Genomic DNA, 72,089 nt, shown 5'->3' on the forward strand with positions numbered 1-72,089 from the left:
CATAGATATCACCTGACCTGTGCTTTACTCCTAAAATGTTCCAGACTTCACCTAAAATTAATCAGTGAACATCGGAAAAATAAACCCCACAAATCAGGAAAGTCCATGAGATAGCTCATTTGTAAACAGAGACAGCCCATGATGTTTGTTATAGCACTGCTCTCTACTTCTAACTCTGTCCATAGCAAGGAGTTCGTTAGAGGGTTTCCTGGGTGGCTGTAGTAAAACAATCAGTTTGTTTAAAACATTTCAAGGCAGAGTGGACTTCCTTGTTTTTTCTTGTGTCTGTTAATGCAGAAGCACTAATCCCTTGAGTAAAAGTTGCAGAGCCAGAGATCAGGACTCTCTTGGATTCTCATCCTGACACTTCCCATGACTTCTTGTGATCTTGAGCAAATCTCTCCAACTCTCCGTACCAATTACCGGTAATATATATAGAGAAAAACCTACCTGAGTTTGTCAAAGCTCTCGGATATTAACAATATTTTGTTTCCTCATCTGCAAAGTGGAGGATACATATGAAGCGTGCAAACAAAAATGACGGAAGTTGAGGAAGGCCACTGAATAAGATGGCAAAAAGGACAAGATTAGAACTTGTAGCTTTTTGACACCTACTGTCTTGGGTAATCATGTAATGCTGCCTCCTGTAGATAGCCCTCCCACTCAAGCTGATGTTGTTGGCCTTATGAGTTACTGTCTTTGCCTTACTGTGCTCAAGGCCTATCGTTCTTATTCATGCACATCTCAACTGACTTAAATAGGAGATGTGCTGGAGAAATGAAGGATTGGGCCTTTTCTGTTATGCTTTGTTTGGAGTAAATATGGTTCTCATGAAAGGTACCAGCTTCATTAACTCAGGAGAATGGAGTCCTTTCCTTATTGCCAGATCACTTATATTAAAGGGTCTGCAAAATTTCTCTACAGTGGCACATGGGTGATCCTGAGCCATGAACTGGGAGGCCCTCTAGAGATGAGAATGTAACTCAGTTTTCATGGCCCATTCAATCCCTGGTCGCTTTGCTGAAACTGCTCTGAAGAATACCAGCTTTGGGAGGCTTTATAACATGGAAACTGGGCCAGCAGGACTGAGACCACCGGTTTATATCACATAGGCAACAAAACAGATGTCTTTAGTCTCTGCAATCTGGACTGGATTTGAACCAAAATGCAAAGATGGAAACGTCTATCACTCACTACCCATAAACCCAGTCTCCAAGGTCTATTACAAATCCTCTCAGCCAGCCCAATGCTGAGCTTTAATTTCTAATACATGCAAACTCTGCTTTTTCACTCAAGAGAAAACCCTTCTCTGGGTTTACCAGCCCAGCCTCCCTCCTTCCAGGGAGTAAGTGTAGAGTACCTATAGCACCAACACACTTCTCTCCACCCAAGGAGTGACTGCAGACTCCTTCCCTGTAGCCCCTAGCTGCTCTTAGCTCCTGGGCTTTACATAGGCCCATCTTGTTCCTGTCCAGCTAAGCCTCATTTAATCAATCTCTGTTCCCTATGAAGGTGCAACCTGGGGAGTTAATTGGTCCACCTGCCCACTTTAACCCCTTCACATCTTGTGTGTGGTGGACATCCCATCACGGGCATAGAAGTGCAACAGTGCATGGAAAGTGAAAGATAGCGGGAAAGAAACACAGTGAACACTTTAGAGCCTTCACAAAGTTTTGGATCAGATTGGGTTCCAGAAATAGACAAAGGTTGGGATGATCTGGGGAGAGCTTGTTATTTTGTCTGACTCAGTTCACCCAAACCAGCCTGGATAGATCATTTCCCTCTTCAAGTACATAGAGAAGCTCTTTTGAAAACTTTTAAAGCTCTGGTTCTGAACAACAGCCACAATATATTTACAAATGAAACTAATCTTTTCCAATAATAGTACTTAGCAAGAGCCATCTGATGGATTTGAAATATTTAGTTTATCTACTCTTTTTATGCATTAGCATATTAATCTGCCTTTCCAGGCTCAAATGCAGCCTTTGTAGTACTATTTTTCAGCTGGTTTTTTTCTGATTCTTGTGACTTGTCTGTGTAATTTACGTTTGAAAAGCCGCAGAAGATTTTAGAGAACAAGAGAACTACACAAATCCCTTCCCAAATCCTTCAATCTTTAGATAAAAAAATCCCCACATTAATGTTTGTAAACCCAATAATGGGACAAATTCCAACCATTTATGGCTACATTTGCAATTGAGTTCTCTGCTAACATGAAGATTAAAGCAGGGATTAATTTCTAGCCCAAAGAGACAGTGTTTAGCGTCAAATACTGTCAGTAGCCAATGCATTCTTTGATCACAGCATATACTGACATGTTAGGAGTATAGGAACGATAAAAATGGTCATTTCTGATATCTCTTGTTTGAAATAAAGATTAAAACCATTTTAAAAAAATTCCATCTCCATATTTTCTCCATGGATTCTTTTGTACTTTTAATGGGAGAGCTGTCTTGGCATAGTGCAAAGCTCTCCAGGGTCTGGCAAAGTGTATTACCTAACGCTGTTTAGTTGGAGTTAAAAAATACAAAGACGCCAGCCCCAGTGTCTTTATACTAAGGGTAATTTGATAGTGTTACTGTAGGTGAGCTCCTTGCCCTATGCAGTGACCCTAGTAGCAAAATGGCATTCTGATCTGGCAGATAAACAAGACTGTGACAAATAGCCCTGACATCCTTGTCAGAAGAAAAGACATGATTCAGACCTGGTATCTGTGAGCAGACTAGTGCCACCCTTCTATGACAAATGGTTTTAGTCTGACAGTGTGTTTCACTGCTTGAACTTTCATCCATCAAAACAAGAGACAGAAGCACAGGGAGAGGAAGGTGAGGAAGGAAGAGCTAGAGAGAGCCAGAGATACAGACAGAACAGCTGGGCTGCTGGCTTTTGTATTAGGAGTCACATCTCTTTCCAGCATTTGAATACTGTGTGATTCACACTTGCCTCCCCAATAGAGTGGTGGATCCCTAGAACTCAGGAAGTGTATAAACAAAGTGACATTTCTTATCAGGAACTTTGGCAACACATGGATGGATACTGTGGGACAGATTTGTTAAAAAAACTAAAAAAAAAGCAGAATCCACCATGTGCACACCTAAATAAGTGGCTAGTTGACTTTAAATACAGAGTTCAGCTCCTATTTAGGGTTTGGTTACACTTGCAGCTGTACTGCGCTGGGAGCTAAAGCTGTCTTCGTACAGCTGTGTAGGGAAAGCACTGCAGTGTGGCCACACTGACAGCTACCAGCGCTGCAGTGTGGCCACATTTGCAGCATCTGCAGCGGCATTGGGAGCGGTGCATTATGGGCAGCTATCCCAGCGTTCAAGTGGCTGCAAGTGCTTTTCAAAAGAGGGGGGTGAGGTGGAGTGGAGTGTGACAGGGACGTTGGGGGAGACAGAGAGAGTGGATTTTTGGAGCTGACACTGTGTCAGCTCCCTGCCTTGCAAGTTCCAACCCCTTCCCCCCCCCCATTCACTAAATGCAAATAGCCTTTTTTTTTTTTCCTCACAGACCAGATAAGCTGCCTCCCCGAAACGGACCCCCCGCTTTCTCCTGCATGCCTTGTTGCTTCTCTCCTCAAGCAAACACTAGCTGTGGACATTCCAAAGGGATCCCACTGCCTGCCTCATTCACAGCAATCAGGAGCTGTGTTTGTTTTTTAGATAAGCAGCTCTGGGAGCCCCGAGTTCACAACAAAACAAAGAGTGTTATCTTTACTTAAAAGCATTATGGGAAGGTTCTGGAGGTCAATTACAGCGTAGTAAGATTAATCACTGTTTACACTGGCACTCCAGCGCTGTAGCAACAGCGCTGTTCTCTTTATTCCTCTCGCGGAGGTGGAGTACATGCAGAGCTGTAGCCAGGGAGATACAGCGCTGTATGTGCCTTGCCAGTGTGGATGGGGAGTAAGTTACAGTACTGTAAAGCCACCACCAGCGCTGTAACTCTCAAGTGTAGCCAAGCCCTTAGGCACCTGACTCAAGTGGCCAGCACTCAGCAGCAAACTCTGTTCTCAGCATGCTGATAGGTGCAAAGTTCTTTTGAAAATCTGGGCTCTTAATTTGGGTACCTAAATGATATCTGAGCTTCTCTGAAAATCTGGTCTCAATTGTTGGCTCTGAGCTCTTTGGAAAATCTGGCCCTGTATAAAACTCCAAATGGGATCAGTTAGTTGAAGTTAGCTGAACCCATAACTGATGCATTGTGAGTAGTAAAAATTTGCAGGTGATTAGTCAGTCCTCAATGAGGACTAATTGCTTTGTCTAACTGTTTAAATTAGATCAGGTGTCTTTTTTGAAATAAAAGCCTTGGCTACACTTGAGAATTATAGCGCTGGCAGTGGCTTAAAGCGCTGTAACTCACTCCCCATCCACACTGGCAAGGCACATACAGCGCTGCAAGAACTCCACCTCAATGAGAGGAATAAAGAGTATAGCACTGGTGTTGCAGCACTGGGGTGCCAGTGTAGACAGGGAATAACCTTACTACGCTGTAACTGACCTCCGGAAGCTTCCCATAATACTTGTAAGTAAAGATTGCTGTCTTTGTTTTGTTGTGATGCCTCTGTTTGTTTTGTTGTGAACTCTGGGCTCCTGGAGCTGCTTATCTAAAAAAACAAACAGCTCCTGTTTGCTGTGAATGAGCTCCCGGTGTGTGGGAGGGAGGGGGTCCTTGCGGGGAGGCTGCTTATCTGGTCTGTGAGGAAAAAAATAAAGAAGGCTATTTGCTTTCAGTGAGCGAGAGAGGGTTGGGGGAGGGGGTCGGAACTTGCAGCTGCTGACAGAGTGCTGGCTTCAAAAATCCACTCTCTCCCCCTCGCTCCCTGTCACACTCCACCCCACCCGCCCTTTTGAAAAGCACGTTGCAGCCATTTGAACGCTGGGATAGCTGCCCATAATGCACCACTCCCAATGCCGCTGCAGATGCTGCAAATGTGACCATGACAGTGCGCTGGTAGCTGTCAGTGTGGCCAAACTGCAGCGCTTTTCCTATTCAGCTGTACGAAGACAGCTTTAACTCCCAGCACTGTGCAGCTGCTAGTGTAGCCATACCCAAAGACTGTGTGCCTGATTTTCCAGATAGAATAACTATAATAAACTCCAGCTGCAGGCCCTTCAATTACATCCATTGAACAGAGTTGACAAAATACTGCTTTTAGTTATAACAGTAAACAATGAAGTTTGCTGAATCTGAATAAATTTTTCAAGCTTCCCTGAGGGTTTTTAAATATCCTATAGTTTACCAGAAAGTAGACATAAATGTGCTAAATTATACTTAGAAAGGTGTGTTCCCTCCCTCCTGCAGAACAGGATGCTAACATGATTTCCCATCAGTTCAGATTCTCACGGCAGAAGTCAAGGAAAAACATGTTTTCAGCCATTTATGTGAATGCACAATCACACCAGGAAACATTTGATGTTTAGGTAACCATGAAAATGATCCTAAATTGAAGGACATGAAAACAAGACCAAGTAAGTGACTAGAGCTGTGTGAGACTTTTACAACAAAACAGGGAAAACTCAGCTAGCTTTGAGTTTGGCTCCAAGCTGAAAAATCCAGTTCAGGTGAATATGGGCTATTCTGGTTTAAGAACCATCAGAAACTCAATGGTCCCTCATATATTTTCAAGCTCAAAGCATTCCAGTTTTAGCTGAGTGTTGCATTACGTTTCTTAGAACCTGAAACTCAAAGCAAATTTCAGGAGTATGAAAGTTCCTGTTAAACTTACCACCCAGTTTCTCACAGCTTTTGTCAGAGTGGATATTTTGACAGCCAAGGTGGTGAGCTAGATTTTCAGCTGATGTAAATTAGCCCAACTTCATCATAGCCAGTGGAACGGTGGGAGTGTCTATCCCAGTGAGCATTGAAAATGCATAAATAAGCGATAAGTGAGAGAGAATGGGTCTGTGGCTAAGGCATAGGAATGGGAGCTTCTCCTGAAAACTCTTCTCTGCCATGATGCCTACAAAAAACACATAAATGGGTGGGTCACTGGGCCCTGATTCTCAAAGGTCCTTAGGCACCTAATTCCTATTGACTTCAATAGACATTAGACAACTAAATTCCTTTGAGGATCTGGGCCCTGGTATGTGACAGCTGCTTATCATGATGTCCAGTATCTTCTCACAGTTACCTTGTGCTCTTTCATGTCCATTTCTTGTCTTATATTATCTCTGTGCAGCAAGGGCCATCTTTCTGAGATGTGGTGGTAAGTGTCCTATCACAATGGGGCCCTTCTGTTATTAAATGTGGACAGTAACATATCCCTACTTCACAGGGGTGCTATTTGGTTGAAATCCTTAATATTTGTAAGTGCTTCTGGAGATCATCTAATAGAAGGCACTGCAGAAGTGCAAAATATTATTATTATTATTATTAGTCTAGGGGTGAATTTTCCTTATAGAGGGAATAAAACATAAGAAAATAGTCATCTAGGCTTAATGCAAAGCTCACTGAAATCAATGGAAAGCTTTTCACTAAGTTCTGTGAACTTTAAGTCTGGTCCCTGTAAAAAAGCAAAAGGGAAAACACACTGAAATAGTCCCAATTCATAAATAAATGTAATGAATAGATTATCACGAAAAGTCAGAAGGAAATGGGAAAGGGAATAATTCTTTACATTACTTCAGAGTTGTATTCAGTAAGCCACAATTCATGATAATAATGTGTTGTTCCATTATTATAATGACTTAGCTGTTTATATTGCACTGAAATACTAAAAAAGGAAAATCGAGGGCAAAAAATAATTAAGAACAGGACATTCTAATCAGTACTCTGAAGTGTCAGCAGTAGAGCTGGGTGAACAACTGATTTTGTTGCTTGCTGTCAATTCAGATTTTTTTTTTAAAGGTATACTTTGAGTTGACCCAAAACTTATTTTTTTCAAAAATTTTAGCAAATTGAAAAGTTAAAATAATTTTGGGTTAAATAAAACTTTTTTTGAAGTCAAAATGAAATCTCATTTCAGTTTTCAATGTGTTTTATCTTTTTAAAAAATGGAATTGAAGAAAATTTCAAAATACATTTCATTTTGAGTCAAAACATTGCAATATTTTTTTAAACGAAACGTTGATATGAAACGTTTTGACTTTTTTGTTTTCTTTTTTTCCCTCTACACAAACGATTTGGTGAAATGGACATGAATTTGTTAGACCGTTTGTTATTGCCCAATCTGCACTTTTCACCAAAAAAAGTTTTGGCCACAAAATGTCATCCTGCCCCATTCAGCACCAGAACAGGATCAGAAACCATGATCTCAGTGTTCATTATATTACCTAACAGGACCTCATTCCTAACTGGAAGCACATTCTTAAGTTTCACTGACTTTACATACTTAAATCCCATTGACTTCAGTGGCTCATGGGATAAAGGGCTTCACTCGATTGGCTCCCAACAAATTCAGTGGCGCTGAAGGTGCCAGCATCTCGTAGTATTGTGCCCTTTAAAACATAGTACATCATCCCAATCATTTAAGGGCTGATCCAATGGGAGACTTCAGGCTTAAAATGGGGGTCAAGCACTTACAATGTTTGGCCATCTCCATGCCACTCCTTACGTTACATATTAGTCTTAACTTCGCAAAAGTTCTAACTAGAGAACTGTGGCCCTGTTTTTCAGCTTTTTCAAGTGCCTTCCATACCAAGAGGTCTTCATGAAACTGATGGAAAAAAATCTATTTAAACTGGAAATATATGTCCTTGCTGACCGTATCCATAACTTGATTCTTCTCTTTCACAGAATGAAAAATAATAATTAACACCCTATCTGAAATTTTAGAGTTATTTCCTCAAGGTAACTTCCTGTCCACTCCTCCCCTTCACTGCAGGAGAATGAAGAGCACAGTGTTTGGTCAGCAGTGTCCCTGCACTAATGCAGCTTGGAAGTCTTGTAGAGCAGATACCTTCCACAGTGGGACATCTCTTAAGGCCCCTCCTTTTGGCCTCCTAACTAAGGGCTTGTCTTCACTACTGGGGTAAGTCAACCTAAGTTATGCTACTCCAGCTAAGTGAATAATGTAACTGGAGTCAATGTAGTTTAGGTTGACTTACTCCAGTGTCCTCACTGAATTGTGTCGACGGGAGACATTCTCCTGTTGACTTACCTTACTCTTATTGGGGAGCGGAAGTACCGGAGTTGGCAGGAGAGCACTCTGCCTTCAATTCAGCGGGTCTTCAGTAAACCCGCTAAATCGACGCCCCCTGCATTGATTGCAGCAGTGTCAATCTCCCTGTTAGTGAAGACAAGCCCTGAGTGCTTGATCTTGTACCGTTCAACTCAATGGGAACTTTTCCATTGGCTTCAACAGATGCAGAATGAAGCACCAATGCTACCACAAGGTATTGAAGTCCATTTTACCTTTATCATTCACATGGCTGGTTGTGTCATTAATTTTAAAAAGTATGCATTAAATCTGATTTTTTTAGTTAATGAAACCACAGTTTGGACTACAGCAGTGTCACATTTTTTTTCTAAATTTGAATTAAAAGATTTTTTTTATGATGCAGTCATAGAATCATAGAAGATTAGGGTTGAATGAGACCTCAGGAGGTCATCTACTCCAACCCCCTGTTCAAATCAGGACCAACCCCAACAAAATCATCCCAGCAAGAGTTTTGTCAAGCTGAGTCTTAAAAGCCTCTAGGGATAAGGATTCCACCACCTCCCTAAGTAACCCATTCCAGTGATTCACCACCCTCCTAGTGAAATAGTTTTTCCTAATATCCAACCTAAACCTCTCCCGCTGCAACTTGAGACCTCATTCTGTCATCTGCTACCACTGAGAACAGCCGAACTCCATCCTCTTTGGAACACCCCTTCAGGTAGTTGAAGCTGCTATCAAATCCCCCCTTATTCTTCTCTTCCGCAGACTAATTGTTGTTTGTTTTGTTTTTAGGGAATTGGACATTTCCATTTTTTTTAGTAGCTCTAGTCTGGATGAATCATTTTCAAACTAGGAGTTGTTCTCGAACTCTGCTTTACCTGCTAGCTTCACCTTGCTATTTGTTAATCAAGTTATGTGGTCAGCCACTAAGCATTCTGCTCTCAGATTGGATGACTGAAAAATTATAAACAGGAGATCAAGGAATTGCTAATAATGAGTCAGAGAGTTTAAAGCCAGAAGGGACCACTAGTTTGCCCAGTCTGACCTCCTGTATAGCACAGGCCATGAACACCACCCATATACCAAACCCAACAATGGAAATGAGACCAAAGCAAATGAGACCCACAAGAGACTAGACCATTATATGCCAAAGACAGACAATAGGAAGGACTGAGATGCACCAGCACCTCAATGAAGGCCCCTGCAATGAATAAATGAGATATATCCAGATAGTCCACATGTTGCACAGAAAGACAAAAACAACAACAAAACCCTCCTAGGGCACTGCCTATCTGACCTGGAGGGGGGAAATTCCTTCTCCAGCCCACATATGGCAATCAGTTAGATCCTGAGCATTTGAACAAGAACTAGCCAGCCAAGAACCAGAAGGAGAGAATGCTCAATGCCATATCAGAGCCCTGACCACACAATGTGTCATCTCCAGCTTTGTCCATCCCTTATGCTTCAGAGGAAGACAATAAGAAAAACTTGCAGAATACACTGGGTGGGGGGAACAATCTCTTCCTGATCCTTTCAGGTGAGTGGCTGAAATGCTGAAACATGAGCTTAAGGAACATAACAGCTAAACCAGAAGTGAGGCCCAGGACTATTGAGCCCTGCCCCCCAACATCGAAAGCAACCCCGTCATACAATTGCACTCATAAACTACTCTGTCTTAAAACTAATTAAGTTGTTTGCCCCCACAACTCCTATTGGGAGATGGTTCCACAATAACATACTTTCTGGTAAGGCCATTCAAATGAACGGTCATTTGTTCTAAAACTTGTGAAATGTTTGAGATTGAAATGTAACATGGAGAACACAGCTGCTGTCTGAAAACTGTGAATAATGGATAATACCACATCATGAATCTCAGCAAACCAGGATTTTATGTATTTATTTATTTTACTATTCAACCAACTCTAATCATTCACGCTGGCATTCAGTATTCACACATATCATCTCATGAAACTCTTAATTATGCTAGAGAATTTAATGAAAAAATTATTTCTTTTCTATGGCATCTTTGTAATTAAATTACATGCTTGTCAAAATGAGCTGGAAGATTTGTACTTCGTTGTGTTATAACACTGGGCTTTTACCTCTGGGACCTCTAAGTGCTTAGAACTACAGTGATGGTTGCGATAGAGAAAACAGTAGTAGACAGACACTTTTCAGAACAAATGGGAGGAGAGAGTGTGATCAGAATAGACATTGTATCCATTTAGTAGTACATTCTATAATTACTGTGTGCCAGACCAAAGTTAATATGCTATGAAACACGCTAAGGACCAATGACTACCTAAGTGTAAGTGAATTATGAAGTCCACTGAAATCAAATATATTCACGGCATATATTTAAACTTAACTTGAAGGATAATGAGGACAACCGAAGGGGGATGTCGTCACTGCAAATCCATGGCCATAGCTGGCTTACAATTCTTTGCAATAATAATCTTTGACAACAGTCCCTTAGATTTGTAATAACTACTTCAATTACTTTGTAGCTTCCCTTCCCTTCTAATTTGTGTCATATCCAATGAGAGCACAGTGATTTGGCAGCCACAGCACAGAACTAAACATGAGGCATGGACTTGACATTTAGTTAGAAAGTTAATTAGAACAAACTTGTTTCCAAGGATTGGGAAATATTGTGAAAATAATACAAAAAAGTTCTCAGTAATGATCCCTCTCCACCCAGTCACATGCACTGGGCTCCAACTTACAGGTCCAAAGAGATCCCTAGGAGAGATGGAAAGAGTTCCCTACTTCACAGCTACCATCAATATACTTAAAAATGTCCATAGCTATGAGATGAGCCAGAGATTGTGGGCCAGATGCTCAGCTCAGTGTAAATCGGTACAGCTCTATTGGCAAGAATAGCGATGCCAATTTACATCATCTGAGGATCTGGCCCAAAGTTCTTTCCTTAGCTTGAGTAATAGAGGTCTGACCCTTGGAGATGATTGTTCTAAGTTCAGCCCCTAAAGGATGACCTTTAGTGGTATATTGTGTTACTAAGCTAAATTGTGCTCTCATTTAGTGGCTTTGCTGAGAGCAGGATCCAGTCTTTCCACCTAAGTGGTAGGGAAGAGTCATTCCTTTCACTACAGGAATCACAGGTGTCCTGTATTATGCAGGATTTCTGACTAGATGACACCAATGGGCTCTTTTATTCTTAAAATATCCATTCCCTATCCTTATGAAAGGGAATTCAATGAAACACTTTCAATGAAACATTTGGAACAGTTAAAGGTGCTTACCAAGCAAATATGATGGAGAGGTCCAAACATTAGGACATTTTGGGACAAGGTACAGTTAAAAAATAACTCAATATTTCTTTTTTTGTTCCAGACAGTGTTCACAATGAGCTCAACCACTGGAATTTGCACTTCCTGATTCATGAGAACGCTGGTTCTTATTACGTTCATTGGTAGCACAGCATCTGATATCAGGACTCTGGAAATGACCTACATCCCCCAAGACAGCAAGGTAGGACAGTTGCAAGGCAGCCCTTGGAAGAATAGCATAGAAAGGTAGGAAAAGTTCACAAATTTAATGACACTTATGTTAGACATTTTCCACTGACAAACACATTGCTGTCTACCTTTGGGTTTCATACTGGTGCCCATCACCACAGTATCTGTGCACTTTATTGTGGAATGGTGATATATATTGAGGCAACCTGTTGATGATCCTGCCGAAGCAGTGTCATAAACAGTTATGGACTAATGACATTTTCAGCTGAGTCAGTTTCCTGAATGTCATATTTCCTACAATTCCAACAACTTGTTTCTCTTTACTCCTTGCTTTTCTAAACTGACTAGTCAACTCTGCTTGGCTGGAGTGGGATGGGCTGGGACCATGTGTCCACATATTGCTTACATCTTTCTGACATGTCACAGGTGGCCAGTGTTTTAGATGGCATTAGCAAGACAAATCACTGTTCTCAGGGGAGTTACTGGGGATGGTCATTGGACTAAGGTTAAAAGGAATGAGAAAATTCATTGTGCCCTTCTCCTCCCATGAGCAGCCAGCCAGAGGTCAGCCACAGTCTGGCCCTTGACTTACAGTAGGGATGTTTGAGTCTCAGAAGATGCCCCATTTGAGTGCAGTTCAGACAAACAGCCAACATTTTGGATGCTTACTCAAACTTTCTGGCCTTCTTGAGTCTTCATAAGTGGGATGGAGTTCTCATGAGATTCCTCAGACTTCTTACTTTATGTTTTGGCTGAAATATCACAAGAGCAGTTTGTTTCTTTCTTTCTTTCCACTGCTGTTTCAACTGAAACCTTGAAGGTGCAAAGATGTTCAAAGTGAAAACTAATTAGAGGCCACATAACTGAACATTTCAGAACATCCAGAAGTGTTGGGTGTAGGCATGACCAGTGCTTCTGTACAGAAGATGTTCTCTTACATTTTTTTTCAAACTAACTACTGAAGGCCTACGTGGGACCTAAGTGGTGAATAATTCTTGTATTGTTCCTGGCATGTGGCAAATCTGGAGTTCTATAGAACTGTTATTGCTTATACTAAAAGTGAATTTGGCCCATATGATTTCTTTAAAACTAGATATATGACCTGAAAGCTAGTGGCAAATATCTATATTGTGACAAAGTTCCTCCTCTACCTTGGTGGGTCCTGCGCTTATTGGCAGATTTGCTTACCTCAGTGATCTTCCCAACAGTCTGGATCAACTCCTCTTGTGTCTGATCAGGAGTTGGGAGGTTTGGGGGGAACCCGGGCCCACCCTCTACTCCGGGTTCCAGCCCAGGGCCCTGTGGATTGCAGCTGTCTATAGTGCCTCCTGTAACAGCTGCATGACAGCTACAACTCCCTGGGCTACTTCCCCATGGCCTCCTCCAAACATCTTCTTTATCCTCACCACAGGACCTTCCTCCTGGTGTCTGATAACACTTATACTCCGTAGTCCTCCAGCACCACACCCTCTCACTCTCAGCTCCTTGTGCCTCTTGCTCCCAGCTCCTCACATGCACTTCCTCTCCTCTAGCTCCTCCCCACCTGACTGGAGTGAGCTCCTTTTTAAACCCAGGTGCCCTGATTAGCCTGCCTTGATTGGCTGCAGGTGTTCTAATCAGCCTGTCTGCCTTAATTGGTTCTAGCAAGTTCTTGATTACTCTAGTGCAGCCCCTGCTCTGGTCTCTCAGGGAGCAGAAGCCTGCTTCTCCTGGGGCCAGAGATCTCTCTTCTGCCACTCTGCTGTAGAGGAAGGAGGGAGAGGGCTGCTGCTGCTGCTGCTGCTGTTCCTGCTGGGCGCTGGGCCCTCGCTGCTGCTGTTTCTGCTGCTGTTCCTGCTCCTGCTGCTTCCCTGGCTGGGCTAGACACCACCGCCTACCCCTCTCTCTGCTGTCTGTTTGCTGGCTGGCTGGTGGTTCCCCCCCACCTCAGTTACTGCTGTTATTCCACCTACAATGCCTTGGGGGGGGGTGCTGGCCTGCTTCCCAGAGAGGAGGGGAGTGAGGGACCCCAGCTCTTGTTGCTGAGGACACCACCCTCTGAGCTGGGTCCCTCCTGCCTGGACGCCAGACCACCACCACCTGGAGCTGCTGGGCCTACTGTGGCTGTTGCTGGGGAGCTGTTGGTGCCCGGAGGAGGAGAGGAAGGAGAAGAGGACCGCCTGCTGCTGGAGACAGTATGTAGACCACTGTGGAGGGGGCTTTTCTGGACTGAGTCTTTTTCAAACTGTGCTTTTGTGGTGGGGGTTTGGACTGTGTCTGCTGGGGCACCGGGGGTGTGGCGTGGAGCCTGCCCCCAGTCCATCCGTGTCCCCCTTCGCCCCCACCACCATCGTTGCCCCCTCCACCACCCCCGCTGGCTGTTTTCCTTCTGCTTTGGACTCCTGCCTCTGGGACTGAGCTGCTCGCCTGGCTCACCATGCCCACTTCCATCATATGGGCCTGCAGCAGCAGCAGCCAACCATTGACTTTTTGGCACAAGTGCCTGTGGGTGCACCACCTCCCCACCTCATACTGGACTGACCCCCTCCCCTCTGCCACATTTGTCCACCCCACCTATTTCCCTCTGCTGCCTGATAGTTCTGCCCCAGCCCTGTAGCTGTCCCCGTGGTCCCTCTACCCCAATCTCAGCTCGCCCTTTCCCCCCACCCTGTGCTACCCCAGCCCTGATCGGTTCCCCCTCATGCGCCCACGCCCCCTCTCAGGCGCTTGTGCCCTTCCCCATTTGGTTTCCCCTTGTTCACTGCACTCCCCCCTCTGCCGTTGCCCCCACGCTCCCCTAGTGCAACTGGAGGAGCCGGAACCCCCCTTTGCGTTGGTGCCCTGCACCAATCCCACCCGTAGTCCTTGGTTGCTCCCTACGCCCCTTTAGCCTTCCCCTTCTGGCGCCCTCCTCCCCTGCCTGCAGCCTAGCGGGGAAGGGTGGCCGCCTCCTCTCCTTCCCCTCCCCTCGCTGTTTGTCCCCCTCCCCGCTCTCGTTATGGCAGGGGATGCGGCGGGGGAGACCCCTCGCGATGCTCCCACTACCCCTCCTCCACCTGCCCCCGTGTCCACTGCCCAAGCCTCTACCTCGACCGCCGCTACTGATCCACCTACCACCGCCCCTGCTGGGGCACTGGCAGCAGCGAGTACTGGGGAGACCTCCGTTGCTGCCACGTCTCTCGCCCCTTCTGATTCGGGGGGAGCCCCCCCCCAGCCGGTGGGAAGGGTCGGGGTGGGAAGAAGGGTAAGGGCCCCGCTAGAAAGGGCGCGACCACCACCCAGACGACGTCTCGACGTTCACCTTCGTCCGGGTGGAGGCCCATCGGTCGTGCCACTCCCGGCTGGACCGTATTTACCTGTCACGTTTCCACCTTTCATGGGCCCACTCCTCCAGCGTTCGGCCGGCCCCCTTTTCGGATCACCACCTTGCCACCGTGACGGCCTCTCTCTGCGCGGAGAGGCCGGGGCCGGCCTATTGGCACTTTAATAATAGTTTGCTGGAGGATGCGGGCTTCGTGGCGTCCTTCCGGGAGTTCTGGCTGGCCTGGCGAGGGCAGAGGCGTGCCTTTTCCTCGGCGCGGCGGTGGTGGGATCTGGGGAAGGTGCGCGCCCGGCTCTTCTGCCGTGACTACACTCGGGGTGCCAGCCGACGGAGGGATGCGGCGATAGGGCAGTTGGAGCGGGAGGTCTTGGAGCTGGAGAGGCGTCTGGCCGTCAACCCCGCGGATCCATCCCTCTGCGGAGCGTGCCGGGAGAAGCGGGAGGAGCTCCGGGCCCTCGAAGACCATCGGGCCCGGGGTGCTTTTGTTCGATCCCGCATCCACCTCCTTCGGGAGATGGATCGCGGCTCCCGCTTCTTCTATGCCCTGGAGAAAAGGAGGGGGGCCAAGAAGCACGTCACCTGCCTCCTGGCGGAGGACGGCACCCCCCTCACGGATCCGGCGGAGATGTGCCAGAGGGCCAGGGCCTTCTACGCCACTCTTTTCTCCCCGGATCCGACCGATCCTAACGCTTGCAGAGTGCTCTGGGACGGGCTCCCGACGGTCAGCACGGGCGACCGGGACCGGCTAGAGCTGCCTCTCACTCTGGCCGAGTTCTCGGAGGCCCTCCATCACATGCCCACCAATAAATCTCCGGGCTTGGACGGGCTGACCGTGGAGTTCTACCGCGTGTTCTGGGACGTCCTCGGCCCAGACCTGGTCACTGTCTGGGCTGAGGCTTTGCATAGCGGGGTCCTCCCTCTCTCGTGCAGGCGAGCCGTGCTGGCCTTATTGCCGAAGAGGGGGGACCTCCGCGACTTACGGAATTGGCGTCCCGTCTCGCTCCTCAGCACGGACTACAAAATTGTTGCGAAGGCCATCTCGATGCGGCTAGGGTCCGTGCTGGCGGACGTGTTCCATCCAGACCAGACCTACACCGTCCCGGGCCGCACCATCTTTGATAACTTGTATCTGGTCCGGGACCTTCTGGAATTGGGGTGTAGGGATGGTCTGTCGTTCGCCCTCCTGTCCCTGGATCAGGAGAAGGCGTTCGACCGGATGGATCACGGGTATCTCCTGGGCACTCTGCGAGCGTTCGGCTTCGGACCCCTGTTTGTGGGTTTTCTGCAGGTGCTGTACGCTTCTGCGGAGTGTCTGGTTAGGCTCAACTGGACCCTGACCGAGCCGGTCAGCTTCGGGCGGGGAGTGCGGCAGGGGTGCCCCCTCTCGGGCCAGCTGTACGCTCTGGCGATCGAGCCCTTCCTCTGTCTCCTCCGCAAGAGGTTGACGGGGTTGGTGCTTCAGGAGCTGGGGCTGCGGCTGGTCCTGTCGGCATACGCTGACGATGTGCTCCTCGTGGTCCAGGACCCAGGCGACTTGGCGCGGGTGGAGGCTTGCCAGGCTGTGTACTCAGCGGCCTCCTCTGCCCGGGTCAACTGGGTCAAGAGCTCTGGCCTGGTGGTCGAGGACGGGTGGCAGGCGAGCTCCCTCCCACCTGCACTTCAGGCCATCCGGTGGAGCGCGGGTCCGCTGCTCTATCTCGGCGTTTACCTTTCTGCCACGCATCCGTCTCCGCCGGAGAACTGGCAGGATTTGCAGGGCAGGGTGACGGAGCGGCTCCAGAAATGGACAGGACTACTCCGGTGCCTCTCCCTTCGGGGGAGGGCACTGGTGCTTAATCAACTGGTCCTGTCCATGCTCTGGTACCGACTCAACACCCTGGTCCCGGCCCCGGGTTTCCTGGCCAACCTCCGGACGGTGATTCTGGAGTTCTTTTGGCCGGGGACGCACTGGGTCTCTGCAGGGGTCCTCCACCTGCCCCTGGAGGAGGGGGGGCAGGGCCTGAAGTGCTTACGCGCTCAGGTCCATGTCTTCCGCCTCCAGGCCCTGCAGAGGCTCCTGTTTGGTGCGGGTAGTCCGGCGTGGAGCGTATTGGCGCACGCCTTCCTCCGCCGCTTCCGAGGGCTCCGATACGACCGGCAGCTCTTTTACCTCCATCCGAGAGGTCTTCCGCGAGACCTCTCCGGGCTGCCGGTCTTCTACCAAGACCTCCTCCGGACCTGGAAGCTCTTTTCAATGACCAGGTCCGTGGCGGCCACCGTGGGGGTTGACCTCCTCGCGGAGCCCCTGCTACACAATCCCCAGCTTCGTGTGCAGGTGGCGGAGTCCCCCACGGTGTGCCAGAGGTTGGTCTCGGCAGGAGTCACCAGGGTCGGAGATCTCCTGGACTACGACCGGGGAGACTGGCTGGATCCCCTGACGCTCGCTCAGCGCATGGGGCTCTCCAGACCTCGTACTCCCCAGCGCGTACTTCAGGAGGTGAAGGCCGCTTTACTGCCCGCTGCTCGGGCTTACCTCGACCGGGTCCTGCGAGAGGGCACGCCCCGCCCACCCTCCACCCCAGGCCCCGTGGCCATTTTTATCGGGCCCCTGCCCCGTGGACCCAATCGGCCCCCTCACCCTTTCACTGCCAGCCGGCTGCATGATCTGCAGCCGGTTTTGTTCCAGACCGCGCCACGGAAACATCTGCACTCGCTCGTGCTCCATACCCTTCACTACCTCACCCTCGCGTCCCGCCCCGATACCAAATGGCGGGACCTCCTGCCGCCTCTCGAGGGTGAGGAGCCCCGGTGGGCCAGCTTGTACTCTGCCCTGGTCCCGAGGCCCGCCGGGGATATCAGTTGGCGGCTCCTTCACGGAGCCGTGAGCACGGGCGTGTACTTGGCGCGGTTCACATCTGTCCCTAGCACCTGCCCTTTCTGTGGTGAGAAGGAGACCTTGGCGCACGTTTATTTGGAGTGCACCAGGTTGCAGCCCCTGTTCCGGCTCCTCCTGAATATTTTCCTGCGTTTTTGGTTGCACTTTTCCCCTCACCTTTTTATCTACACGCTCCCCATCCGTGGCCCCACGAAGTCGCGGGATCTCCTTCTCAACCTCCTCTTGGCCCTGGCCAAACTGACCATCTACAACACCAGGGAGAGGAGGTTGGCCGACGGGATTTCCTGCGACTGTGGGGCCTATTTCCGTTCCTCCGTCTGCTCTCGCATCCGGGCAGAGTTCCTCTGGGCGGCGTCCACTGGCTCCCTTGACACCTTCGAGGAGCAGTGGGCGTTGTCCGGGGTTCTCTGCTCGGTGTCCCCATCGGGTTCCCTTTGTTTAGCCCTATGACCTCACTCCCGATCCTGTTTTTTTTTTCATTAGTTTCATTAGTAATTATTTGGTGTCCCAGACCTGTGGGTCCTCCCCTTAGGCTGGGGGAAGGCCCTTTAGAAGTGGGCGGGCTTCGCCCGCCCACCCCCGCTGGATGCCAATAGGACCAGTATATTTGCCCTCTACCAGACTCCTGTACCCCACTGGTTTGGGTCTGTCACAATATCTATAGATAGATAGATAGATAGATAGATAGGAGCTCACCTGTATTTAATCACATTGAGAAAATTACACCCAAACAAGGGAACAAAAGCAGAAGGTCACTGATGAATCCGTGTTCTGTAATTGCAGTCTCACTATGCCACAGCATACCACAAGCAATCTACAGAGGTTAAAAACACAGCGTCACTCCAAAGTTGTGGGGTGACATTTGCTGCAAGGAACATCTCTGCAGCTGTAATGCAATTAAGGATTTTGAACATTAGTTCAAGAGATATTTCATTATTGATGCAACTGTGCTTTAAGAAGTACTTGGGTCACTGTTTCTAGCTCCATCCTAAACCTGAGAGGTGAATACAATTTCAGAAATTTTTTGGACATCAAAAGAAAAAGAAGTCTTGGATTCCTTTGAGTTTTATGATAGATTTGGTTCAGGTCCATTCTTATTTTTTTCCAAATCTGCTTGTATATCTCTACTTGTTTGCTCTTGTTTCAGAACATACAGAATATGAGTTAAGTCCTCAGCAGCTGGAGGGAATGCAAGTCAGTTAGCATCAGGATCGTGATGGATCTTACCCAAGAGGGAACCTTAGTTGCAGCCATTTCCAAAGAAGAAGTGATGGCGATTGCATTTTCTTATTCAATTTAGATTTTCCCACAGTAGCAAGAAATGTCTCTTAATAATTTATCTGGAGTTTAAGTATAATATTGTTAATTGATAGAAGTAATTTCAGTGCTTTTTTAATATAGCAAGTCTCTAGTGTGCAATACGGTTAGTTATTGAATGGCATAAAACACGCAGAAGCCTTTTTTAATTTAACTCTAAGTTCCAAGTTCATTTCCACATTGAGCTGAAGCAAGGATATCCCAATGAACTTCTCATTAGGATAAATCTTTTTGAATCTCATCAGCAATGGAACCTCATGTTAACCAATCACAAAATTATACATAATATACTACAGGTGGAAAGTAGATATTATGAGCAAAATCCTTAGCTGGTGTGAACTGGAGTTGCACCATTGACCTCAATAGTGCTATGCTAATTTACACCAGATGATGATGTGGCCCTATTTTTTCTTGCTGGCAAAAATACCATTGCTGTGGTACAAAGACCTACCCAGTTTTTCTACTTATGGCGTTTACCACAGCTACACATTGAAGTTTGGATGAAGTGTACCTCATTTGTATTTATGGCCACATTTGATCTCTACCTTTCACATCTAATTTGAATGTTTCGATTTAGTGCAGTTTTAATACAGTTACACTTCTCATACATAGTGAACTGGGTTCTCTCCCTAGTCTGTACAGACTTCTGCAACAGCCTCTGTGCTCGGGACTGAGCCCTGTGGCAGGAATTCCACCAGGGAGCAGACTGTGGTGACAGGAAGTTCCCACAAGCTCTCTTCTGCCCAATCTGTGGTGCAGTTGCCAAATGGGTGGTGCTTGCAGGGGAGGGGGCATGACCAGGTGTATACCTTGATTCTGTGTACCTGACACAGCAGCCTGCATTGGCAGAGCACCTACCACAGGGAACCCCTTTCGTATTTTAATGTTGCCTTCCCTTATTGCCTCTATGTATCACCTCTATAACCATCTTGAGGTTCATTAAATAACAAACCAGTGAATGAGAAAGGAATAAAACTTCAATAAAACAATCTGGAGAGCTTCTGTAGTGAGCTGCTGCACACAGTCATGCGATGTTCCCAAGCCCCACCCCCAGAGCACCTCTCAAATTCCTATGTTCATAATACTGTCTCTAATGAGGGAGTATCTCTAACTTATAATCTTCTACAAAAATAGCTCTACATTTTTCTTCTTAAATAAAAACAATTTAACTTTATATATATATAGAGAGAGAGAGAGAAAGAGAGAGAGAGGGAAGATGTAGAGCTATGTTTGTAGAAGACTATAATTTAGAGATATATATACCCAGAGAGAGAGCTAACAACTATCTAATAAAACATATATTGAATTCTCAGCCCACGTAGTACATTTCCATAAACCCAATGTGTCAAGTACCTAGAGAGGAGAAGTTACCAGCACATCACTCTTGCGTGAGTCTTTACCACTCACTTTCCGCAAATACCCCTTCTCCAGGCAGGTTAGCAAAACTCTGTGAGTCTTTCAGGACATTTAATCTCCCATTCTGATCTTCTCAGTCTCAGCCTCATTAGAGTCTGAGTTGCTCTCTTGTTCCTTGACAGTTTCTCTTTTGTGCATTGATGATAAAGCATCCGTCAGATGGGAAATGCCAGAGTCCACCTCAGCTGGCAGTGTGTTGGAGCTTTCTGGGATAACGCGTAGATCTCCTCCATTATGTTGAAATGTGTCCCCCTGGTCTTTCTGGATTATTTATAACTTTGGATGCAGCTGTTCTTTAATTGTACCCCTTTGGCCCCAAATATTGGATGCGTGTTTCCTCAGGCACACTCTATCACCTGAGTTAAGAGATGGGAGATCACAGGCCCTTTTGTCAAAATGATATTTCTGCTTCCACTTCTGATTTTCTTTCATCTTCTGTATGGTTTCATTCTTATGAGATTTCATTAAATTATCAGTAATTGGTAAATTACATCTGATCCTTCTTCCCATTATCAGCTGAGCTGGAGAAAAGCCATTTTACAGGGTGTACTTCAGTAAACCAGTAACACTTTATACAAATCACCCCCACTGTCAAAAGTATTTTACATAAGGTTCTTAATTGTCTATATAGCCCTTTCCACAAGCCCATTTGTTTGGGGCTAATTTGGACTTGATATTTTGTGATGAAAATCCCAATCTATGGCAAATTGCCTAAAATTTGCACTGGAAAATCGTGGGCCATTATCACTAAAGACTTCATCTGGAGTTCCATGTCTCGAGAAGATTCCCTTCATGCCAGCTATCACTGACTTACTATCAGTACTGTGCAGTGTGCAAATTTCTGGATACAGAGAATAATAATCTGTGACTATTAAATTGATCGCCAGGTAAGTAAATCAGTGCCTGACCTTCTCATAAGGCCTTTGTGGAACTGGATGAGGTCTCAGTGGCTCTGTCTGTTGGCATGGCTTGTATTTCAAGCATGAAAAGCAGTTTTCTATCACATTCGTGATATCGTGATTGATCTGCAGTCAATACAGTATCTCTTGTGCTCGTTGTTTGCACTTCTCAATTCCTAAATGACCCTTGTGGATCCTCCATAGCATTTCTTTTTGGAGGCTCATTGGAATTACAACCTTACTGCTCTTGAAAAATCACCTCATTTATCATAGTAAGTTCATGTCTGCAGTTTCAGTAGTCTCTTATACTTGGACAGCAAATGCTTATTTCTTCAGGTCTCCCTTTAATTATGACTTCTTTAAAAATTCGAAATGATTCATTTTTCTCCATTTCCTTTCTTATTTGTTGCAGTTTCCTGTTAGCTATGGAAATTGGCTTTATTATCAGATCTATATAGGCTTGCATCTCTGGCTCTAAAGTCTTCTCTGGTTTCGTGGGAGCCACTGCTCTGGAAAGTGAAGCAGCAGTGAACATGAATTTACTAGTTGTGTAGGTCAACCAAATAAGACTTTGCAGCTTTATCATCATTCTTTGACTCCTTTAGGTACAGTCATTTAGTGGATTGCTAAATAACACTATCAGGGGGCTTGTAGCAACTTCCATTGTCTGTCCATAAAGATACTGATTGACTATCTCACAGGCAAACAATATTCCTAAAAGCTCCATCCTGACATGTCCATATCTGGTTTCTGCCTCAGTCACCTCCTTTTTACTACATTTAAACGGAGCATGTTCATGGTATTTTTATGGCTGATGCTAGCAATGCACCTCCCCTTCACTGAAATATTTATTTCAGAATAACCAGTGACTTTTATTTTTGTTTGTCCCAGGTTTGGGCTTGTTTTCAGTCTCCCATAATCACATTCAGACAAAATATTAATCTGAGCTCCTGCGTCTAGTTTCAATGGAATAATTGTTCCATTCACTGTCGTAGGCAGTATCCAATCCCTCTCATCAGGCTTGCTAGATCCCAGTACATCTATTAAAAACTCCTCAACCAGATTGTCTTTAACTGAATGCACTTGCCTTTCGCTGCATCTGGGATCTTCAGCATTTTTTTTTTTAAATCACACATTTATGATAGAGTTTCCCAAAGACAACACACTGTTTGGGGCCATGCTGTGATCCACACTTTCCACGTGGCCATCTGTACCCAGTCTTCCCTCTAGCAGTAGTTTTCACAGCGAGCGGTTCCACTCTTTGATTTGACCTATTCTGGCTATATTCTTTTTCACTTAGTACCTGAATAGCTCCTTCTGGTAAATTCAGTTCTTTCACCTTTGCTTTCACAGTTTCTGCTGCCCTGCACATTTGGAGAGCTTGTTCTAAAAGTTAAGTCTCCTTCACCGAGCCGTCTCTCTCTTAACACGTTGTCTTTAATGTCACAAATGATTCTATCTCTGATCAGAGACACTGTCAGCTCACCAAAGTCACAGGTTTTACTGAGTTTCCTTAATTCTGTGACACATTGCTCTATGGTGTCAGTTTTTTGCATGCAACCCAACCTCCGGGACACATCTCCAGATTCCTATGTTCATAATACTGTCCCTTCTGAGGAAGTGTCTCTAAATTATAATTTTCTACAAACATATTTCTACACCCTCTGCCAGGGTTCAGAGAATGACAGGAAGTTACTTGTGTGGAGACAATGGATCAGGGACAGGAACAGACTATGTGGCTTACCTATCCCTGGCCCATAAGCAGGGCCGGCACTTCCATTAGGAGACCCTAGGTGGTCGCCTAGAGTGGCAGGATTTGGGGGGCAGCATTTTGTGTGCTCCCCACTGGGCACACGGGAGCTTCCGATTCCGCTTCCGTCATGCCGCCGAAGAATGACCTTCCACTGACGTGCAGCAGAAAACAGTGACAGGCAACTGAGCAGCTCAATGACTGCCTCTGTTGCCTGCAGCATTTCGGCAGAAGGTCCTTCTTCGGCGGCGCAATGGGAGTGGAACTGGAAGCTCCCATGCGCCCTGTGGGGAGCACACAAAATGCTACCCCTGAATTCTGCCTTGGGCGCCAGAAACCCTGACGCTGCTCTTGCCCATAAGACACCCTGCCAGGAGCTGCCATAGAACACTTTTGGCTAGTCTGTTTGTGGGAGCTTTGGGCATGTGAGACCCCCACAGCGAGCTGGTGCTGAGAGCATGTGGAGTCAGTAACACTATGCCTGGCTCCTGAGACAGCTCATGGTATCCAACAGCATCAGGTGGTCCAGAGAAAACTACACGGAGCACATCATGGGACACTGTCAGTACTAGGACTAGTAAACAACACCACTGGTCAGGGAAAATAACTCACTTCCTCCCCTGACAAACCAAGGGATGCACCCAACCCAGGTACCTGTTTGGTATAACAATATTGACTTAGGGTATGTCTACACTACCCATTGGATCAACTTACCTCCTGTCCTTGGAGACAGGGGAATGATTGTGAGGTGGTTTGGGGCAGTAAAATGTTGGTAATAAGTTGTATTCCTTTGTTATTTTGCTGGTACGTTGTCAGTCTATTACTGCTTGTCTATTCCTGCATTGGATTTCCAGTAAATGTTTGAATACTAAGAGCTTGGTACTGCCCAAATAACTTTTTTTTAAACTTTTCATGATATGCGCACACAGCAACTTTTCCCAATCCAGGACACAAACAAATATTCCAATAGCAGGATTTTCTGTGGGACCTAAATTCTTTTCAGTCAGCTCTAGTCATCAATAAAATTGGCTGCTAAATTGTAGTTGCAAAAGACCAATGACTGAGGTTGTTACCCTCTTTTTACTTTTATTCTGGCAGTGCCAACCTCTGGAAAAGTGCTTGAGTAAAGACAGACTGCAGATGGAGATCTCCAAAGCTGAGTTGGAGATTTGATGCTAAATTCCACAGTCCGCCTTGAAAATTTCAGTCTGAGTTTTTGGTCCAGGATCTTTATAAGTAAAGATGATTAAAACGCCCAGCTTGATTTTCAGCTCCCAGGCTCAGTTGGCCAGTTTAGAAAAAAAATCATCTTACAACTTGTAAACCTAGCAGACATGCTAAGGGAGTCATTTTGGCTGTGTCCTCAGTAGAGAACTGGTGTGTTCTTAACTTGAATTTGTTAAACTGAGTTAAACTCAAAGCAAAATCCTAGTTAAGGCAAGGCAGTTTGCAGCTTTCAAGTAAGTGGGTTAACTCAAATTGAGAACACACCTTTTTTTTCCTAGTGAAGGCCTGGGAGATAATAAGAGTGGAACCAACAGATGTCTTCTGTAAAACCACTTCACTGACCAACGTCATAATTTATCAGACTGGTGCATTCCTTGGACATCTTCTGCACTCAGTTACATGGTGCAAACTCGGATTCACTTCCATTGATTTCACTGGCATTACTCAAACTTTTACACTAGTGTAAATGGGAACACACATTGGCTCAAAATGGCCACATTGCCGCTGTTCCATTCCCTCATCTCACTCAGTGTAGCTGCCCCTCAGGAAATCTCTGATTATTCAGTTTTTCTCTATTTTATTAGTTTCCCAGGCTTACCCTTCTCCCTTGAGTGTCATAAATTCTTCCATGTGTATTTTAATTCAGCCTCCCCTGTAGTTCAATCTATTTACAATATGTAGAAACTTGTTCTACGTGCTGTACTGTTTAGTAAAGCTACAGACCCAAACAGAAATCGATAGTGTTCAGTGACCTTTTCCTCTAACACCACAGTCTCTTGTCCTGTTCCCTCCTTGGCATATTATCCACGTGACAACTGAGCTATCTGCAGAGATACAGAAAGAGCAGCAGAGAAAACTGAGATGACACAGCAGGGGTTTCAAAAGCCAGAGCCATTGTAGGAGAAAACAAACAAGACAGATTAGAGTAAACTCACTGGCTTGTTACGGTCTTGTTACTTATATCCACTTACATTTGACTCTCTTCTCCCCAAGCCTGGCCAGTCTGCCATAGCAACTCATAGGCTTTCCTTAGCCCTGTCACTTTTATGAGATAGCTGTTCACATATAAGAACAGCCATGTTGTGTCAGATCATTGGTGCATATAGTCCAGTACCCTGCCTCCGACAGTGGCCAATGCCAGGTGCTTCAGAGTGAATGAAAAGAACAATATAATTTCAACTGATCATCGTCTACACTCAACTTCTGGCAGTTGGAGGTTTCAGGACACCCAGAGCAAGGAGTTGCATCCCTGACTATCTCGGCTAATAGCTATTGATGGACCTATCCTCCATGAACTTATCTAATTCTTTTTTGAAGCCAGTTATATTTTTGACCTTCAAAACATCCCCTGCCAACAGGTTCCAGAGGTTGACTGTATGTTGTGTAAAGTACTTCCTTATGTTTGTTTAAAACCTGCTGCCTATTCATTTCATTGGGTGACCCCTGGTTCTTGTATTGTGTTTATTTCCTTATTCACACTCTCAACACCATTCATGATTTTAAAGACCTCGCTCACATTCCCCCATCCCATCTTTATCTCTATCATTACTGTTACTTAGTATTTATTGCTATTTAGGACAAGATCCTGTGCTCTGGCCAAAATGCATACAGCACAACTCAGGGCACAAGAAGGTCAAAACTTTCTCCTCTGTGTTCCCTTGATCCTGAGCCTACTTAGTATTGGGCCAGTACCTCAATATAAGTCAAACAGACTGGACGCTGCTGTAAATTACATTGGTTGTCAATGGCCATGACTTAAGGACCTGTAACATCATCTGGGGATCCCCCTTTGCTGAAGATATGTCCTCCTGCTGGCAGCAGTGGTGGTACAGGAGACTCTGTGCTGGCCTTATTTCACTGGAAGGTTCCCCCTTGGATTAGGGTGATGATCCAATGCCCAGTTGCATTGGGTTTATGGGCAGAATTTGCAGGCATTGTGCTGCTAATAAGCCGCATGGAACCTGGGATCTGGCCTCTGAGAGGGTTGTGGGTGTGGATCTTTTAGACAGGTAAGATACGCTCGTCCTGATTCTCCTTATGTGAGAACAAAGAGGCTGCATGATGCTAGGAAATGAGAAGGGAGGTGCTTTGCACAGCTGTAAATGACGATGCAAGGTGCAGTGAGAACCCAGGCCCAACAAGTAGCATGGCCATTTACTTCCTTGAAAGAGCTAAAATTGTGATGATCGATGGCACTAATGAGTATTTTGCAGTCACAAAGACCAAGGACAGGCTGGGACACGCAGGGGTGGCTCTATGTATTTTGCAGCCCTAAGCACGGCAGTCAGGCGGCTGTTGGCGGCATTCCTGCAAGAGGTCTGCTGGTAACGCAGATTTGGCGGCGTGCCTGCGGGAAGTCCACCAGTCCTACACCTTCAGGGTACCTGCCGCCGAATTGCTGCCAAAACTGCGGGACCGGCAGACCTCCCGCAGGCACGCCCCCGAAGGCAGCCTGACTGCCGCCCTGATGGTGACCAGCAGGCCGCCCTCCACAGCTTGCCACCCCAGGCATTCACTTGGTGCTCTGGTGCCTGGAGCCACCCCTGGGAACATGGTGACTGACCTGTTCTGACATCTGTAGCTGAAGACTAGGATTCAGATAGTACGGGGACACTATCTCTCCCTCTCTCCAGCCACCAATTTCTCACAGTGGCCATCATCTATATCTGGATGCCTCTCGTTGATTAAAAAACGGTTGAGCTGGTCAGACCTTTTTCATTAAATTTTTTTTTTTAATGAAAACCAGCTTTTTGATTAAATGGCAATTTTAGTGAAAAATATTCTGTTTGCATTAAAAAAATGTAGGTGCTTTGTTGAAAAAGCCAACACATTTCCTGTTTGAATATAAAATACTGGCATGCATAAAATACTTTAGTTTTTGTCAAAATTTTTACAAAGGGAAAAAAATTCACTTCTTGAACAAGCTCGAAAACGCAGCATTGTCCTCACCTTGCTGAGGTGTGTGCTGCATCTATCCTATGTGCAACCAAATGAACTTTCTCACCAGGACCTTTCACCTACATTCACTTTTCTTAATAAGAAAAAATAATAAAACTCTAATGTCTGAATTTTTCTCCCTGAGTGATTTGTTTGCATTGTGTGCCCCTGAAGCTTGGAAATACATAGCAGAGAGAAGTGCCAGTGCTATGTGCTCCTAGGGGACTTCTTTAAGACGTGTCCTGAAGGAGGCCATCGGGGTCACACAGCCCGCTAGTTCTCTCCAACACTTAGAGAGGGAAGAAGAGAAAGGCAGGATGTGTTTGCATTTAGCTGTTATTTGTTCAGCATGGAAGCCAGCCAACAATGTTGTTTGGTGAGGAGATCTCTCATACATAGATACAGACATCCTGGGGTACTGTGTCCATAAACAGCAGAATGGCTCGAAGTGGAAGCAAATGTGGGGGCAACATTACTTGAACTGTGTCCTGATGGTGAAATCTGACACTATGTCTACCCCGAGCAGAAAGATGGGGCTAGAAAGATGCTCTGACAACACAAAGCTTTAGGTTACGGCATCCCGTTGCACTTCCTACGTCTACTACCCAAGCATCTGCCAGACCACCTACTTCTCATTCAAAACAACAACAATTCTCTCTTGCTTTGATATAGACCTCAGTACAGAAGGATGTCATGACATTGTATTGACTCATTTGGGCTGTGAAATGGATATTTTGGCCCAGATACTCTCCTGTGCTGAGATCTGAGGCAGGACCAAATACACCTAGACCAGAGGTCCTCAAACAGTGATGCGCACCCCCATAGGAGGATGTGAAGGAACATTCATGGGGGCGTGGTAGGGCCCAGGCCAGCCCCCATGGGGGATGTGGACAGAGCACCACACAGCCCCACTCTGTCCCCAGCTCCAGTCCAGCTCTGCACCCAGCCCCGGCCACAGGTCCAACCCCTGCCCTGGCTTCAGCCACTGCTCCCAGCCCCCTCTCAGCTGCAGCTCCTGGCCTCAACCATAGCCCTGCTCCCAGCCCTGTTTCCAGCTGTGCCCCCTTGCTCCCAGCCCCTACAGTGGGCCAACTCCTGGATATGGCCTCTTCTCCGACTGCAGCCCTACTCCCGGCCGAGACTCCACATGCAGTGCCAACCCTACTCCCGACCATGGCCATGCTCCCAGCCCTGGATCCCTACCGTGGCTTCTAGGGGGGTATGGACAAAAAAGCTTGGGGACCAATGACCTAGACCATCCCTGTCGAATCTCGTCTTAAAAATCTCCAATGATGAGGATTCCACAGCCTCCCTTAGAAGTCTATTCCAATGCTTAACTATCTTTATAATTAGAAAGTTTTCCTTAATATCTAAAGTAAATGTCCCTTTCTGCAGATTAAGCCAATTCTTCTTGTCCTACAGTCAGTGGACATAGAGAACAATTGATCATGTCTTCTCTATAATGGCCCTTACCATATTTGAGGACTGTTATCAGGTCCCCCCTTCAGTCTTCTTTTCTCAAGATTAAACATGCCCACTTCTTTTTAACCTTTTCTCATAGGTCAGGTTTTCTAAATCTTTCATCATTTTTGTTGATCTCCCCTGGAGTCTCTCCAATATATCTATATCTTTCTCAAAATGCAGTGACAAAACTGGAAACAGTACTCCAGCTGAGGCTGCACCAGTGCCAAGTGGAACAGGACAATTACCTCCCATTCCTTACATATGAATTCCTGTTAGTATATCTGTGCCAGTCCTGGCCAATTGCCTGAGTTAGAGCATCTGAGGAGCCAATCTAAATTACACCAGCTGGCTATGGTCCTATAGGATAATATGGCAGTTATGAATTGGTGAAGTGCCATGTTCCCCCAAGCCTTTGCGTTCCTGTTAGGGCATAGGGAAGGAGAAGGGGGAACAGTTACCACTCTTGTGCCAGTCTGATGGGAGAAGAAGGGGGTTGGCAAGGAGTTGGGTGAATGACAGATAGTGGGAACAGGGAGAGGAAAATAGAGTCTAATAGAGTTTGGGACTGAAAGCTCGCCCTCTGCTGTTTGATCAGGGTCATTTTTAGGGCTTGGCACAATTGTAGGCTTGTTTAGAAATGGTTTAATCAACTAAATACATTAAACATGAGGGGCCCAGACCCCTCACACAGTTGTAACTTGTCACTTACGGCAGTGGTGCTGTGACAGTTTGCACCTGCTGAGGCTCTGCCCCGTGATCTTTATCCTTTGCCCTAATCTTTGGTGGGGCTCTTTGAAAGAGTTAGGTTTTAGCTCTGCAGTGTCTCAAACTGTCCAATACTATCTTGGCACAGGAAAGGTGAGGTCAAGAGAAGCACCTGATCTGGTCACGTCATACTAGACAAGCAGTCTGCACTTAAAGTTTTGCTTCGCTCCCTGCTCTCCACCCCACCCCTTGCCCTTTACATGAGTTTTGTATTTGAAAAAGTGAATCTTGGCGGTGCTTTAGGAACATCTCCCCAGACTTAATGAAGTCCTGGAGAGGGTCACCAGATCAGGTGCTTCCCTTGACCTCACCTTTCCTGTGCCAAGATAGTATTGGACAGTTTGAGGCACTGCAGAGCTAAAACCTGACTCTTTCAAAGAGCCCCACCAAAGATTAGGGCAAAGGATAAAGATCACGGGGCAGAGCCTCAGCAGATGCAAACTGTCACAGCACCACTGCCATAAGTGACAATTTACAACTGTGTGAGGGGTCTGGGCCCCTCATGTTTAATGTATATATATATATATATATATACACATGTATCAGTGTTTGCTTAATTCTAGCTGAGAGAGAAAGGAGGGCAGAGAGACAGAAATAGCAGAGATGAGTCACTGTCAGACAGTAACCGGGGGGAAAAAAAAGCTTTTCTTTCTGACCTTAGAAGGAAGAGTGACTGAATTTGGGGGCAGATGTTTTGATTTTTAAATAAGCCGGAATCTGGAACGAAATCCGGCACCTGATACACAATCCAAGACACAAATAATCCAGTCTCAAATAAACTGCGGCCACAGTCCATCGCTCTCTTAAACTATTTATTGAATGAAAACGAGAAAAGGACTCTGTTAAAAATGTCCATATATTGCATGATATTGTACCTGTGAGGCTCTCAAAGTGCAAATATTAACTAACCGAACCCAATAACACCCCTGTGAGGTAGGTCCAAGCAAGAAATATAGGGTTAGATTCTCTCCTCTGTTCCAGCTACTGTATGATGCTGATGCAGTGGCTGGAATCTGGCCTTACCGACCTAGCAGAGATTTCCCTCAGCATAGGGGACTCTCCACTGGTATAAAGCTGTGTAGCCAGCTTCTAAATCAATTGTCCCCCCCAACTTCATAACATACCTGTGGTAACCTCAACACAAACTGACATAGTGACATAGGAATCTTTTTCTGCAAGGTAACACTTTCTAGTGTTACCTGTGAAACACTGGAAAATCCTGCCTGCAGGCTGTTGTCATCTCATGATAACTGTGGTGACCAAGTCTCCTCCCTCTCTGAGCTTTGGCCATGTGGAAAAAGATAGGCCTTATCTAGCTCAAAACCATGTATTTCTGTTCAAAGGCCTAATGCCCATGCCCATATTTTAATGACACGCTCCCTTTCCATTTCTCTAGTTCTATCAGTGCATTGTCCAAAAATATGAAGGGATGGCTGTGATATAGTGATTCACAGAGAAGAAATAGCTGTGTTAACAGAGAAAGACAGCCACAGGAAGTAGAACTGTGGGATAAGGAAAACATAAAAACCCTCTGGTTGGCTGGAAATCCACCCCACAGTATATACCCCCTAGGATTATTAACTAGAAACATTTTGTCAAGTATCAGAAGGGTATCCATGTTAGTCTGGATCTGTAAAAGCAGCAAAGAATACTGTGGCACCTTGTAGACTAACAGATGTTTTGGAGCATGAGCTTTCGTGGGTGAATACCCACTTTGTCGGATGCATGTAGTGGAAATTTCCAGGGGCAGGTATATATATGCAAGCAAGAAGCAAGATAGAGATAACGAGGTTAGTTCAATCAGGGAGGATGAGGCCCTGTTCTAGCAGTTGAGGTGTGAAAAGCAAGGGAGGAGAAACTGGTTTTGTAGTTGGCAAGCCATTCAGTCTTTGTTTAATCCTGAGCTGATGGTGTCAAATTTGTAGATGAACTGAAGCTCGGCAGTTTCTCTTTGAAGTCTGGTCCTGAAGTTTTTTTGCTGCAGTATGGCCACCTTAAAATCTGCTATTGTGTGGCCAGGGAGGTTGAAGTGTTCTCCTACAGGTTTTTGTATATTGCCATACCTAATGTCTGATTTGTGTCCATTTATCCTTTTCTGTAGAGACTTTCCAGTTTGGCCGATGTACATAGCGGAGGGGCATTGCTGGCATATGATGGCGTATATTACATTGGTGGACCAAGCATTCTCAAAACTACAAAACCCGCACGAGGAAATAAGGAAACAGATCAACAGAGCCAGACGTGTACCCAGAAGCCTCCTATTGCAAGACAAACCCAAGAAAGAAACCAACAGGACTCCACTGGCCATCACATACAGTCCCCAGCTAAAACCCCTCCAACGCATCATCAGAGATCTACAACCCATCTTGGACAATGATCCTACACTTTCACAGGCCTTGGGTGGCAGGCCAATCCTCGCCCACAGGCAACCTGCCGACTTGAAGCATATTCTGACCAGTAACTGCACACCGCACCATAGTAACTCTACCTCTGGAACCAATCCATGCAACAAACCTCGATGCCAAGTCTGCCCACATACCTACACCAGTGACACCATCACAGGACCTAACCAGATCAGCCACACCATCACCGGTTCATTCACCTGCACGTCCACCAATGTAATATACGCCATCATATGCCAGCAATGCCCTTCCGCTACGTACATCGGCCAAACTGGACAGTCTCTACGGAAAAGGATAAATGGACACAAATCAGATATTAGGAATGGCAATATACAAAAACCTGGAGGAGAACACTTCAACCTCCCTGGCCACACTATAGCAGACCTTAAGGTGGCCATCCTGCAGCAAAAAAACTTCAGGACCAGACTTCAAAGAGAAACTGCCGAGCTTCAGTTTATCTGCAAATTTGACACCATCAGCTCAGGATTAAACAAAGACTGTGAATGGCTTGCCAACTACAAAACCAGTTTCTCCTCCCTTGGTTTTCACACCTCAACTGCGAGAACAGGGCCTCATCCTCCCTGATTGAACTAACCTCGTTATCTCTATCTTGCTTCTCGCTTGCATATATATACCTGCCGCTGGAAATTTCCACTACATGTATCCGACGAAGTGGATATTCACCCATGAAAGCTCATGCTCCAAAACGTCTGTTAGACTATAAGGTGCCACAGGATTCTTTATTATCAGAGGGGTAGCTGTGTTAGTCTGGATCTGTAAAAGTAGCAAAGAATCCTGTGGCACCTTATAGACTAACAGACGTTTTGGAGCATGAGCTTTCATGGGTGAATACCCACTTCGTCAGATGCATGTGCTTTTGCTGCTTTTACAGGATTCTTTGCTGCTTTTAGAAACATTTTCTGATTAAAGGGCCAGTTGCAAAATTCCCAGCAACTTTGGATCAGACCCCAAAGGCTCACCCTCAGACAAAGCAGGCAAAATAAATCATTCTCTCCTTTTCTCTCATTCAGGCAAGGCCATTCTTAGATATAATAGTAACAGAATGGCTGTTTCCAGTCACACATTGTTGTAATGGCAGGAACTATATGAGAATGTACACGAACCTCAGATTCCTTTAACACAGCATCTCATCAGTCTAGGCCTCTCACACCCTCAGTCTCACCTGGTACTCACCACCAAAGCACTTGGTTCAGGCCACAAAGATGCTGGGATTAGAACTCGGAAGGTTGTAAGTGTATAGGCCGGTTTGTTAGCTTGAGATAGAATTTTGAGTCTGATTTTTGATACTTTTATATCCTTACTAACAGAGAACAAAGACATTGTGTGTTGTCTCTGCCCAGCCAGATGGGTTTGTTAGTATAATGAGAAAAGATAAGGGATAGAGTTAAAAGTGTTACTGGATATGGTGGGAGTGTAATATATGAGCATACACTGGAAAACAGCCTGGTTCCTCTCTCAAGCCAAGGTCAAGCAACCAATTGGGGTGGGCGAGGGGGGGCAAAATAGAACGGGGAGGAGGAGAAGCATAAAAAAAACTAAAAGCCAGAGAAAAGCATGGCCTTGGCCAGAACACAACCTCATTCCTTACCCCTCCCATGGGATACAAAAGAGGTGGCACCAAGACCCCAGACTCATGATCCTCCAAAACAGAACATGACCATAAGTTGTAAGGGGTGGGACCACGGATGTGCACTGTAGGTATATTTGGGCCTGCTAAGAAGGAGAAAATGAGAATACAAAATAGGGACATGGGTTAAGGCTCTGTGGCATTACAGCTATGCATATGCTTGCTTGAAACTAACCCCAGTAAACACCTCATTGCCTGCACTTCAGACTTTCGGTCTTCTGCTTTCTGTCTCCGTGACAAGAATCAGAGGAGGAGTGAAGGGAAAGCCCCCTAACAGACATCTTCACTCCCTGTCCTGTGACCCGCCCAATAGCCCACATTTCTCTCAGTCACAAATCATGGAGTTGAAAATAAAAGCACCTCAAGAATATGAGCGCTGCTTAATGATGCCAACCAATTTGATCCCTCCAGGAATAGGTTGAACTCCTTTCATCTACATGGAATGTAAGTAGCTGCTCCTCAACAAGAAAGTGGATGTATAGGGAGGAGCTACAAAAATCCAAGGTTCAATTAATTATGGTGGCCAAATAATACAAAAAAACAGGAAGGAGACTGAATTTGCTAAGGTCAAAATGAGGGAGCCAGAACGGGGTACCTAGAAGAGAACCCCAGGCAATGCTCACCACTTCAAGAAAGAACACAGGGAGACTGTAGACATTGCCCAGAGGAACTCTGCCCAGATACATTAGTGTAAAAGTCCCATTCTTGGTCTGATGAATGGCTGTTTTGGCCAATACCAGGAGGAGGTCGATGAGGAGCTCCCTGGACATTGCAGGACCACAAATCAGTTGTGAATGAATTAAAAGTTGCAGGGAACAGGGCAGCCAGCACCTCAACAAGAAGTTATAGAGGAGGGGCTATTTAAGTCCACAGCTCGTGCCAGAGTTAGAACTTGGGAGGTTCTGGCTCCTGTGCTGAGCTCACCAGACCACATTCTCTTTCTTTCACAAATTATAAGGAATTAGGCATGCAATTAAAATTAATTGCTACTGCTGAATTTCAGTGCTGCTTAACTGTGCCAGGTTGGCAGACTGGGACGTTTGCAAGCTTCCCCACCCATATGTCTCAAGGCAGATCTGAAGGCATTACTTCTACAGTGAAAGCTTGGGTGAGTCTATATGACATTCAGTCTTTGGTGAGCCTGAACACTGGAGTGCTAACAAAAGCCCTTTGGAAACACTGGGTGGGATTTTTAAAAGAGCACGGCATTGGCCTAATTCTGCTTCCATTGACAGTAAATTCTCATTGTCTTCTGAGGGAGTGTCTAAGCCAATATTTGCATTTCTGAAAATCCCACCTATAATGTTTGGCAGAGGAAACTTCTTCAATTTGTACATTTCCTGTAGACTTCCATCTGTGATGTGCTCATATCTAACCTACTGTGCTTGCTCTTAGCAGACATGTTTTATGTGATATAGTAATATATGAGCTCATGAAAAGCTCTTCCTATAAAGATCTTTGACTCACTTGGGACATCAAAGCTTGCTGTCTGTCTCCACGCAATAGGTCTGCATGTTCACTCTCTGCCGGTTTCTCCTATGTGTCTGAATGGAAGATCAAATACAGTCAAAGTTGTTGTCTTCTAGGGTTATTAATGTTTTCCAAGTCATTTCCTTGTGGATGACAAGCCTGCCAGAAGCGCTCGTCACCTGGCACTTCATTCTGTTCCTGAGGCAGCAACAAGCATGAGGTTGTTTTTGGTGAACAGAGGAAAGTGAGCTCATAAGAAGGGCTGGCTCTCAATTAGGAACTTCTGAATTGCAATACAGGTGGTGCTAATCAGTATACTGCCATTAACATCCAGGGACCTCAGATGGCATGAAGGAATTTAGTTCCACTCAAATCTATAGGCCAGACACTCAGATAGGGCAAATCAGCCTAGTTCCATTAAAGTCCTTTGACCAGATCCTTAACTGGTGCAAATCAATGTGGCCGCACTCAACTCAATGGGCCAAACACTCTAGGGGTGCAAATCAGCATAGCTCCATTGAAGTCAATGGGTGTAGTTCTAGTTAAGTCAATGGGCCAGATCCTCATGCGGTTCAAATTGACTTAGGTCCAATCAGGTAAATGGAGATCTGTTGATTTACACCAGCTCAGGATCTGGCTGATCTCTCTTAACCAAATTGGCTCATGCAGGGCCATGTCCAGCTTACCACCGCAGAGACCCTACAGCGCACACCTAGGGCCAGAACCTTGGGCATGGAACGGTTATGATGTACCTTGCCCACAAGTAACTATCCCAGAGAGGATCAATCATACAGCACCTACCACAATAAGGACCTGGTCCATGACTCCGGCTCCTAGGGGCTGAGGTAATACAAATAAATAATAATCATTCCAGACTGATCCTGCAACAGCATACACCTGCGGCAGGGACTTGTGTTCCATATGCTCTGTTTGCTGCCTGCATAGCAAGAAAAGGGGGCACATGGTTAGAGAAAAGGGAATGTGATCTCATTGCTCCTATTCCTCAGTGATCCTGGACTAAGTTTTCAGCCACTTTTGGCTACTAAAGGCCAGCATAAATTAGAATGCTCAGAGTGCTTCTCTAATACAGTGTGAGGGGGAAGGAAGAGAGAATAGCACTGGGGCCAGGGCATTACAAAGCAGCGGGTTAAACCAGCTTCATGCACCCCCTGATTTGAGCTCTGTGGAGCTGTTGCCATTACTGAGGATTTAGCGATAGGCTGCAAAAGCAGTTGTAAAGCATGACCATGTCCCTTTATGTAGCCCTTCCATGGGGGTGGGGCTTACCTGCTTAGGGGTCCTATAAAAGTGGCCAGCCAGCCGGGCAGTGGCATAGACAGCTGCAGCTGCACAGCAGCCAGCAAACAGAGCTGTAAACAGGGGAGTTTCAGAGGGAGTTTACAGGGAGAGGTGGTAGGGGAGAGTAAGAGACCTAGACAGAGGAACTGACAGCCTAGTTAAGGGAGTGAGTGGTGATCTGCCAGTGTTCTGGTGCCTGTTGGGGGTTTGTGTTCTGTTGTGTTTCTTGGACTACCAGGTTTTAGGTGGGAAAGCTATGACCGATACAGAGGCAGCAGTGAAAGACACAATGAGGATGACTGGATGTGGAAGCTGCGGCATGTACATGATCCTGGAGCGGGTACCTGAAAAGAGTTTTGTCTGCATGAAGTGCCGCCTGATAGAGCTGATGGAAGAAAAGATCTGAGGACTGGAGATGCAGGTGGAAGCTCTGGTCGAGTTTAGAAGGGGGTTCGAGCAGACGATGGAGCAAAGACATGAGGAGGCTGAAGGGATAAACTCAGACTTGCAGGTGGAAGCAGGACAAAAGAATTCTGAGGAGAGACTGCTGGGGGAGGAAAGTGGACGGTGGAAGCATGTGACTAAGAGAACCAGGCAGAGGAAAAGACAGGCCAGTGAAGGAGAAATAGAACTCAGGAACAGGTTTGCGGAGTTGGAAAATGAAGAAGGGACACAGCAGGTGGTCTCTGACGGAGAGAGGGCAAGTAAAAAGAGAAGAGCTGCTAGTCCTACAGGAAGAGGGAAGGAGTCAATGGAGGCAACACCAAATATGAGCCCCAGGAGGATTGCAAGGGTGAATAGGTATCGAGAGGACTTGCAGCCAGTGGGTGCAGGAGATAGACCAGAGAATCACACTGTCACCAGGAAAAGGCAGGTCTACGTGACTGGGGACTCCTTACTGAGAAGAATAGACAGGCCTGAAACTAGAGCTGATCCAGAAAACAGAAGGGTATGCTGTCTGCCGGGTGCTAAGATACGGGATGTGGACCTGAGGCTGAAAAGGATCCTAACGGGAGCGGGAAAGAATCCATTGATTGTCCTTCATGTGGGAACGAATGATACGGCTAGATTCTCTCTGGAACATATCAACGGAGACTATGCCAGACTGGGGAAGACGCTTAAGGAAATCGAGGCTCAGGTGATCTTCAGTGGGATTCTGCCAGTTCCTAGAGAAGGGCAACAAAGGTGTAACAAGATTATGGCGATCAACAGATGGCTCAGGCAGTGGTGCTATAAGGAGGGCTTTGGGATGTACGGCCACTGGGAAGCATTTATGGACAGAAGACTATTCTCTCGGGATGGACTTCACCTGAGTAAGGAGGGAAATAGACTTCTAGGATGGAGGCTCGCCCAACTGATTAAGAGAGCTTTAAACTAGAAATTTGGGGGGGGATGGCTGGGAGATGTCCAGGTGATCTCCATGCCGGAATTCAACCTTGAGAGGGAAGAAAACAAAGTAAGAGGTGATACAGCCGTGGACAGAAGAATTGACATAAGGAGGAAGGGTAGTGTAGATACCAGTTGTTTAACAGGTGACGCTCGTGGTAGAATGTTTGTTCCTAACCAAGTAAAGAATGTCAGTGAAGCCAAACGGCAAAAATTAAGATGTCTGTACACTAATGCGAGGAGTCTAGGTAACAAAATGGAGGAACTAGAGCTACTCGTGCAGGAAGTGAAACCGGATATTATAGGGATAACAGAAACATGGTGGAATAGTAGTCATGACTGGAGTACAGGTATTGAAGGCTATGTGCTGTTTAGGAAAGATAGAAATAAAGGCAAAGGTAGTGGAGTAGCATTGTATATCAATAATGAGGTAGACTGTAAAGAAATAAGAAGAGATGGAATGCATAAGACAGAGTCTGTCTGGGCAAAAATCACACTGGGAAAGAAAGCTACTAGAGCCTCCCCTGAGATAGTACTTGGGGTGTGCTACAGACAGCCAGGATCTGATTTGGATATGGATAGAGACCTCTTTAATGTTTTTAATGAAGTAAACACTAATGGGAATTGTGTGATCATGGGAGACTTTAACTTCCCAGATATAGACTGGAGGACAAGTGCTAGTAAGAATAATAGGGCTCAGATTTTTCTGGATGTGATAGCTGATGGATTTCTTCACCAAGTAGTTGAAGAACCAACAAGAGGGAATGCCATTTTAGATTTGGTTTTGGTGAGTAGTGAGGACCTCATAGAAGAAATGGTTGTAGGGCACAACCTTGGTTCGAGTGATCATGAGCTAATTCAGTTCAAACTAGATGGAAGGATAAACAAAAATAGATCTGGGACTAAGGTTTTTGACTTCAAAAGGGCTAACTTTAAAGAATTAAGGAAATTAGTTAGGGAAGTGGATTGGACTGAAGCACTTGTGGATCTAAATGCGGAGGAGGCCTGGAATTACTTTAAGTCGAAGCTGCAGAAACTATCAGAAGCCTGCATCCCAAGAAAAGGGAAAAAAGCCATAGGCAGGAGTTGTAGACCAAGCTAGATGAGCAAGCATCTCAGAGAGGTGATTAAGAAAAAGCAGAAAGCCTACAAGGAGTGGAAGAAGGGTGGGATTAGCAAGGAAAGCTACCTTAGTGAGGTCAGAACATGTAGGGATAAAGTGAGAAAGGCTAAAAGCCATGTAGAGTTGGACCTTGCAAAGAGAATTAAAACCAATAGTAAAAGGTTATATAGCCATATAAATAAGAAGAAAACAAAGAAAGAAGTGGGACCGCTAAACACTGAGGATGGAATGGAGGTTAAGGATAACCTAGGCATGGCCCAATATCTAAATAAATACTTTGCCTCAGTCTTTAATAAGGCTAATGAGGGGCTTAGGGATAATGGTAGGATGACAAATGGGAATGAGGATATGGAGGTAGATATTACCACATTTGAGGTAGAAGCCAAACTTGAACAGTTTAATGGGATTAAATCGGGTGGCCTAGATAATCTTCATCCAAGAATATTAAAGGAACTGGCACAAGAAATTGCAATCCCATTAGCAAGAATTTTTAATGAATCGGTAAACTCGGGTTGTACCGTATGACTGGAGAATTGCTAACATAGTTCCTATCTTTAAGAAAGGGGAAAAAAGTGATCCGAGTAACTATAGGCCTGTTAGTTTGATATCTGTAGTATGTAAGGTCTTGGAAAAAATTTTGAAGGAGAAAGTAGTTAAGGACATTGAGGTCAATGGTAATTGGGACAAATTACAACACGGTTTTACGAAAAATAGATCGTGCTAAACCAACCTGATCTCCTTCTTTGAGAAGGTGACAGATTATTTAGACAAAGGAAATGCAGTAGATCTAATTTACCTCAATTTCAGTAAGGCATTTGACACGGTTCCACACGGGGAATTATTAGTTAAATTGGAAAAGATGGGGATGAATATGAAAATTGAAAGTTGGATAAGGAACTGGTTAAAGGGGAGACTCCAACGGGTCGTACTGAAGGGTGAACTGTCAGGCTGGAAGGAGGTTACTAGTGGAGTTCCTCAAGGATCAGTTTTGGGACCAATCTTATTTAACCTTTTTATTACTGACCTTGGCACAAAAAGCGGGAATGTGCTAATAAAGTTTGCGGACGACACAAAGCTGGGAGGTATTGCTAACACAGAAAAGGACCAGGATATCATACAGGAACATCTGGATGACCTTGTAAACTGGAGTAATGGTAATAGGATGAAATTTAATAGTGAAAAGTGCAAGGTCACGCATTTAGGGATTAATAATAAGAATTTTAGTTATAAATTGCGGACACATCAGTTGGAAGCAACAGAGGTGGAGAAGGACCTTGGAGTATTGGTTGATCACAGGATGACTATGAGCCACCAATGTGATATGGCCGTTAAAAAAGCTAAAATAGTTTTAGGATGCATAAGGCGAGGTATTTCCAGCAAAGATAAGGAGGTGTTCGTACTATTATATAAGGCACTGGTGAGACCTCATCTGGAATACTGTGTGCAGTTCTGGTCTCCCATGTTTAAGAAGGATGAATTCAAACTCCAACCCCAGCTTCCTCAATGGCACCTTCTCAGGGTAGTTAGTTTAGCGAGGGTCATCTGTTGTGAGATGGAGTTTTGTAGGGCTATTGCAATGGCTGGCTTACTTCTTCTTCATCCCTGGGTGGGGCAGGGTCCTCTGACTCCAACTCAGCTCACTAGCTCCTTGGTCTGGAATCCTCCTGAGGTCTCAGCTGGCTACCAGTAGCTGGTGCCAGGTCAAATCTCTCTCTCTCTGGATGCTGGTCACTGCGGTGCTGAACTGCCTATTCCCTCTATCCAGGCTCAGAACAATGCAAAAGCTCCCTTTGGAGGACAGGGATTTAGCAGGGTCTCCCTAAGCTGCACTGTTTCTCCCCCAGCTTTCAAACTCTTTTTTGTAAAGTCTGGCTGCCCGTTCCCCTGTTAATGCACTGAGAGCTGTTCAACCCTGGCTTTTCATTAGTTCAGTGGACTGCTCATCCAGCCCACCCATGCAGAAGCCTCCCCTATTGGCCCCAGCAGTGTTTTTAATTTTCTCTGTCCCCATCCATCATTTCAAGCATGCTGTGAATGCGGACAGAAGACTATGACAGCCATCGTAGTCATAGGCCTTTTTTATCAGGCCGCCTTGATGCTCAGATTGGAGCTCCAAACTCCACATAGGGGTTACATTGCTGTAGTTAAATTCTGTTCCAGTAGATTCATTGAGTTTTAAGGCCAGAAGGGACCGTTATGATCAATTCATAGATAGAAATAGAAAATTGAGGGTCACAATAAAGCAGCTGCAATCCAGCCTAGCTATACTCCTGGCACTTTTTGAATATTACTTGTTTTGTAAAAAAGAACTTTCTTGTATACACTAGCTAATTGTTAGTCACTGATGCTGATAACTCCTTTCTGGATGTCTTAGGAAAATGTATTTTATTTTCTGTGATAAATTTCATTTCATGGATTTTTGGGGCCTTTTGTTGAAAACTTGACAAATGATCTTGTTTTGGTTTCCAAATACCAAAAGACAAACATTTTTCAGTTCAACTGAAAAAGGCCAAACCAAAACCAGAAATTTTATCACTACTTTTTGTAACAGAACCATTTTTCATTACAAAATAATTATCAGGAGATAAAAAAGTTATCCAGTTCTATCCCATCGAATAAGTAGATTTTTTTAAGGCTTCAAAAATTCATATTAACCATTTTTTTTCACATTTCACAATTACCAGTGATACATCTGCAGTGTCTTAATGAAGCATTGAAGGTAAATTATATGTTACTGCAATAACTTTACGCATATATGCCATGAAAGCCTTGGTTTGTTCTACTCCTGTAAGCATCATATAAAAGGAAGGTCTTCTAATGGTTAAAGCAGGGCTGGAACCTGTGGAAAATTCTGCCACCTCTTGTCTATCTTATCTATTTAAACTGTAAATTCTATGAGTTGGGGACAATTTCTTACTATGTATTTTGGCACAATGTGGCCTTGAACTCAGTTAGAGCCTGTAGGGGCTACTGTGATAGAAATAACTACAACAAATAAAATATGTAACTAGTGTTAGAGCATGTAAAAAAGTTGCCTATTCATTAACTTATATGAATACGTAATTCACATTTCCTTGTCAAATGCTCATTTATGATGAGTGAACAATGTTAATGATGTTCTTGAGCTTAATTCCCAAACAGAAAGCTACTTTCTGTAATGGGGTACCATCTAGTGTCAAGAGTCCAAACCTTTGTCTACAGAGATTGCACTGTCAGTGTGATAAAGGTTTAGATACAGTTACTGTAGTGGAGATGGCCCATTCTCTTCAAAGTACATGACACTGTGTTGTATTTGAAAAGAGCCTTGTCACAGTGCTAGCCATGTGCTGATCATAAATATTTACGCTTGAAGCAAATGAAACAGTCATACCAATAAACATCAGCCTGTTGTGTAATTTTTCAATATTTCATGAGCAGCCTGCAAAAGTGAGATGGTGATGTGACAAGTAACACAAGCCACTTCGGCAGCAATGATGCAACATTCAAAAAAACAGTGAAGGCTGCATAAAAAGTCCACCATCATTCTGCTTTATTATTTCTGCATTGTTACAAATCAGATCCCTTCTCTATCAAAAAACTGAATGGCGAAGGACTATCTGATCAGGTCAAAGCCCTAGGACACATCCCGCGTACTGAGGTCTGAGGTGGGGAATTATGTATGTTTCTCCATAAACAAACTGTAACCATGCAAGTCCAGGCTAAAATTAGCTTTATTTTAAAAGAAACAATTGATAAAGAACAAAAGTAGCTGCAGAGCACAGAGTGCGTATTTTTGTACCATGTTACATCAGCTAGGAGTGTGTATATCTCCAAGATGTGCTGCGTCAGCTCTGCTTCACAAAATGTCTGTTGCCCTCCAGCGGTCAGTGTTTAAAGGTACAGGTCACAGAAAAGTCACACTAATTACATAGCTGCATGTACCACTGTTTGCGGGGAGGAATCCATCCCCATGCTGTACTATGTTCAAAGTCCCTGTGTCAACTCCTTCCTACTGTTTAGTGTAGACCCACCAGCCTCACTCTCCAAAGCCCTCTCTGATGCACTATGGAAGGGCCTTCCAATAACAGGTCTCTGCAGAAGCCAGGAGGCAGCACAACCACTTCTGTGCTGCTGGAGGCAAGATCCTTTCACTGCAGAGGCTTACTCCAGAAAGTAGTCATTATTTTCTCCCCACTAATTTTATATGAGCTTGTGATGTTGAAATCAAGGGTAGTCTTTCTACTGGCTTCAATGAGCTTTGGATCAGGCCCTAAAAAGCAAAGGTTGCTTACAACCAGATTTGCAGTAGGAATATTGCAAAGCATCAAAGTGACGATCATACTACACCACTCTGAATGTACTATAAAAAGGATCCACTGTACAGTGGCAACATACCATACCTTTTCCTTGTTACTCTGTTTGTTTCCCAGCATGTGTGTCCAGCATGTTGTAGACTGTACTGTCAATGGATAGGGTTACAAGAGGTTTTGCTTTCGATCAAGAACTAGCTGGCAAAATCCAAATAATTCAAAGTATCTCAGTGCCTTTGCTAGAGTTTAACCATTCAGAATGCCTTCAGCTTCACAACAATGGGGTAGACTATCGTCCTACAGTATTTCCTGAGTAAGGGGCAGTGCCCAACTGCCTGCCTCAGGGTTTCCGAGTCACGATCTAGTTCCTGCTACCCTCTTGCTCCATGGGGAAATTAAGCTGTGCCAGCCCACTTCCTCCTCTGCATTGACCCAGCTGTGGTGGCCAGTGCATTTAGGGCATGGAGCTATGGCTACACTTACTTTGAACCCCAACTAGTCCACTCCTCCGGTTCCCATCTGTGTGTGGAGGATTAGTATCCTGGGGGCAGCTGCTCTCTGCCCCTGCACCAGGTCTTGTGATGCAAATAGCCACATGGGGAGTACAGTTAAGTGAGGATCCTTCAAGCTTCTTACTCTCCTGTCCAAGCACACAGCCAGATCATAACTGAGCCCAACTGGAGTTGTATGGCCACAGTCTTGTACTCTCTGGATCAAACTGAAGATTTACCCCGCAAAGCCTCTCCATGCTCACCACATTAATTAGAGCCCACAGAAGCTCTGTACCCATCCAGCCCCTCTGTTGCTGTTACAACACGTGCTGTGTGTAGATGCTGTCAATGGATGATGTGAGAGATCTCTGCATTTTCTGGGAAGGCTTTATAATAAATGGCAAGTTGTTATTACTTCCTTTGCAAATCACTGTAATAATGTTAATCACGCTGAATTCATTCACTACTGAATGAGCTATGTAATGGCATAAGAGATTTCTCTCAGAACTTCGTATAAATTAATGCCCAGCATAAAACATGCTATCAAATTATTTGCCAAGATTGTTTCATAATGTGTTTTTTTAATTCACTGTTGGTTTATAATAATCCCTAGGAAGTTGAACCCAAAATCTGTTTCCTTAACAACTCCTTCTCTCTTTGATGCATAACATGATTTGTTATTCTAGGGCTGCTCGTAAGGGCTGGGCTGCAGGTATTGGCTTTGTTCGTTTTCAGAAATACAGCACCTTGATGCATTAGGCATTTGCTTTAAAGAACAATATATCTGAAGACTACCATTGAAACAATAGGGGTCATTGTGAGAGCTGGGCCCCACAGTTGCAGCAGGAGTTTGAGGTTTGTAAAGCTTCCGGAATTGGGTCCATAGTTGATAGTATCTTTTCTATAAACTACATTGTTTTACGGAGTTTGGTAATACAGTTATAGCTGCATAATAAATAAGGGAAAGGACAGTGGACAAAATCGGACACTTTGTTTTTAGATTTGTTTGTACCAAAAAGGCTGTTTGTGATGTGATTTGAAAAGAGATGGAGAGTTGAGAAGGAAAAAGAAAGATGCTTGAGGATGGCAGAAGCTCCAGAGTAAAAGGTCCTTACTCCAAGAGACAAGCCAGAGAGGAAAATGGATCCCCTGAGTAAGGCCTTGAGCTGGGTCTCAGGAGATGTGAGTTCAATTCCTGACTCTACCACACTCTTCCTTGGAGAGGTTCAGTAAGTTGTTTAATTTCTATGCCTCAGTTCCCTATCTATAAAATGGGAATAGTACCTCTCACTCTTTGTCCATCTTGTCTATTTATATTGTAAGCACTTCAGGACAGGGAATTGTCAATTGATTTTTTTTTCCAGAAAATGCAGTTTCTACACATTCAAATTGTTTCACAAGAAAATGTTGAATTTGCCAAACATTTTTCAGAGGGGTAGTCGTGTTAGTCTGGATCTGTAAAAGCAGCAAAGAGTCCTGTGGCACCTTATAGACTAACAGATGTATTGGAGCATGAGTTTTCGTGGGATGCATCCGACAAAGTGGGTATTCAACCAGGAAAGCTCATGCTCCAATACATCTGTTAGTCTATAAAGTGCCACAGACCCTAAACATTTTTGATTTTCTACTGGCAAAATCTAAAGGAAAAAAAAAGTGGGGAGTGAAGGTTTGGCTCAGATTGATCCAAATTAAAACATTCTGGTTTGTTCATCCAAACTAATAAATTCTGTTTCAGGATAATTCAATATTATTCTTGGTTTCCCTGAGCTGCCATGGTGCCTCATGGGAGTTTTAGTTCAGGTACCTCATGATCCATTCTCCTCATGGCAGAGGATCCATGGCTGGACTACATTTCCCATGATGCTCCATGGGCTCCCTGTTTGTTTTATCGCTGTAAGACATAATGACAGTCGGGTGACTGCAGTGAATCATGGGAAATGTAGACTGATCAGGAAGCCCCACACAGTGAGGAAAATAGGGATATGAGGTATCTGTGCTACAAAGCCAATGAGACACCACAACAGCTCAGGTGGGCACAATTCAGTGTTTAATTGAGATAAACAGAAAAGTTTCCATTTGGGAATGTCAAAATAAATTTTTCCATTGTATGCAAAATTTGGTATTGACTTTTTCTCCCAAGTGAGGACAAAAACAAATGTCAAAATATTGGCATTTCCCAAACAATGGAAATTTTTATTTTTGACCAACTCTGGTCTTTTACTGTGTGTCTACAGCACCCAGCACAATGGTGCTCTGATCTCCACTGAGGTCTATGGGAAGTGTGGTCCAGATAGTATGGCAGTGGCCTGGAATTCAGGAGACTTGGGTTCTATGGTGAGCTCTGCCACTGTTCTGCTGCGTGACCTTGAGCAAGTCATTTCACCTTTTTGTGTTTCTTTTTTCCTTTATCTTGCCTATGTAGATTGTAAACTCTTTGGAGGCAGGAACTATCTCTTAATCTATGTTTGTACAGTGCCTAGCACAATAGGCCTCTGATTTTGACTGGGGTCTTTAGGCAGTTCTGTATTTTAAATAAGAAGAACAGGTGCTACTGTAATACAGGCAACAACCAATAATCAAGAGAATAAAGGTGTGAGATGAGCCGGGAAAGTGGTGAAGGGCTGTTACAAACAAATCTAAAAAAAACAAAGTGCCTGATTTTGTACCACCAAGGTCAGAGCCTTCCTACTAAATTGAATATGAGAAGGAAGGAGAACTGTGGGTCCAGTCCAAAATGTATTGAATTACTTGAAAAGACTCTTCCAGTCCTTTCAACTCCAAACGTCTCTTGATAAGGCCCTATAAGAATTGGTCAAACTTGGTAGGCCCCAAATTTGACTATGTTCCTGTTCGAGCCACCAAATTCTTGGTTAGTGCATCAGAAACAAAAGTGAAAAAGAGCACTTGGATGTAATGAAGATGCACATGAATGAAGCTCTGAATCTTTAGTGTCTGGAGCGTACTGTATAGTGGCATAAAACACTACTATAAAACTATAATGCATTTTGCCCACAGCAGCAGTTACTCCAGGCACCTGATAACTTGTAGATGAGTCACATTTCTGCAAATTGCTGGGAATACAGTTAATTTAGTGTCATCACACACGTTTTATATATTTGCTGAGTCAGAACATTGTGTACGGAGTTGGCTTAGAGAACTTTGGTAGTCAATGTACAATTTGTACAGATATTCAAAAGAGAAAATGCTTTGACTGACAAGGCTATTCTGCTGGAGTATTGGTCTTTGGATTATACGACTTGCAAACCATGAGCTATCCATGAAAGCCTTCAAATATTAAGGCATATCAGTTGTGCCTTAGGAATTCTCAACTTACTTGGTTTCTTCTAAGAATTGAAAGTTACAGGCTGGGAATGGCATTTTTCAGTATGCCTTTTATGTTACAGAGTTCTAAAAGGTTGTTTTGATGATTAATCTTGAGATCATACAGCCTAAAAGTGACCCCTTTGTTTAAAAATCAGAAGCATTTGCAAGATACTTTTGGACAGATGATATCTTTTTTTTTCTGTCTCAACTTTTTTGAAGGTCACATTTGCATAATAGTTCAGATTGCCTGTTCATCCACTAAAGATAGATTTCAGTCAGGGTGGAGATATACATACTGACACCCGAAATCTCTACACATCTTAGAAAAATATTAGCTAGACAGATTTATTTCTCCACTTTAAAAATTGCATTGATATTTATTACTCACTGTGTAATGACTGAATTATATGGTTGATTGTTTCCAGATATTAGTGTAATATGAATACATTAGTAGCCACTTTCTTTTTGCAATAAAACACAAAAGCAAATGATATAAAACAGATTGAAATGGTGCCATATGTATTTACTACATCCCATAAATTAATCTCTGGGAAGGGCAGAAAATATAGAAAAGTATGTTATGCTACTTAACCTTGTTTCAACAATTGTGAAGGACACCCTGCCCAGTTACTCCACCAGTTGAAAAAATGGATAAATAAAGCTGTTTGAAATTTTTGTTTCTATAGCTCATAAAATGTTCTATGTTCATTAAAATTTGGAACTTTATATCTTATCCCTGTTCTGTTCAATAACATTAATTTGCTCAATTTGTCATTGGAATTAAATACTCTAGCTAGTGTTGTCAGAGGTGTTGTCAGATGCTACTGGTGCGGTGCTCTGCTGTCTCCTTGTTGGTATCACTCAGCTGCGTGCGTGTGCTCGCCCCATGTGCTGCCCCAGCTCTGCAGATAGCTGATGCAGCAGACCCGACGAGAACCCCCAATGACCACAGATTCTAGTAAGGTGCAAAGTCACGTCTGCTAGGTTTATTGCGATCTCGGATACAATGGCAGTTCCCTGTAGGTTTCTTAGCCTAATTCAGGGCATACTATGAGAAAGTGCCTCTTGGCAATGGACCCAGCTCAGTCAGTGGCGGGACTTTCCGCTGCCCCCTCAGCCGGACAAAGACACCGCCCCAGGGATGTATTCTTATACACAGGCACAAACAAGTTACACATCACACCTGACGTATTGAGGTGCAACCCTTCTACGTAGCAAGATACAACCCCTCTACACAGTAAGGTGCCGCCTCTCACCTTGTACATGTTGGTTCGATCAAAACAACTCTATCCATCATATTACCCTTTTGCCCCTGTCATTGGGATGGGTCGGCCTGTTCCTTGTTATCTGTGTGGAATGTGCAAGTATGTGACTGTTCTGATCTCTAGTGTTCAGTACCTTTTAGGTATGTATCTTCTTGCAGTATCAGCCCTTTCATTGCCAGCTTCTGTGAGCAGGGCCTGCCTCTGGCTCACAGCTTCACTTTGCTTTATGTTAGCAAAGTCTTGACCATTACTTTAGTTCAGGCCTTAGGCCTCATACTAGGCCTCTGATACCAAGGTTTACATCTTAGTGCCTCCTCTTACTACAGCTAGAAGACAAAAAATGGGAGTGGAGGTGGAAAGCAAGTTCCCTGTTTATATTGGAAATAAAAGCATTGTCAAAGCTCTGAGAGTATGAAATATACTGCGTTCTGTTAGGAGGTTTTATCATCCACTTTTTCTATAATAAGAGAGATCAAAGCATAATTTTGCCTCTAGCACAAAAGAAATGTCAGCTGTTCAAACCTGTATCAGGGTACTAAAGCTTAACGGGCCAATATGATCCCTAACATCGTTCTGTCAGCCTAGTTATTCATAGCAACTGGATCAGACCCATGGTCCAGCTATTCTCCAGTATTCTGTCTCCAACAGTGGCCAGCTTCAGATGCCTCAGAGGCAGGTCAAACAAATCTTGCTTTAGACAGCTGTGGGATAATCTGTCTTCATATTAGATCTTCACCTTAATAGGACTAAGACCAGAAGCATGAGGTTTACTATCCCTTCACAATTTTGTTATCATTAACTATTATTACTGGATACTCTTGTTATTCATATACATATCCAATTCCTATTTGAATCTTGCTAAGTTTTCCACCTCAACAACATTGTGTGGCAATCAGTTCTGCAGTCTATTGGTGTTTTGAGTGAAAAAAGTATTTCTTTACAAGTTTTGAGGTTGCCACTTTTCTGTTTCATTGTTTATCTCCTTATGTTATGAGTAAGGCTGCAAGTTTGTCACGGAAGTCACGGATTCCGTTTGTGACCTCTGTGACTTCTGCAGCAGCCGGTGCACCTGTTTCAGGGGCAGCTCAGGCAGCCCCAGAGCCAGTCATACCAGCCGCTGATGGGTCAGTCTCAGGCCACTGAGCCCTGCCCCCAGCAGCAGAGTTTGGATGTGGGAGGGAGCAGAGGGTTGGGGCATGGGACGGGGTAACGTGGGCTCTGGGCGGCGCTTATCTGGGGTGCTCCCTGGAAGCGGCAACATTCCCCTCGCTCAGCTGCTAGATGGAGGCATGACCAGGCCGTTCTGTGCGGTGCCTCCACCCAGGGCACCGCCCCTGCAGCTCCCATTGGCTGCGGTTCCTGGCCAATGGGAGCTGTGAAGCCACTGCTCTGGGTGGAGACAGTGCGCAGAGCTGCCTGGCCACACCTCTGCCTTTGAGCTGAGCGAGGTAGATACTGCCACTTCTGGGGAGCCCCGCAGGTAAGCACCGCCCAGAGGCTGCCTCACCCCATCCCGTGCCCCAGCCCCCTGCCCCTTCCCACACACAACTCTGCTGCTGTTGGTCAGGGGAGGCATGGAGCCAGGTAGGGAGCCTGCAGGCCCCACCAAACCCCGTCCAGTGGGGGTCCCAGGCCACATGCCCATACCCCCCCGATCACTGCTGCCTGCCCTCTCCTCCCAGCACCAGCAGAGGTCCCGGGCTGTGCGCTGCTGCCATCCCTCTCCACTCAGCACCCGGGCTGCTCTCCTCCAGCTCCTGTGGTGCCCTCAGGCAGCCCCCACCAAGTTTTAGTTAGGAGTATATAGTAAAAGTCGTGGACAGGTCATGGGCTATGAATTTTTTTTATTGCCCGTGACCTCTCTGTCTTTTACTAAAAATACCTATGATTAAAATGTAGTCTTAGTTATGAGACAGGAAGAACAGATGCTCCTGATTTCGCTTTTCTATAACATTCTTTATTTTATATACTTTTATCATTCCTTTTTCATCTTTCTAAAGTGAATAATTTCAATCTTTTCAGTCTCTCTTCACATGAGAATTTTTTCCATGCCCCTAATAGTTTGCTGTTCTTCTCTGACCTCTCCAATTCTACAGTATCATATCTGAGATTTATTTAATTAACTTTTCAGTTTGAGAATGCCAAAAAAGAAGAAGCCCGTATTCAAAATTTCCATCTGTGATCTGGATGACTGTGATGGGGTGTACAAGCCCCACACTAGGCAACAAGGGGCTAACGCAGGGATTGGCAACTTTTGGCTTACCTGCAGCATCCACACGTTCAGCCAATCGCAGCTCCCACTGGCCGTGATTCGCCATTCCAGGCCAATGGGGGTGGTGGGAAGCAGCGGCCAGCACATCCATCAGTCCACGCCACTTCCTGCAGCCCCCATTGGCCTGGAACGGTGAACTGCGGACAGTGGGAGTTGTGACTGGCTGAACCTGCGGACACTGCAGGTAAACAAACCATCCCGGCCTGCCAGCAGATTTCACTGATGGGCTGCATGCCAAAGGTTGCTGATCACTGATGTCTAATGTGAGGACTTGGTTAGATAAGAGCTCTTCTGGTAGATGGACAGACAGACAATGCCTTGATTCTAAATACAACTTCCCTTCGGGAACACTAGCCTGGAAAAGTCATGCACAGGGAGCACATAAACTATGACCATCACACAATATGGCTGCCTGCTTGATCTCTAGTTCATTGTTGGCCATCATTAGTATAGACAGACATTACCATAAAGGCTTCAAGTTCAAAGATTTTTACAGACTAACCTGACAGACACTAACTCCATAAGAAAGTTCAGGAATTGCCTTCTGACACCAAACTTTTGTAAATAAAGCATGGTTGTACTAGTCTGAAGGTATGTCTGCTCTACAGTGTAAACCTGTGTCTGTGGACTCAGTGTTTCCAAGTCCACACTTGAGTGTTCGCACTGCCTTGTAAACTGGGCCTACAGTAGTTGGACCTGGGTCTCACAGCCATGCTAAACACATCCATACTGCACTTTGAAGACCTTCTAACTTGATTTGTGGCTTAATCTGCATCCACACTGCAAAGTGACAGGGATTGGACCTGAGTTACAGGGGGATCGGGCTCTCGCCTACTCCCCTAGCAGGTCCCTAGGACCCAGGTTCTAAGTGCTTGTGTAATGCCAACAGGCCCTGGTTGTCAGTAGGTGGGATCAAACCTGGGACCGCTGTAGCTTAGTGTATGAGCCTTGACTGCATGAGCTGAAAGGCACATGGTTTAGGGGAGGCATAGCCCAGTGATTGGAGCATTGGTCTGCTAAACTCAAGCTTGTGAGGTCAATCCTTGAGGGGGCCACTTAAGGATGTGGGGCAAAATCAGTACTTGGTCCTGCTAGTGAAGGCAGGGGACTTGATTCAATGACTTTTCAGGGTCCATTCTAGCTCGGTGAGATGGGTAGATCTCCATTTATTATTAGCTAAGGCTGTAGCAGACTCATCAATCTCTAGGTGGTCTAGGTGCCACTAGAGTGGGACAGAGCACCACACCAAAGAGGCACAGGTTACACTTGCTCACCCAAGTCAGACTGACTTGTGTGTGGATGAAAAGGGGGCTTGGGTTCAAACCTGAGTCAGAGCTGTGCAGTGTAGACATACTCTGAATGATCCAAGTTCCCACAACGTTCTGTCAAGATTGGTGCCTTTGCCTAGCCCTCATGTTGTGTGCAGAGTCTTGGTTGATCTTTCTTGCCCTTCTAGTCTTTAAAGATGCCTTTCAGTTTACACTGTCCTCTCCTCTCTACTGGTTTTGACTTTATTCTGCTTTGACTGCTTTTCAGCCCCTCGGGTTTTGTCATGCCACTTGGTATACTGGGGCCATGCTACTGTTATTCTGTCAAGTGCAATATTGATGCCTTTTTATAACACCTTGCAGAAATAAATATTTCAACACTAGCTGTGGGAAAGCAGCAGTGCTTAGGCTAGTCTGATGCTTTAATCTGCCATATGGCTTCAGTCTGTGTATACATACCACATTGCTTTCAGGGTGTAGCATAAAAAGACTCCTCTCTAACTGGACTTACATTGCCATTTTAACGCCACGGTGAATCATTTGAAGTACAAAATGAAGTACAAAATCTACTAACAGACTGTAATCCTGGTATCTCTACTTCTTTAACATTGGTATTTCAGTAATGTCTTAAGGCCCCCAAATAACAAAATGACAGTCCATGCCACCAGAAATTTACATTCCAAGTATATGATAACAGGTGACTGGAACACACAGAACAGGGCATCAGCAAGATGATTGTGATTAATATAATAAGCAGTCGTAGCACACCTGCTATCTAACCAATGTCAAGAGTTTTGTAGGCATCTCAACATAGAAGGGCTTTAAGGACAGGTCAGTACCTCTATTGCACCCTTTTGGTAAGTGCTTAATGGAAAAACAGAAGCCAAAGACTTCAGAATAATCTTTGAGAAATAAAGAGGACACATTTACTTTGAATTCAGTGGAGTAGCACATTCATAGCTGAAGTATTTTGGTAAGTGTCAGAGGCTGAGGCCCCCATTATGTGCACACACAAAGAAGAAGATTCACCTCACTCCCAAAGAGCTTGGAATTGGTTGGAAAGGTTTCTGCTACTTTTTTTTTTTTTTTGGTCTCATAATGTTTCATTGGAACCAAAACTGTTTGAGAAACAAGAGTGGATTTTGATGGTTCTCGTGACTCAAAATAGATTGAAATTGCTGATACAATTCATTTGTTCATTTTTTTAAAAAAAAGTGATTTGAAATGACATTTTGTTTTGCTATTTAAGCTAGTTAGGGGGAAAGAAGGAAAAATGGAACAAAAAAAAATATCCAAATAAAATGCTGCAATTGACCCAAACTGATTTTTTTTTATTTTGGTTAGTTGGTTTTCACATTTTGATTTTGTGGACATTGAGATTTTGACTTTTTGTCCCAATTTGGGATGGTAAACAATTTTGAATTCTCAAAAATATTTGTGGGTTTGAAAACCATCTGTGACCCAGCACGACTGAGTTTGACTAATCTGAGTGCTTTTCAGAAATCCTAACTTTTATTCTTTTCTGTACTGAATGCTGTCTTGTGTTTCTATAAGAGCTAAAACTGACAAAACATTTCATGTTTTTAATGTTCGTTAAGAGGTATTAAAATCATGTTGTATTTTTTATGCCTTACTGTGGTAATTTCATTAGAAACACTTGTTAGACATTCAATCATCTCACAGATGGACCTGATTTAAATTGTAAAATGTTATAGTAGCTAGTGTACATAATAGTTAGCACCAACGTGTGAACAATAACAACTACACAAAGTAAAAGTTACATACAGTAGAGAGCCACAGGCTGTGGTTGATTAACTCTCAATAAAGCTGTTTGAATTATTAATTGGTTTAATTCACCCTATAATTAGTGGTAGATTGTCTGTACCCAGATGCATATCAAATGATACGTGCATCTCTCATTAATGATCCTGAGCTGCATTCCTCTAAGAAAAGGCAAACTGGACTGATTCAAACAAAGAAAACTTCCTCCCAGAATCTGGGCCAATAACCAAATCTGAACCAATTTTTGAAGTAAAAAAGCATGGGTTATCATCCTTGTGATGGGGTGCACACCATCCCTGTACTCTGAAGCTCAGAAACCTCTGACTCTAATCTCACCAGCAACACCCATACAACCTTGTTTAGCCAAGTATTTGCAATGGTTTCTTGTGACTTTCACACAGGGCAAGAGAGGAACAAAGATCTCCCTCTCCTGGGAACTCAGCACATACTGGCCTCACCTAACCCAATCCTCTCCCCTTTCCTGCGTCTTTTTGTAGCCTTCAGTTGATAGCTAATTAGTTCATCAGCCCCCAGACTGATAAACTAATTAGCTGTATATTCCCCAATCAGATTTATTTAGGGGACTAACTGGTGCCTAAGTGATAAGAGGTCTGGCTCACTTTTTAGCCTCTAGCTGTGTCACATTTCCCTGCCCTCCTCAGACACGTTATTGTTTATTTTTAATCACTTCTGCCTTTGTTTGTCTGTGACATTCTACACCTTGGGGAAGCATACTGTAACCCCCATATTCCTCATTTTCATATAACCGTGATCTTACATATAAAGGATGCCTTGCAAGGTATCAGGGGAAAGGTTATGATCTGCTGAAAGGCGTTTGTCTATCCATATATGTGTATCATTAATGCATATGAAGTTATGAGAATTGTGTTGTATGGTTGTCACTAAAACATGCTGTAAGTTGGGGGAATTAGACAGATGCTAGGTCCACAGAGGCAACAGCAAGGAAAGTAACCAATGCCCGGGCGGGGTGTGAAACAATCCATCAACAGCCATTGTCCAGCAAGGGAGCTACAGTGCAATGACTCGCCTGCATGAGGCCGCACCAGGGAATTGCTCAGCCTTGTTTGGAGAGACTGAGTAATGCTCACCTGACTGTGAAAGGGTGTGGGGGGGCAAAGCCAAGAGGAAGGAAAGGACATTATAAAAGGGAGAGATGTTTGCCATGCTCTTCCTCTCTCTTCTACCTACATCTACAGACACCACTGTGACTGAAACGCTGATCTATGGGGAAAGCCTGGCTGAAGAGCAACCAGCCAGCCTGTGGTGAGAAGCATCTTAGTTTGGAAGGGCACTGAAAGTGTTAAGATCAGCTTAGAATGTGTTTTGCTTTTATTTCATTTGACTAAATATGACTTGTTATGCTTTGACTTATAATCATTTTAACATCCGTTTTTACAGTTAACAAATCTCTTTGTTTATTCTACCTGAAGCCGTGCATTTGGTTTGAAGTGTGTCAGAGGTTCCTCTTGGGATAACAAGCCTGGTACATATCAATTCCTTTGTTAAATTTATGAACTCATATAAGCTTGCAGTATCCAGCGGGCATAACTGGACACTCCAAGACGGAGGTTCCTATCCTTGTATCTGGGACCGGAGATATGGGCTAGTGTCATTCACTTGCAAGTAGCTGCAAGCAGCTTACATGCCAGAGGCTGTGCGTGAGCAGCCTAGGTGTGGGGGTTCTCACAGCAGAGCAGGGTAAGGCTGGCTCCCAGAATCAAGGGTTGGAGTGGCCTAGCAGATCACTGGTCCAGATAACACGAGAGAGGAACGTTACAGTGTCCTAAATGAGACTGGAAACAAAAATGACCCATACTACTTAAAAAGCCTATTGTTTCAATTCTGGCTCAGAAGTGGGAATCACTGGAAATGTCACCAGAAGTTTTGTTAACATGACATTTTCTATCTAGTTGTGCAAAGCATCTAGAGTGAAGTCCTGGCCTCATGGAAGTCAACGGCAATCCTCTCCTCAAATTCCATGGGAGCAGGATTTCACCACTGAAACTTGTAAGTGAACTATTTATACAAATTTAATCTCTGAGTCTGCACCCATTACCATGATATTCCGCACAGAGCACCACATGGCTTTGGAGCAGACCTACACGTAAGTAGGACTATTCATCCCACACTAATTTCCTCTTCTCCCAGGAGCACTGCTGGATGTATATCTGCCTTATGCTCCCAAAACAACTAAATAAGATGCCCAGTTTGTGGGGGAGGAATGGGATACAAGTAAAGCATTATGAAGATACCAATCAGAGACCAGGAGTCTGATGGTTATGTACTATAAGCAGTTCTGACCATAGCTCCTTTAAGTCTGGACATTTGCTGGAGCTAATTTTGCTTTGTAGAAAAGCAGAACATCCTGGGTTTTTTTTGTTTTTTTTTTTTTGTTCTGCTCAGGACACATTCAAGCAGAATCAGAACTGGCATGACTAGATGAATAATCAGACAGGTGGTATCTGTACTAGTTTCTGATGACTGCCCAGAGAAGACACAATGCAGCTGGCAGCTTATTTTGCATGCCAAATAAGTTGACGAGGAAGAAAAACAACCTACAAACCAAGGACAAAAGTTGATAAGCACGTGAGGTTTTAGTTTACTAATTGGGAGTTGGGGGAAAAGGAAGGTGAGTAAGGCTGGTATAGTATGTCAAGGAAGTGGGTTTAATTACCAGTTCTATGACTGACTTCCCATGTGACCTTTGGCAAATCACTTGGGGCCTGTTTTTTAACAGAGCTCTCAGCTCCTTTTTGACACCAGATATACGGATTGTCCACACTGTGCCACAGTGCAGACTATGGACGTGTTTATCTGCAGAGCACGCCAAGGAGTTGTGTTCTAATTGCTCTGTTTGGACACCGCTGGCGCATACGAAAAGGTACCTCATTTGCACTATTATAGCCCTGTTTGAAAGTGACAGATTTCCAGGACAGCTTAGCATACAATTAAGAAAAGAGGCAGTAATGGAACTAATAGGAGAGACAGGGAGGGTGACGACCCCCCTTTGCAGTCTTTAGGTGTAAGTATGACATCTTTTCCAGACAATAGGTATAACTTAAAGTGATACAGCCCATGACCCATTGTGCCCCCCCCAACCAACCTCATGCTGTGCCATTGCTAGAAAACTGGCTCCACGACTTAAGAGAAAGATATTGGGCTAAATCCATAGCAGATATAAAATTGGAGGACAGAGCAATGATTTCCACCAACTGAGGATCTGAACCAAAGCCTGATTTTAAAGGGAAATAATTCTTTTGTTTGTTTGCTTTTCTTTTAATGCAAGAAACACTAAACATATTTTCTACAAGCACTGGGGAGAAAAAGTGACATCATCTTAGGAAAAAATAGCAGCTACTTTAAACCCTATTTCCTCTAATGTACAGAGCACCATGATATTGATATCCCCTACCTATTAGTTTAAGAAAAGTCATTCTAAAAGTGTCATGAAATATGAAAAATGCTATTTGTTTGGAGTCTCTCAGGAGTCAGTTGGCATTGAAATGCCAGTGCCATCACAATGGACAATTTAAAAATAACATCCAAATGACAGCTCTTGTGAGGTTTTCTCAAGGTTTTTTCCCCACTTTGAACTTTAGGGTTCAAGAAGTGGGGACCTGCCTGATCACTTTTAAGCTTAATTACTAGCTTAAATTTGGTATGCTGCCACCAGCCAGAAGTCTGTGTCTGGCACACTTCTGTTCCCCCAAAACCTTCCCTGGGGAACCCAAGACCCAAACCCCTTGGGTCTTAAAACAAGGAGAAATTAACCATCCCCCTCTCCTTTTCCCCACACCAATCCCTGGTGAGTTTAGATTCAATCCCTTGGATTCTAAAACAAGGAAAAATCAATCAGGTTCTTAAAAAGAAAGCTTTTAATTAAAGAAAGAAAAGGTAAAAATTATCTCTGTAAAATCAGGATGGAAAATGCTTTACAGGGTACTCAGATTCATATAGACTAGAGGGACTTCCCCACCCCTAGCCTGAGATTCAAAGTTACAGCAAACAAAGGTAAAATTCCTTCCAGCAAAAAGACACATTTACCAGTTGAGAAAACAAACATAAGACTAATCCGCCTTGCCTGGCTGTACTTACAATTTTGAAACATGAAAGACTGATTCAGAACGATTGGGAACACCTGGGTGTAAGTCTGATCCCTCTTAGTCCCAATAGCGAACAACAAACAAAAAAAAACAACACAAAGAAACACTTCCCTCCACCAAGATTTGAAAGTATCTTGTCCCCTCATTGGTCCTCTGGTCAGGTGTCAGCCAGGTTCACTGAGCTTCTTAACTGTTTACAGGTAAAAGAGACATTAACCCTTAACCATCTGTTTATGACAGGTTTGTTCTGCTTTCAGAAATTTCTTTTCTAAAAAAATAGGGCTTAAAACCAGAAGTTGCAGAAAAATCTCAAAGTAGTTTTGTTAAAATTTTCAACATATCAAACTTGTTTTCATTTAAAAAAAATAATCATTTTAATATTGCTTTAATGTAAAAAAGTCAGAGGTTTTACTGAAAGCCTTATTGAAATAGTTAACAATTTTCATTTTTTTCCACCAAAAAAACTGTCTGGAGAGGAGTCTGCAGCTGATGCCACTGGGGCTACCTTAGATACATGCTGCTGAAACTGAGATGTGAATCAGGCACATTGTGTCTAATTAAAGAACAATTTCTCCTCTGACTGAGTTGTAGCTGCTTTATTGGGACCAAATACATCTGTTGTCTATGTACTTAAAGCTTTGTAATAAAAATAGGATTATTATAACTGTTTCAAGTTGTTATGGCAACCTGAATATTGGACCTAAAAATAGTATATTGTTACAGCTGGATATATATCTTACACTTACCCCTACTCTCTCCTGGCCTCCAACAAGCCAGTCAAAATCAGATCTATCCCATAGTTAGGATGTTGAAAATTTTCCTCAGAATTTTTTTTCAATAAAAAAATGGGGGTTTTGACAAAATGGACATTTTCACAGAAAGTGTCAGTTTTCCCTCAAAAAATACTATTTTTTTCCATCAAAAACCTAAAATCATAAAAGCAAATTTTGGTTTTGGCTGAATATTTTTTGTACTTTTGGAACGAATATTTTGGATTGCCGAGAATTGAAAATATTTCTGTGTTCGGGTTTTTAGTTTTTCAATGAAAAGTAAAAGGAAAAAAAAACATTTTCCAACTAGCTCTACCCAATGTGTCTGCATAGATTTGATTGAGCTGTTTCACATCCTCAGGGCCAATTTAAAAGCTGTAATTTGTTTCTCACTCATTGGGGAGGGAAGGGGAATCAACATTGATCTTTTAGTAGAAATATAGAAAAAAACTGAATGAAGGCCTCATGAGGAAACTCAGAAAAGTTAAATTATTAAATATTTTTAATTTTTGCACTGTTTATTATTACGCATATTATTGTAGGCCCTGGAGAACCAGTGCCCATTGTGCCAGGTGCTGTACATAGAAACTCATTGTTCCAAAGACTTTACACTCTAAAGAGACAAAACACAGGCACTGAGAGGTGAAGAGGTCAGCTGCAGAGCCACGGCTAGAACTAAAGTTTCCAAACTCACAGTCCAGTTCCTCATCCATAAGGTATTTAGTTTTCAGTATTTACCTATTTTCCCTGAAATTTTTTCTGGTTTTACAAAAATTATTATTCTGTTTTTACTGATTTGAAGCTGAATTTTGGACCCCTCAAATGCATGAAAATGCTGATTGTGTTAAGAAAATCCATTACATTAGGTAGATGTGTTTTTGTTAATAATAAATTAATCTAAAAGTGTAATTGTGAGTCTGGCTGTTAAAATAAAGCTAGGTAGTAGAAAGCACAGCAATATGCGAGTGCATATGTGGTGTACTGTTATTGTACAGTTCAGAAAATAAACTACAGCATTAAACTGCTGCTTTTTGTTCTTTTTTTTTCTGTCCTGTCATCTCCCAACATTAACATTTCCCCAGAAAACTGTAAAGTTAATTTTTTGCCCTGAATTTCACCCGTTTTTTATTGTGTTTTTTTTTATTATAGTATTTTGGTGATAAACACACATTAATTGCTAGGAAACTTTAAACAAAATAAAACTTGAAAATGAAGGTCCTTTCTCATCCATGGGACCACTATTCTGCAACCGTCTTCTTGAGTCTCCATACAGACACAGAAGTGCTTAACCACCAGGAGAAAGACAGCTATTGAATGTACAACACTGCAAGAAGTGACATTTGTAAGACATTTCACAGGAAAGTCAGTTCTCAAAAGGTTTCTCTCCTAACTTAGCAGATATGTAAATAATTGGGAAGTTTGTGTCAGCACCCGTAATCTTGGGTATTTATTGAAACTGAACCACCACCACATCTTTGGAGGTCTCTCAACATTCATTAAGAAGTATCAGAGGGTAGCCGTGTTAGTCTGGATCTGTAAAAGCAGCAAAGAATCCTGTGGCACCTTATAGACTAACAGACGTTTTGGAGCATGAGCTTTCGTGGGTGATTACAACCGCATCTGCTCTAACCCCTCAGACAGAGACCAACACCTACAAAATCTCCACCAAGCATTCTCAAAACTACAATACCCGCACGAGGAAATAAGGAAACAGATCAACAGAGCCAGACGTATACCCAGAAGCCTCCTACTGCAAGACAAACCCAAGAGAGAAACCAACAGGACTCCACTGGCCATCACATACAGCCCCCAGCTAAAACCCCTCCAACGCATCATCAAGGATCTACAACCCATCCTGGACAATGATCCCACACTTTCACAGGCCTTGGGTGGCAGGCCAATCCTTGCCCACAGACAACCTGCCAATCTGAAACATATTCTCACCAGTAACTGCACACCACACCATAATAACTCTTGCTCAGGAACCAATCCATGCAACAAACCTCGATGCCAACTCTGCCCACATATCTACACCAGCGACACCATCACAGGACCTAACCAGATCAGCCACACCATCACTGGTTCATTCACCTGCACATCCACCAATGTAATATACGCCATCATATGCCAGCAATGCCCCTCTGCTATGTACATCGGCCAAACTGGACAGTCTCTACGGAAAAGGATAAATGGACACAAATCAGACATTAGGAATGGCAATATACAAAAACCTGTAGGAGAGCACTTCAACCTCCCTGGCCACACTATAGCAGACCTTAAGGTGGCCATCCTGCAGCAAAAAAACTTCAGGACCAGACTTCAAAGAGAAACTGCTGAGCTTCAGTTCATCTGCAAATTTGACACCATCAGCTCAGGATTGAACAAAGACTGTGAATGGCTTGCCAATTACAGAACCAGTTTCTCCTCTCTTGGTTTTCACACCTCAACTGCTAGAACAGGGCCCCATCCTCCCTGATTGAACTGACCTCGTTATCTCTAGCTTGCTTGCTAGCACACATATATATACCTGCCCCTGGATATTTCCATTACATGCATCTGAGGAAGTGGGTATTCACCCACGAAAGCTCATGCTCCAAAACGTCTGTTAGTCTATAAGGTGCCACAGGATTCTTTGCTGCTTTTAACATTCATTAAGAGGCTTCTTAGCTTGTCTATTTCATATGGCAGATTTCACTAGATTTATTTTGAATCTAGACTTTGAGTCTAACTTCTCAATCAAGGGTATTAATTTGTGGGTAGAAAGCAATTTTATCTTCTCTTGAGATAACAAACAGCTCAAGGGCCTTGAAATCTCAGCCTGGAAGAGTCAATTCCATTGATTAACGATGGGTTCCTGTTTAAAATACAGCAGTCTGTTCCTTCAGGGTGTGTGGAATTTTTAGGGTCTGGATGGCATCCATTAATCAGAGATATTAACCAATACAGGCACCAACTTTTCCCGGCACTGGTGGGTGCTCGCGCCCCCCTGCCCTGCCCCATCTCCACCCCTGCTTCTGCCCTGCCCCCATTCCAACCCCTTTCCCAAAGTCCCCACCCCAACTCCACCTCCACCCTGCCCCTGTTGGACTTCTTCCCAAAATCCGTGCCCCAGCCCCACCTCTTCCCTGAGCACACTGCGTTCCCCCTTCTCCCCCTCCCTCCCAGTGCTTGCCACCGCAAAACAGCTGTTTCGCAGTGGGAAGCGCTGGGAGTTAGGAGGAAATGCGGTGTGCTCAGGGGAGGAGGTGGAGGCAGAGGTGAGCTGAGGCAGGGCTGGGAGCTGCCGGTGGGTGCAGAGCACCCACCAATTTTTCCCTGTGGATTCTCCAGCCCCAGAGCACCCACGGAGTTGGCACCTATGTGAACCAAGAGACATGATTGCAGCAGGCCAGACTAAAGTGAGAGCTCCAGGATTCATCATTGACTGCACTTGGTCAAGGTGTCTTATGTTCCGAAGAGGAACTGCTTACGGATGGCTGCGGAATTTTGCAATGAATCTTTTTTTTTTCTCAAAAAATACCAAATTCTCCGAACTGGAACTGTTGGCAAAACTGCGTTGGGTTTGACAAATTTCCCCAACTCAAAAAAGTCAAGAAAAAAGTTCCAAATTTGTCAAAATGTTTTGTTTCAATATTTGTAAATAAAAAAAAAATCCAGTTTTACAATCCAAAATGTCTTTTTGTTTCAAAATTAAGCCCACTGGATTTGGGAAAAGCATATCAGTGACCAGGACAATTGCACCTGATGGTTGGATCAGGAGGCAAGACTAGTGGTCAGAGGAGGAGTCCATCTTAGTGGTTAGAACAGGAGTCAGTAGCCAGGAGTGGGAGCCCAGGGTCAGAGCTGGAGTCAAAGACCAGATGCCAGAGAACAAGGGTCAAAGCCAGAGTCAGCAGCCAGGAGTTGGTGTCCAGAATCAGAACTGGAGTATTCTGGACAGTTGGAGGCCAGATGCCAGAACCAAAGTCAGAGATCAGGAATCAGAGCTGAGAGTCAGAACAAGGCTACCTGGAATAATGCAGATCAGATGCAAGACTGGGTCCAAGACAGGAGAGGGGATGGAACAGGAGCAAAGGTAAGAAAAAGCAGGTGCTACTGCAGCCATCGGCCAATGTTTTGAACAGCTGCTGCTGCTGGGCTTAAGAGCTGGTCTTCTGGCACTTCTACCCAATGAGGCGGCCTAACCAATCAGGCAGCCTACTACATAGCAGCTGCACTCATTAAGTTGCCAGAGACTGGTTCTGCTGCAGGCCTGGATTCCTGACCAAAAGGGGAAACTGTTGACATTGAAATGAATCATTTCAAAATGATCTAAATACAAGATTTCAGTTGACTCCAACCCAAAAACAAATTTTAAAATTTTGGGGTTCATGGTTCATTTGGAGATGTTGACTTTTGGTCCTGAGTCGAGATGGGGACGGGGAAACCCATTTCCTGCTCAGCAGTAGAACTGCTACAGCAGATGGCCAGCCATCTGCAAAAGGACATGTTTCCTTAAGGCCTGTCACCTCTTTGAAGGTGCAGCACCACTACTGTAATAGACTATACAGTACACAGGGCTGCACAGTCACATGCTGTTCCTGATTACTGCACCTGCAGAATTCAGGGAAGTACATGAATGATTTACTGCGCTGCATTGACAAGCAGCACAGTAAATCATTTGCACAGTAAGTTGAAATTCTGTTTTCCCCATGAATCATCAAAGACTTCACAGAGTATGTTCTTATGGGGCCATTAGCAGCTCTTTATATTTGCTGTAATAACAATCCCCATCAGCCCGTGCTCTTTCCAGGCTGCTATTTTGCTCTCTGATATACTGGATGAGTGCTATTTTCATTGCTGTTGGGTTTTTTTTTTAAACATGCTTTTTGGTTTATTCTTCATTTCTTGACCTAGGCAGTGACCCTGGGTTCAGCCATTCAGCTAAGAAACAACGAAATGGTGGCAACTGTCCAAAGAAACATTATTCAGGAACAAAAAAGAGTAAGACTTGCTTGGTTGTGTCCATTCGTGGCTCAGTAGTAACACTGCACAGGAGAGGGATATTGAGTCCCAGTCGGAGCCATAAACATGTTACAATACCATATTGAATCATTTTTATTGTTGCATATGAAAGTTACATGGCATATGACTGCTTCTGAGGGAATTCTGCATCAAAAAATTAAAAATTTTGCACAGAATATTTTAAAATTCTGCAAAATTCTGCAAATTTTATTTGTCAAAATAACACTACATAATCATGCCAGTTTCAAGTATTTTAGTAATTTATTTCAAATTACCTGTCAGTAAGTTTGTCTGTAGTGATATAGACACACACAAAAATTCTCCCAGGAGCAGAGAGTTAAAGAAACCCCTATGACAATCCAGTTTCCATTTCTCTGCCCCCTCCTCGCCTCCAGAACCAAGCCGGGAGGCCAGACACTGTGGTGTTTAGATGTCACTTGAAATTATTAGAACTGGGAGCACTGGCTGTTGGGAGTCTGAAAGGACAGGAAACAGGAAGGAGCGGGGAGGAGTTGAGGAGGCAGAGTGAGAGTTAGAGAGGGTGCAGCAGCAGCTTGGTAAAGAGGTTTCCACTTTAAAAATAAAGTCCTGTTGAAGTTTGTTAGTACATTGCCTGGCTGATACAACAGACACCCACCACCCCTTTCCCCCAGAGCACAACTGTGGACCCCCACCAGCCAGTACATCCAAGCCCCCTACCCTCCCAGTGCCAACCTACAGGGCTCCCCAGACCACATACCTCCACCCTCCTCCCGAGCCCAGCCATGCCCCCTCATCTCAAACTCCGACACCCCACCCCTCAGGGCCCAGGGATCCAGAGGGAGAAACAGCTTGATGCTGGGTCCTGAGCTTGTATGGAGTTTTCTGCACGCCACTGCTCCTTCCCTCAGGGCATGCGGGGAACTGCCGCTGCTGGGAGCACTCTAGCTCCCTCTCTCTCCTCCCAGCAGTGTCTTCTATGTGCGAGCTGGGCTCTGCCAGGTCCGCATTGCTCAGTGTCTGCCCTTTCACATTGTGGTACCACTGGGCCGGGGGTGAATGCAACCCTGGTTTACCACTCCCCTTATACTTCCCCCTGTTGTTTTTTCTCCTTTTGTCCCTCTGTAAATAAACATTTCCCTTTCCTATATTCATTGTACTTTTGTGGTGTATGTGTGTTCACCTTGGAAAGGTTGGGAACAGGTGCACCTAGGATGGAAGGGACTTTCCCTGCTGCTTTCCTGCGCGTGGCTTCTCTTGGCCAGAGATGCCTGCAGAACAGACTCCACCTTGGCCACGAAGGCACTAAAGTTACACACAAAATCAAGTTTCAGAATAGCAGCCGTGTTAGTCTGTATCCGCAAAAGGAACAGGAGTACTTGTGGCGCCTTAGAGACTAACACATTTATTTGAGCATAAGCTTTCGTGGGCTACAGCCCACTTCATTGGATGCATGCAGTGGAAAATACAGTAGGAAGATATGTATGTATGTATGCACACACATACAAAATCAGTTATTCACTCTACACAGAACACACAACGGCAGTTCTGTACTGCTGCAATTAACATCTCTGACCACAACAGAATGCATTCTGCCTTTAAGGCACACAACGGAGATCAGACACACACAACCACATATTCCTGGGAGTCTCTCTCTCATTTACCGCAGGGGATTGCTGAAATTTATAGAGCTCATGACTACATTGGCAGAGGGGAGGATGAGGGCAAGAGGAAGGGCAAAACAGTTGCAAGCCAAACCCTTAAAACACGTGGTAAAAATGTCACATGAATCCAGCGAAGAGGGTCATATGCATAGTGTTTTCAATGCCATGTAACCCTTTATTTTTATTGGTATCTTGAAGCCAGTAGTTCTGTTCCACTGAATTGATTTGGGCAGAGATGATCAGGCTATGAACAAATTTGACTCTATGCATAGCCCTAAAAAAAGAATTGCATCATGACTATGTACAATTTCTCAAACACTCTTTTCCTATACAGTTGGCTAAACAGCATCTGGTGACTCCCAGGAATATAACAATGTGGAGTATTCCCACAGGGTGCTCTAATCAATGTGTGTAGACTGTTACTAATCTCTCTGTGCCCTCTTCTTTCCACCTCATCCTCCAGTTGCTACCTGGGATTCATCATATTTCAAAGTCCGTGCGCAGCCAGGTGTAATCCAAAACACCTCTGTAAACAAGAATGTACAATGTAACCTGAGAGAACCATGGTGGTAGATTTTATTTTTAAGCATAGACACTTTAATGGTTTATTTATCATGATGTGTTGTGCTGCCAAATGGAAGATCCCATGATGGAGAAGAATAAACAGTGCATGTCACAGACTTGTCTATTTTAATTATTATCGAGTGAGAAGGCAGTCTGGAAAAAAAAAACCAATTAATTCCACTCTTTTCTCCCTATGGTAACTGCTGCCAAACACCTGTAGAAAGGACATCTTGGTGTTTTTATCTAGCAGGCAAAGTACAAGTACCTTAGCATGGATTGCAGCTGCTTCAGCATCAGATATTTGGCACCATTTGCATAATAACTAATCATCAGTACAGATGTTGCTGTTTATCCTTATTGAGATGCATACTGTTGCCACTGCAGTAGAATACATTAGCACAGCTGGGATACCCATCTTTTTTGTTCTAGCAGATCCTCCCACCACAAGTACACACACACCCCTTCTGAATCTCTCATATAGTTAAGAAAAATAGGGTTGAGGAGATGGTCACCTAAAGAGACAAAGTGGATGGGGTCATTTGAGAAAACCTGTGTTGTAGACCCAGCTCTGCCCCAGGTTTGTTACTTCTGATGGCCAGAGCTAGACCAAGACATTGATGGAGAAATGAGTCAGCATGAACTCTTCCATGGTCATCAAACATGCCACAAAACACTGCATGGAAGTCAAATATATCATCTTGGCAAAGACTGCATATGGATTTTTGCAGAGAATAAACAAATGCACTTAGCCACAGTTGATGCTAATTCAGATGGCAGAAGTGGAACTTATGACAAACACTTCTTCTCATATTGTATTGAGGCACAGTGGACCATGTTCATCACACAGCTTCAAATTATGTCCCTGATAGCTAAGGGTTAATGTTCTTTTACCTGTAAAGGGTTAACACAGGGAACCAAACACCTGACCAGAGGACCAATCAGGAAACAAGACTTTTTTAAATCTGGGTGGAGGGAAGTTTTGGGTGTGAGTTCTTTGTTCTTTGTCTTGGGTCTGACCCTCTTGGCTATGAGAATGATTTTTCTATCTCCTGGCTTTCTAATCTTCTGTTTCCAAGTTGTAAGTACAAGGATAGTAAGACAATAGGTTTATATTGTTTTTTTGGTATTTACACGTGTGTAGCTGCTGGAATGTGTTAAATTGTATTCTTTTGGAATAAGGCTGTTTATTCACTTTTTTTTTCTTAAGCAATTGACCCTGTATATTGTCATCTTATTACAGAGATCCTTTTATGTCCTTTTTTTTCATTCTTTTTATATAAAGCTTTCTTTTTAAGACCTGTTGGAGTTTTTCTTTAGTGGGGACTCCAGGGAATTGAGTCTGCAGCTCACCAGGGAATTGGTGGGAGGAAGAAGTCAGGGGGAAAATCTCTTTGTGTTAGATTTACTAAGCCTGACTTTGCATACCCTCTGGGTAAGGGGGAAGAGAGATTAGCTCTCTCGGTACTTGTGTTTCCAGGACTTGAAACAGGGAGGGTAGAATCCCTTTGTTTAGATTCATGGAGCTTGCTTCTGTATATCTCTCCAGGAACCCAGGGAGGGAACACCTGGAGGGGAGGAGGGGGAAGGGAAATGGTTTATTCCCCTTTGTTGTGAGACTCAAGGAATCTGAGTCTTGGGGTCCCCCAGGGAAGGTTTTGGGGAGACCACAGTGAGCTAGGCACTGTATAATTCCTGGCTGGTGGCAGCAAATACCAGGTCCAAGCTGATAACTAAGCTTGGAGGTTTTCATGCTAACACCCACATTTTGGACACTAAGGCCCAGATCTGGGAAGAAATGTTATGACATGGTGTGCAGCGTTGTGGGAAAGATAGAATCCAGAAGCCAGTAAGAATATTATATTTTTCTTTTATCTGCTAGGGGCTTTTAAGCAGAGAGGGTTTGGTTTTAAAAGGAACCAGAGAGAATTTTTTTTTCCGCTCTCTCTTGCAGTTTTTGGCTTGCATATTAAGCAAGGAACCATTAAGCTGTGACATAGGGTCTTTTGTTAGACTATAGCACTCCCATTGAGAGTCAAGTACCCAGCACAATACACATGCAAATAAAGTGTTTTTTTCTGGTTTACTTTACATTTAAAAGATTAGCTAGAGGCAGAAAGGGAAAAAGGCACTGTTGCTAGGCAAACCCCAGGAGACAACAGAGCCAGCAGTTCCAACAACAAACACCGGAGGGCACCCCAACACAAGAAAACAGGAACCATGCCTTCCAAGACAAAATTGGATACAGAGAAACAAATCAAAGACGCAGACCACAGGCGACAAATGGAAAAAAGAAAAAAAGAGGTGGAGCTGAAAGAAAAAGAAGAACAGATCAAACAGGCAGCCCATAAAAGAGAACACGAAGCCAAAAATGCAGCCCACCACAGAAAACTAGAAGAAGAAGAGGGGGCCCACCACCGAGAAATGGAAAAACAACAAAAAGAAAATGAAGAGAGGGAAAAACAGAGAAAACATGAACTGGAGTTAGCGCAGGCTGGGCAGCATGCTCCAGCCAATCCTAACAACCCTTCACCAATTATGGTTCCACAGCACAGGATATTTCCCACCTACAAGGCAGGTGATGACACCGAGGCCTTCTTAGAAAATTTTGAAAGAGCCTGCCTTGGGTACAGCATCCCTGAAGACCAGTACATGGTAGAATTGAGGCCACAGCTCAGTGGACCTTTAGCAGAGGTGGCAGCTGAAATGCCTAAGGAGAAAATGAACGACTATAAACTTTTTCAAACCAAGGCCAGATACAGAATGGGGATAACCCCGGATCATGCCCGTCGGCGTTTCAGAACCCAAAAGTGGAAACCAGATGTGTCATTTCCCAGACATGCCTACTACGTTGGAAAGAATTATGAGGCCTGGATATCAGGAAACAATGTTAAATCCATGGACGAACTGCACCTCCTCATACAAATGGAGCAGTTCTTGGATGGTGTTCCTGAGGACATAACATGGTACATACAAGATGGAAAACCCAAAAATCTCACCGAGGCGGGAGAGATTGGAGCCAGATGGATGGAAGTGGCAGAAAGCAAGAAAGCTGCTGTCAAGGGGAATGAATACCCCAGAGGGCACACCGACAATAAACCCTACAACCGAGGGCAGCCAAAGACCCCACCTACAATCCAAGGAAAGCCACAGACATCCTATTCTTCCACCTCACCAGTCTCCAGTAACTCACCTCGACCAAGTGACCAGTCAGCTGGAAGATGCTTTAAGTGTAATGAACTGGGACATATCAACGCCCACTGCCCAAAGAACGCCAACTGAGTGCAGTTCATTATACCACCATCACACCAAAGATCCCCAGGCCCAGATGCCTCTCAAATACCCTTGGGGCGAAGGGAAAATTTGAGAGTGGGAGGAAAGAAGGTTACTGCTTGGAGACACACGGGGGCACAAGTGTCAGCTATCCAACAATCCTTCGTAGACCCCAAATTCATCAGCCCAAAGGACCAAGTGACAATTTACCCCTTCATGTCACAAGCTGTAGACTTGCCTACAGCTGAACTGCCTGTCCAGTACAAAGGCTGGTCAGGAATGTGGACTTTTGCAGTCTATGACAATTATTCCATCCCCATGCTACTGGGGGAAGACTTGGCTTGGTCCTTTGGGTTGATGAATTTGGGGTCTACGAAGGATTGTTGGATAGCTGACACTTGTGCCCCCGTGTGTCTCCAAGCAGTAACCTTCTTTCTGCCCACTCTCAAATTTTCCCTTCGCTCCAAGGATATTTGAGAGGCATCTGGGCCTGGGGATCTTTGGTGTGATGGTGGTGTAATGAACTGCACTTGGTTGGTGTTCTTTGGGCAGTTGGCCTTGATATGTCCCAGTTCATTACACTTAAAGCATCTTCCAGCTGACTGGTCACTGGGTCGAGGTGAGTTACTGGAGACTGGTGAGGTGGAAGAATAGGGTGTCTGTGGCTTTCCTTTGGTTGTAGGTGGGGTCTTTGGCTGCCCTCGGTTGTAGAGTTTATTGTCGGTGTGCCCTCTGGGGTATTTGTTCCCCTTGACAGCAGTTTTCTTGCTTTCTGCCACTTCCATCCATCTGGCTCCAATCTCCCCCGCCTTGGTGAGATTTTTGGGTTTTCCATCTAGTATGTACCGTGTTATGTCCTCAGGAACACCATCCAAGAACTGATCCATTTGTATGAGGAGGTGCAGTTCGTCCAAGGATTTAACATTGTTTCCTGATATCCAGGCCTCATAATTTTTCCCAACGTAGTAGGTGTGTTTGGGAATGACACATCTGGTTTCCACTTTTGGGTTCTGAAATGCCGACGGGCATGATCTGGGGTTATCCCCATTCTGTAGCTGGCCTTGGTTTGAAAAAGTTTATAGTCGTTCATTTTCTCCTTAGGCATTTCAGCTGCCACCTCTGCTAAAGGTCCACTGAGTGGTGGCCTGAATTCTACCATGTACTGGTTTTCAGAGATGCTGTATCCAAGACAGACTCTTTCAAAATTTTCTAAGAAGGCCTCAGTGTCATCACCTGCCTTGTAGGTGGGAAATTTCTTGAGATATGGAACCATAATTGGCGAAGGGTTGTTAGGATTGGCTAGAGCATGCTGCCCAGCCTGCGCTAATTCCAGTTCATGTTTTCTCTGTTTTTCCCTCTCTTCACTTTCTTTTTGTTGTTTTTCCATTTCTCGGTGGTAGGCTGCCTCTTCTTCTGCTTGTTTTATTTTGTGGGCCACCTCGTCTTCTTGTAGTTTCCTTCTGTGGGCCACCTCTTCTTCTTCTTGTTTTCTTTTGTGGGCTGCCTCTTCTTCTTCTTGTTTCCTTCTGTGGGCCACCTCTTCTTCTTCTTGTTTTCTTTTGTGGGCTGCCTCTTCCTTGGCTAGTTCTGCATTAATTAGTTCCATCCGTCTCCTATGTTCATTTTCTTTGTCCATGGCTTGTTGCCGTGCTCGCTCCTGTCTCAGGCTTTCCTTGGAACTCATGGTTCCTGCTTTCTTGAGCTGAGGCGCCCTCTGGTGTTTGCTGCCTGAAATGCATGTTTTCTGTTGCCTCCTGGGGTCTGCCTAGCAACAGTGCCTTTTTTTTTTCTCTAGCTAATCTTTTAAATGTAAATTAAACCAGAAGAACCACTTTATTTGCATGTGTATTGTGCTGGGTACTTGACTCTCAATGGGAGTGCTATAGTCTAACAAAAGACCCTATGTCACAGCTTAATGGTTCCTTGCTTAATATGCAAGCCAAAAACTGCAAGAGAGAGCAGAAAAAAAATTCTCCCTGGCTCTTTTTAAACCCAAACCCTCTCTGCTTAAAAGCCCCTAGCAGAGAAAAGAAAAATATAATATTCCTACTGGCTTCTGGATTCTATCTTTATCCCACCGCTCTGCCACCATGTCATAACATTTTTCCCAGATCTGGACCTTAGCGTCCAAAATATGGGTGTTAGCATGAAAACCTCCAAGCTTAGTTACCAGCTTGGACCTGGTAATTGCTGCCACCAGCCAGGAATTATACAGTGCCTAGCTCACTGTGGTCTCCCCAAAACCTTCCCTGGGGGACCCCAAGACTCAGATTCCTTGAGTCTCACAACAAAGGGGAATAAACCATTTCCCTTCCCCCTCCTCCCCTCCAGGTGTTCCCTCCCTGGGTTCCTGGAGAGATATACAGAAGCAAGCTCCGTGAATCTAAACAAAGGGATTCTACCCTCCCTGTTTCAAGTCCTGGAAACACAAGTACCGAGAGAGCTAATCTCTCTTCCCCCTTACCCAGAGGGTATGCAAAGTCAGGCTTAGTAAATCTAACACAAAGAGATTTTCCCCCTGACTTCTTCCTCCCACCAATTCCCTGGTGAGCTGCAGACTCAATTCCCTGGAGTCCCCACTAAAGAAAAACTCCAACAGGTCTTAAAAAGAAAGCTTTATATAAAAGAATGAAAAAAGGACATAAAAGGATCTCTGTAATAAGGTGACAATATACAGGGTCAATTGCTTAAAGGAAAAAAAATGAATAAGCATCCTTATCCAAAAAGAATACAATTTAACACATTCCAGCAACTACACACATATAAATACAAAAAAACAATATAAACCTATTCTCTTACTATCCTTGTACTTACAACTTGGAAACAGAAGATTAGAAAGCCTGGAGACAGAAAAATCACTCTCAGAGCCGAGAGGGTACATACACAAGACAAAGAACTCACACCCAAAACTTCCCTCCACCCAGATTTGAAAAAGTCTTGTTTCCTGATTGGTCCTCTGGTCAGGTGTTTCAGGTTACTGTTTGTTAACCCTTTTATAGGTGAAAGAGACATTAACCCTTAGCTATCTGTTTATGACAGGCCCTCAGTTTGATTCTAAGGCATTTCAGATTTTCCTGCTAAAGAGAAATTCAGTAGAAGATGCAAGATCAGCTGCATATTGCCCAGTTTGCAATGGATTAGCAGAATGCTTCCTGCTGACACTT

This window comes from Gopherus flavomarginatus, chromosome 2 (assembly GCF_025201925.1).
Source record: "Gopherus flavomarginatus isolate rGopFla2 chromosome 2, rGopFla2.mat.asm, whole genome shotgun sequence".
In the NCBI taxonomy this organism is placed as follows: Eukaryota; Metazoa; Chordata; order Testudines; family Testudinidae; genus Gopherus; species Gopherus flavomarginatus.